Source organism: Varanus komodoensis, unplaced genomic scaffold (genome assembly GCF_004798865.1).
Source record: "Varanus komodoensis strain SLA01 unplaced genomic scaffold, ASM479886v1 scaffold103, whole genome shotgun sequence".
Lineage (NCBI taxonomy): Eukaryota > Metazoa > Chordata > Lepidosauria > Squamata > Varanidae > Varanus > Varanus komodoensis.
The window spans coordinates 5691-67552 of NW_025335283.1; the positions used below are offsets into that span (position 1 = coordinate 5691).

Genomic DNA, 61862 nt, shown 5'->3' on the forward strand with positions numbered 1-61862 from the left:
GTGTGAAAAACCCTCCCTCTATAGCTTCTAGGAAGCGACGTGACCTGGCTGTCACCGCCGAGTGAGTCTCCCAACGAATATCCGGGAGACTGAAGTCTCCCATAATTACTGTGTCTCTCCCCCAAGATATCCTTAGAATCTGGTCTGTCAGGACATCATCCAGGGTCTCAAGTTGACCTGGAGGGCGATAACATACCCCCACTGTCAGGTCGCTTTCCCTGTCAAAACCCCTAAGTTTCACCCAGACTGCCTCTACCAGATCCCTATCTGTGCTGCATTCTATCTCACTGCATCCTATCCCTTCCCTTCCCTGAAGTATAAAGTTACGCCCCCACCCCTCTTTCCCTTCCTGTCCTTTCTAAAAAGGTGATACCCCTCTATGTTCCCATGCCAGACTTGCCTTTCATCCCACCAAGTTTCTGTGATTCCCACCAGGTCATACCCTCCTATTCCCAGCAGAGCTTCAAGCTCTTCCTGCTTGTTACCCATGCTCCTAGCATTGGTGTACATGCACCTCAGCTCCTTCCCACCACTTCCTTTCCTTGGAGTTCCCAGTCTCCTCCTTTCTCCCATCCTCCCTGATACCTGGCCCCTCTCTGAAGGAGTCCTGTCAGTCCCTGCAGGACTTCTAAAACCCTGCTCCCAGAGCCCTGATCCTCCCCCCACACTTGTCCAGTGCAGACACGTTTCTGGGGGGCCTGAAACCCCCCCCCCGGTCTCAGTTTAAAGTCTTCTGGATGAAGCTCACTAGAGCATCTCCAAAGGACCTTTTCCCCAACCTCATGAGGTGTAACCCGTCCCTTGCCAGAAGTCCATTGGCAAGAAACCGAGTGCTGTGGTCGAGGAACCCGAAGCGTTCCTTCTGGCACCACACCCTAAGCCAGTTGTTCACCTCGGAGGCCCTCCTGTCCCTTCCTGGCCCAAATCCCCAGACCAGTAAGATCGACGAGAAGGCCACTTGGGCCTTTAGCTCCCTGAGTTTCTTCCCCAAGGCCTCCAAGTCCCTGGTGGTCCCAACCACACCCTGCCTGGCCACGTCATTTGTGCCCACATGGATCACCAGGAGCGGCTGGTGACCCCCGGAGCGAACGAGACGCTCCACTCTGTCCTTCACATGCTGGATGCGTGTGCCCAGCAGGCAGCAGACCCCCTTGCCTCAAGGCTGGGGCGGCACACTGCCGCCTCAGTGCCCCTCAGCAGGGAGTCCCCAACGACAATCACCCGCCGCCATGTATTCCTGGTGGTGGTCCTGGCCCTCGCCTCTCCTGCAGCAGCCCCCTTGCCGCTTGTGGTCCCAGGCTGGGGGTCCTGCTGGTCCCCCGAGGCCTCATCAGCCCCTGCCTCCCCAAGCGGAGAGAACCTGTTTCCCAGATCCAGATTGGTGACATGCCTCCATGTCTCCCCGGCTGCTCCTCCCATGGCCCCCCTCAACCCTTTGCCCGGAGGGGGGCTGCTCCCGGGGGGCCTGGAGAGCTCTCTCGGCCCTCAGGCACCTCAGCTCCTCCTCTAGCAGGACCACCCGCTTGCACAAGGGCAAGTGTAGCCCTGCCTCTCCCGGGGGAGAAGGGCGAACATGTTGCAGCTGTTGCAGCAGACAGTAACATAAAATAAAATTTAAATTGGAAAAAAAACAAAGGAAAGCAAAGCACAGAACAGCACAGAACAAAAACAAAGAAAAACAAAGCAATTAAAACAAACAAACAAAAAACAAACAATAAAACCAAACCAAACCCCCCCCCCTCAGCCTCCGAGGGGAGTCCCTGGGCAGCCCGGGCCACAGCTAAGGGACACAGACAAGACAAGGGATGCAGACAAGGGACGACATCAAGAGGCCAGAGCCAAGAGGGCTTGCAGTGGCCAAACACGGCCTTATCAGCCCCTCAGGCCGGTGGCCCCGCCCCCTGCTCCCTCCTGGCCTCTCTGGCCCCGCCCCTTCCTCTCCGCTGCTCCCCTGCCCAGCCCCTACCTTGCCTTCGCCAGGCCCCTGGCCACTCAGCACTCTACCCCAGCCTGTGCCTCTGCTGCTCTGCCAAGAGGCAAGAGCCAAAAGGGTTTGCAGTGGCTGAGCGTGGCCTTATCAGTCCCTCAGGCCAGTCATGAGTGGAGCCGGCTGGAGCTGGGGGTCAGACTAGATGGCCCAGGAGGACCCTTCTGACTTGCTGTTTCTATGTTAAGTCATTGTGAAGGTTCTGCTTATACACCCACCAGTCTGAACTGCTGTATTGGCATCCACAAGGGACAGGGTTTCTCAGTGATGGCCTTTTGATTGTGAAAAACTCCCTTCATGCTGCTTTGCATTTTACATCTTCAGCGCCAGCATTTAAGAAAGTTTTAAAAATTGATCCAACTAAACTTTTCTGAATAGGTAGTTCATACAGAAGTTCTAACTATCTTGAAATGTATTGAATAAAATATTTTGCACCACTGTGCTGCATTCTGTAGTCCCCCATAGCCAGAGAGCTTAATCTTCAACAGGTGGGTAAGAATTTGGCAGAACTGAGAATGGAAAAGAGAATGACAAGAGGAATCTGGTGGTAGTCAAGAAGCAAGCAAGGAAAGCCAAAGATGGTTCTGGAGTGGCTCTGAAGAAGTTGTATATCTTAGGATTCCTCCACATTTCAACTTTCCCCACACAATTAGGAAATAGCACAGCATTCCCCAAAATTTGAACAGCTGAGACAGACTTTCCTCCCATCCCTGTTATTTTCAGGAATGACTGGAAGAAGCCCGAACATCAACAATGGCAGCCAGCACAGGCAGGAGGCAAAACATCCCTCCTGTTCCAGGACAGCAAAGGCAAAGCAGTAACACACACAGAGGCTTGGAGGGCAGTCTCCATTAAGAATACCTTCATGAGAGCTCTCTGATTTAATTTGTTTTCTTCTTGCACCAGCCTAGCCATTCCCTCATGGCCGTGCTCTAGCCCACAGTTTTGGAATCGCTGTAAGGCTAAGATACCAACGGGCACTGCACTTAAACCTGCAGAGAAGCCAGTTTTGCAAGCAAGCAGTAGTTATTTTAAAAACTTGAGAGTCAATTTCAGACCTACAAATCTGTCCTACCTGTACAGTACAAAGGGCAAGCAGCTTGCCATGGAACAAAGCCAATGCCAGCATAGTTGGTCCAAAGCAAAGGTGGGAAAGAGTGGGGGTTGGGGAATTTTCCTACTGACAAGCATTTTGTGGTTTTTGAAGGCCTGATTTTGACAGCAACCGCTTACAGGTGTTCAACATCTGTGGCTGATGCACCCACCTTGCCCTCCAAGGAAAGGGGGCAAGCAAAAACACTTCATGAAGACATGGTTCCTTACAAAAACTTTCCATTTCTGTCAAGGGTCTGGGCAAGAGGATTCCTCTTTCCCCAGCTACCATGGTTTTATCCAACACCAGTTCCAAGGCTTCTATACACATCATGCATTTCCTACCAAGACTACCAGTTCCATGTTGGAAAACGCAAGAAAGACACAAGGACACATAAAATGTACATCTGCCATTTTGGAACTACCATTTTTACTCAAACCGTGAGATCCATCAGTCACAGCCTGGTGCAAAAGATGTATACTTAAAACTGAAAGAATGCTGAGCCAGGAATGTATTTTAACTACCAGAACAAAATGGAGTTCAGAGAGCTCCTGTGACATACAAAAACTTCACAGAGCTCAGGCTTTTTTCAATTCAACAGTAACATCTAGCAGGGTTAGACTCACTTTGCTGCTGTTACCATCAACTGCCTGATGCCACAAAGCACCCAGAGATCTACTTGTAGGTTGACATCTTCCTTCTGCCCCAAGCAGAGCCACTGGTTCATCCAGGCCAGAAGTACTTCCCAAAGCAGCTATTTAAAGCTCATTTATGGCCCACACCAGAGCTAGAGTCTGGGACCTTCTGCACACAGACAGATGGATCTGAGTACCCGACAGCTTGGACTACTTGGGAGCACTGCATTTGCATGAGGGACAGGCCAGAGACCCCTCAAGACTCTGCAGGGAAAGTAAAAAACTGTGGGAAGGATCGAAGAAGGGGAAAGAACACCCCATACCTGCAGGCATGTCCTTCGGTGGAGGTGGGGGCGGGGGGAACAGAGAAGAGTAAACCCAGAAGGACAACACGGCCACTGTCCACATGATCTTAGGGGACAATCAGATGCACATTTAGACAGAAATGAGACCCACAAGCCCCAGTATGCCCAGTCAGCTTGAGAGACATTGGACTTTTTGCTGTCCTATCATGCATCAGATTTTAATTATGTCTATTCATTACATTTAGACCCCACCTTTCTTCCCTTTCAAGAAACTCGAAACATCTTGCATAATTATCCCCTGCCTCTCAATCTTACCCTCAAAACAACCACCCTGTGAGGCGGGTTGGACTGAGAGTCCGCGACTGGCCCAGAGGCACCCCGTGAGCGCCGTGGCAGAGCGGGGACGAGGGCCCGCATCTCCCGGATCCCCATCCCAGCGCCCCCGCCACCTCCCCGCCCGGCCCTCCGGACCGTGCCCTAAACAAACTCGGCACCCCCCCGCCGATTTCTTGGGGGACGGAGGAGCAACTCGAGTTCACTCAGGCGCGCACTCCGGGCTCCTGCGCACCCTGCGAATCCCGGACTCCTGGGTTCCTTCGCAAAGCGTGAGAGGCGGGAAGAGGAAGGCTCGGCCCATGTTCAGGCAAGGACGCCCGGGTCCCTCCGAGCGGGGAGAGAAGGGAAAGGGCGCCCCTTCTCGGACTCCCGGGTCCCTCACCTGGGTCCCCTTGCCCGCCCCGGGCGGCCCCAGCAGCACGGCCCGGACGCCCTTCCGGACCCCGCGGCCGAGAGTTCCTTCCTCGCGTTCCACCTTGGGAGCCATCGCCGCGAACAGCCAAGCGCGTGCCCGCCCGCAGCACACGCGGAAGCTTCCGGCGCTGACGAGCGTGCCTGCTGACCAATGGCCGCGCGCGGGATCGGCTCTGACGTGTCCTTCGGGGCGGAAGGAGGCCGCCGCGCATGCGTGAGGCGGCGCTCGGCAGGGTAGGGCGGCTGCTACCCTTCCGGGGCGAGGTCCGAGTTGGCGTCCCTGATCGTCTGCCCGGTCCATCTGCGCGCGCTGAGGGGAAGGTTGCAGAGTTTCGCGTCTTCAGGACTCTGTGCTGGTCACACGTTTATCCTGCCTTGTCAAAGCCGCTGACATAACCCTCCTTCTCCGCCAGTACATTTTCCCTCACAACAACCCCGTGGGGCAGGTCAGGCTGGGGGTCCGTGACACAGTGAGCTCTGTAGCCCAGCGAGGACTCGAACCCAGGTCTAGACTTCAGGCCAGCACGCCAACCACTGCCTTGCTCTGGCTGCATGCCTTATTGTATGCACAAAGCAGCCTTCCCTGCTCCTTGTTGCTTGGGCACACCTGCAGTGGGGCAAGCCCTTCCTCCCCAAGGCACGCCAACATCCGGAGGGTGCTGAGTTGTCCCCCTGGGGTTAGATGATCAGAAATTCCCTTTTTGCCGCTTCCGGCATGACCTTAGTGCCTGCCCTTTTCCACACAGGCATCCTCAGGTGGCAGCTCCTGGATAAAGACAAGTCTGTTCCCCCCAAGAGTAACTGTTTTTGGAGATCTATCATTCTGGAGAGCGCAGTTGCAATGTATGGCTGTGAAAGCTGGATCATAAGGAAGGCTGAGCACAAAAGGATTGAGGCCTTTGAATTGTGGTGCTGGAAGAGACTCCTGTGAGGCGATCAAACCAGTCAGTCCTAGAGGAGATCAACCCTGACTGCTCTCTAGAAGGCCAGATAGTGAAGATGAAACTCAAATACTTTGGCCATCTAATGAGAAGGAAGGACTCCCTGGAGAAGAGCCTAATGCTGGAAACAATTGATGGCAAAAGAAGAAGGGGACGGCAGGGAATGAGGTGACTAGATGGAGTCACTGAAGCAGTTGGCGTGCGCTTAGGTGGACTCCAGGGGATGGTGGAGGATAGGAGAGCCTGGAGGAATGTTGTCCATGGGAGCGTGATGGGTCGGGCACATCTTTGCGACTCACATAACCTGACATTCTGGAGACATTTCTCTAGTGAGCACAAGGGGCTGCTGAAGTCGGTGATGCTCGAGTGCCTGGGTGGGCATGTTTTGCTGGCCCCAAATTGCAGGTTTGTCAGCAGCAGCAGGGCCTTCTTCAGTCCAGTGTGGAAATGATTGACATCAAATCCTCGTTGCTGAAGCTTGGGGTGGGGAGAAAAGAACCTATTGCCATTTTTGCAAGCACATACAGCTCATGAGAGCCCCAAAAGAAGCAGGCTTGACACAAGGCCAGTTGCCCACAGCGGCTGCTGCATCGAACCTTTTGATCTTTGGATCATTCCTGTCATGTAGGTGAGCAGCAGTGGATGGATTATGCAACACAGTCATTTGTGCAAATGTTGTTCAATTCTGTTTGTTGGGAAAACAATATTCCCATGCACAAGCATCCTGCAGCTGCCCTGTCCCTTCCCTTCCCAGACTGTGGAATTTGACTCCCAGTCTTGGTTGGAAACCTGGAGCTGCACCTGTGGACAGAAGATGCAAGCAGGGAGGGGAGGGAGCAGGGAGGATGGAATGTTTGAGCTTTGTTTGATCTTCCTCAGCCAATCAGATGGCTATGTTTGGTTGCCAAGGTGACTCTTGTGAGCAGAGATGGGAGAGGGAGGGAGGGGGGAGGGAGCTGCCTATATATAAGTGAGCGGCATTCCTTCTGTGTCTAAGATTAGCTGCTTTGCATGGTGTAGGCTTTGGAGTGGGGGGAGGAGGAGGAGGAGCCACTGCCGAAGCCTATATTTACTCTTGGGAGACCCATGGGCAAAATCCGTTTAAATGCTTTTTAAGGTGGGTAGAGGGGAAAACTGGGTAGTGACATGGGAGGGGGGTGCGTGGTGAAGCGGAGATGTGCGGTGGGGGAAAGGATGGGTAGGAGAGGACTTCCACGCCTGTCTGCCTGAGCATCACGGTAACCAAGTCGATCTCTCCCTCCCCAAAATATCCTCCCCTTGCAGAGATCTCGGATCCCCAGCAGCAACTGCGCCTCGGGGTGTTGCAAAAGCTCAGAGTTCACTGGAGAACCCCCCTGGCATTACAGCTAGCCATCCAGGAAGGAGGAAGGCTTCGGGACCTGGTGAGGCCTGATTTGGTGGAAATTGAATGGATGGAGGAGGGGAGCATGCTTCCTCAGTATGAAGGGCATGGTGTGTTTAAACCCCCTTTCCCTCTCTTTTATATGAGAGAGAGAGATGTTGGTATGTATGCAAAAATGTGACTTACACCTGATTGAAACCTTTTGAAATACTAATTTCATACAGTCTATTTTATCCATGCACCTTTAAAGGGCAATGAAAACTCCAGGACTCCTTAACCACCTTGACTGTAAGTACCACCTGATGGCTTCAGAGATTGTGCAAGGCATGTTTGCTTTCAAATCCATCAGGAGACAAGGCGGGAAAGCTCCCTGCAGCTGGACAGCCAAGATGGTTGGGGACCTTGTGGTTTTCTAGGGAGGAGAGAGATCAGAGGTTTGTGTTTCAAAAAGCATACATGCACAAGCACCTTCTGAGATGCCTTTGACCTGATTAGTGCTCTCCTTCTCAGACAGATTTTTTTTCAGTGCTTGGGGGTAACCAGGGAATAGGGCATTCCTGCATGTGATTGTGAAGCCAGCCTGGGAGTGGATGAATCAGTTCTGGCTATGAGGATTAGATTTTGGCTCTGTGGCATCTGGCAACGGCCTGGGCCAGGGAGGCTTCCTTCCTTGCCATTCTCTTGCCCGTTCTCTCAGCAAGAGGATGGACTTACACCTTCTTCTGGCATATTCCGCTGCCTCCTGTGCAGCAGCGCCTTTTTTCAGCTTCTTGACTTTGCATGTGGACTGATGTGCAAACTTTTGTGGAGACTGGAACCTGTGAGCATCAGCACGGATTTCCCTTTCTAAGGCAAAGGCTTCCCTAGCTCGCCTCCTGAGAAGAGCAGCCTCTCCTTGCAGTTAGTGGCCTACCTGGAGGGCCAGCCAGCAGCCAGCCAGCCAGCCAGCTCTCTCTGACCACAAGTGTTCTGTGGCCACTACAAGAAAAGCAAGTGTTAGAACTGCCCATGCAGTTAGTTTTTTATTTTTTCTGGATAGTTGCTTGGTCAAAATACGTTGGGAATCTAACTTTCTTGTTTACAGATCTTTTCTGGAAAAAGTACACTGGGGTGGCCACTTGCGATGTGCATTTTTACTGTAGTCACTCCAGTGGATGCAAACATGTCCCACCCAATATTTCAAAAGGCAAGTAGACATCTTGGGCCAAGGTCCCTGCCAAAACACCTGGCTCCACCACCAACATATATTATGATGCTAGAAACTCTTCTCTGCCTGCCATCTATTGCATTCCTTTCGCATTTGGTCCCACAAGGATGCCAAAAACACAGCCCAAGCCTTTTCTTTTGATATAAGAAACTGCAATAGATTGTTTAATCTTACAGGCAATGCACAAATACATTTAACATCTTTGTAGGCATCAAGGAGAAGCGATGCACTGGCGTTTTGTTTTCAAGTAGTCAAAAAGAATCAGCTTCATAACAGCAGCCTGATTCTGGTGATATGATTTTAGCACCAGAATTTTTAGATTTAGATATGATTTTGTTTTTAGATTTTAGAGTGCTAAAGTCCAAAACAATTGCATTATCCTAGAACATACCATCAGCTGTTCAAAATGAGCCTCATGAGGAAGGGCAGACAGAACACCTTCGTGTTCATGCTTGTGTACAAAAGACAAGACACAATCTTCCCCATTGCCCTTCTAGAGCGAGGGTGGGCAGCGTGTGGCCTGGCTTGCAGGCCGCATTTGGCCCCCAGGGGCTTATCTGCAGCCCCCAAGATTGCCCTGATCCTCTACACATCAGTTCAGAATTCCTTTCCTCAGTGTCTGAACACACACAGCTCTTTCCTCACTGGTAACAGCAGCCACCAACTGCTCTCAGGGTCATCAGAGGAGGGAATTGAGGGTACTAGCAGCAAGGAAAGAGTGATCTTCAGGATCACTGGGATGGACAGACATATGTAGCCCCCCCTCCTCACCCCTGAGCCAGCATTGTGTGTAGCCCTTGGGGCTGAAAAGTTTGCACACCCCTGTTCTAGTTGGCACTTCACAGCTAGTGCTAAAGAACTGCAAGAGCATCTCCTGAATGCAACCGTTGGGGCAGAGGTGGGGTAAGTCCCTGGGAAAGAGGAATAGTCGGGGTGCATGTGGAGGAGACCCAGAAAGGGCCATTTCTTGCAGGTTAGAAGGGGCTGATTAATGGGGGAGAATGTTAAAGAGTCCAGAAGAGGAGGCTGGTCAGGCAGTCTTGCAAAGCAGAATGAGGGTGAGGGTGAGGGTGTTCAAGGATAGGCTGGACATGCAAATGGCAGGCGTGTCATGTGTGGAGCTGGGGGTCAGCTAGATGGCCTGGGAGGCCCCTTCTGACTCGCTATGTTTCTATGTAATGGTCAGGCAGGAGGACTCTGAGATGAGCAGGATGTGTGGGAATTGGACTGAGGACCTTCTTTAAGGCATATGTGCCACTCCTGGGCTGTGACCCTCCTTGATGGCCTTGATCCTTTCCTGAAAGCTCCTACATGGGTGTGGGTATCTCCATATTCTGGTTACTGGCTGTTTTTCCAACCTCCAAGGAGCTGAAGTCAGTGTACATGGTTCTTACTGGACCTGCAATATTGACCGCATGGTCCGGTACCTTTACCAAAAAGTCTGGCTGGGTCTAGCGGGCCTTGCTCCCAGGTATGTGGGTGCAGCCTTCCGGCCCAGCCCAGTGCAGAGAGACGGGGGAGAGGTGGGCGTGGGTTGGCACCGGGAGGCATCCTTGTCTGGAGCAGATCCATAACTTTGCCTGTGCCGCGGAGGACACTGGGCCCGCTGGCTGGCGTGAGGCGGAACAGCGGCTGACCAGTCAGTGGAGATGCACTCGGGAGCACAACTCCGTCTTTTGCTGCTCCCATTTCTAGGAAGCCTTTGCTGTAACCCCTTGTCCTGCCCACTAGCTGGCGTGCCCAGACATGCTTCCAGCAAGGCTTTGGTGGCACCACTGCCCTGCCTCATGTATGGCATCTGACTGAGGCCCAGACAATCTGGTCCTCCGCTCCTCATCCCACTATTTCCCCACTTTTTCTTCCACCTTATTGTGGACTTCCGTTAAGAAAGAAAAGGCAGGATAGCTGCAGGGGTCCTTGCAGATAGCACATGGAGCCCTCTTCACCTCGACAATTCTCCCATTACACACTCCCACCTCTTAGATTCTGTAAAAAGCCACATGCGTTGATGTACCTGAAGCAAAGTGAAGCGAAATACTGACAAGAAGAAATAATGACAAGAATAAGCACGCAGGCTTTTTGAAATCATCAGGCAAATCTTGGAACAGGTGGCGCCTGGGCCTGCGGTAAGCAAAGGCGGCATCGCTGTGGGTGAACACGGAGGGCTGTTTTATGTTGAGACAGCCAGCCCAAGCCGCTCTTTGGCTTACACCAGAGGGCCAAAGCGATGTAAGCCTGCAGAGTTGTGAGCCCACATGAAATGCAAATATTTGCCCTTGTTTTCATCAGTGGAGAGCTGATGAAATGCTGAGGGGCGGCCCTCCTCATGACAGCCCCACAGCCTCACCCTCAGGGAGCATTCAGGTAAGGCAGGTAGTGGCACTGATCCCTCCATCACACCATCTCTCCCACTCCCTCTCCATATTAAACACGCGCACATTGGGCAGCTCACTTTACAACGATGCATTTTTGTTGGGGGGCTCCTCCTCCCCAGCTGCTGTGATGATTGCTGCTAGACTGAGAGGGAGTGGGGAAACTTGGGGGTGGGAGCATATGACATCATGGCCCCACTCCTCAAAAGGTCCTGGTGCTTTCCTCCTGCTCCACTGGACCACCAGAATGACTCCCACAGCGGGAGAAGTATCTGGAGGCCTAGAGAGAATGGCAAATGATCACGTTTAACCAACGTAATTGTAGGGCTCCAAAAGGCTGGTGTTCAGGAAGAGGAAAGGCACTAGGAAGGAGATGCGGGCAACCTGGGACACATGGGAAAGGGAACCACAGAAGCAGAGCGAGTCAGAAGGGGCCTCCCGGGCCATCTAGTCTGAGCCCCGCACCAGCCGGCTCCGCTCAGGACAGGCCCGCCGTGTGCAGGTCCAGCCTGTCCCTGGTGTGGCCGCACCGGTGGGGCCTCAGCCGCCTCCCGGGGAAGGGGGTGCAGTGCTGCCACGCATCTCCCCCTGGACTGAGGGCTGTGCTGCTTTCCCTCCACAGCGCGTTGCATACTTAAAAACGACACCCCCTGCTGACAGAGGCTTTCCGAAGTGCTGTCCTCCTTCAGTGCTAACAATGGCCAGGTGCTTGGACGAATCGGACATCATGATGGTGGAGGAGGGCTTCACCACCAGGGACCTCCTGGAAAACCTCCTCCTCGATGCTGCCCAGCCGGTAAGAGGCAGAGAGTGGCTGCGTGGCTCCCTGTGCTCTGGGGAGAGTGTTCTGTGGAGGCCTGCGCCCCCTCCCCATGGGGTTGCCCTCACACTAGTGGGCCGGATGGCGCAGCCCTGCAGGTAGGGGAGGGGCACTTCGACAGGGCTTTGCCATTTTAATGCTTTTGTTCTTCTCGGTATTTAAAATGAAGGTTTACACGCGTGTAAAGCAGGAGATGCTCTTAAAGTTTAAGTGCTAGCTTAAATACATTTTATATTCCCCCTCCGATAAACCCACTGATAAAAAGGCTCTGACTGTCAAAAGTAGAATGGAAGCTTGTTCTATTACATTTTTTCAAATGTGTGGTTTAAAGGCCTTTATTATTAGTTATTTAAAGGTCTTAATCCTTTATTGTTAAGTACTAATGTGAATGTATCATAGACAAAGAGGCCCAAACTGAACAATTTTTAAAAATTACGTAGCTAAAATTCTCATCATGAGAAGGCAAAACTCCTTGGGAAGTTGAAGGCAGAAGAAGACAAGGAGGAGTGGCTAAATTCCAGAGCAGAAGCCTCAGCCTTGGATTTGGAAGCGCTGAGCAGGGCTAGCATGGATGGGACATTTTGGAGGGCTTTTGCGCGTAGGGTCACCATAAGTCGGAGATGACTTGACGGCACATCACAACAAGCACTGGTTAGACTGATAATAGCGGGGGGGGTGTTTCTGCAGCCTGAAAAAAGGGTAGCAGTAGTACGGAGAAAATATAGGAGGGCAATGATTTGATGACAACTGGTGCTTACCAGTGGAGATCTTGTTTCTGCAATGGATATTTGCTGGTAAGGAAAAAGATGGAAGAAGCATAAGAAACCACAAGGGAGTCACAGATGGATGCTGATGCTGGACCGCTGGTAAAATGTTGTGAATGAGGCAGGGCAATGGCACGATGAAGGCCTCATCTAGAAGCAATCCGCAGCTGTCCTGCAGAAGGTGAGGGACCTGTTGTGCTTCTAGCCCAAGTTTTGGTGGTGGCATTGCCCAGCCTCAAGCACAGACCCTGTCCTGAGGGCCCAGGGAGCTGGGTCTTCTTCCACTAGCAAGCCGCCTGTGCTTTCCTGCTGTGTCTTCCGTTTTTCCACTTGCAGCAAAATATCCTTTAAGAAGGTAGAGTTGGAATACCTGCACAATGCTTTTGGATTGCACTGAGAGACATCTGAATAGCGGATTTAAGGTTACATTAATAAAGAGTTTGGATGTGTTGCCCCCGAGACAGAATTTCTACCTGTTCTTCCTCATCTCCAGGGTAGCCGCAAGCCCTTTTTTGTGGCAGATCTAGAGGCCGTGGTGAAGAAACACCTGCGCCTTCTCAAGGCCTTGCCCCGGATCAAGCCCTTCTACGCCCTGAAGTGTAACCATGGCAAGGGAGTGGTTCAGATGCTGGCAGCTCTGGGAGCCGGGTTTGGCTGCACTAACAAGGTAGGGACATGGCAGAGTGCAGGTGCGGCATATAAGCAGCTCCAGCGGGGGCTGAGAGGTGCCGCTTTCCGTGTACCAGGTGAAAGGGTGCTCTTGGCAGGGAGGAATCCATCCACAGAGGGAAAGAAAAGCAGGAGTGCCCACCTCCAGTTGTGGCCTCCTGTTTCTCAGCAAATGCAATTCCATTGTAGGGGGTCACTCAAATTGCTCAGTCTTTTTCAGGCTGTTGGGGAAAACGCTTATCTCGGATCATGTGCTGATTGGAGATTCTAGCTTTCTCCTCTGTGGCAGAGGAGGTGGGAGCAGGGAAAGAAGCTGCCTGCCGGACTGGCGAGAGCCCTGGCCTTGGGAGGCCTGCTCTGAGAGATACAAACGCCCGCAGGCCGACAGTGGCAAGAACCTTGGGATAAGTTGCACAGGCATGGATTCTGTGCACATAGCTTCACGGAGAAAATGCCTTCTCTCTCTCTCTCTCTCTCTCTCTCTCTCTCTCTCTCTCTCTCTCTCTTTGATGTTTATACACTGCTCTGCTTCTGTCGGGCTCTCAGTGGTTTACAAGAGATTAAAATCAACAATAGCATATTTGTTGAAGCTAGCATACTTAATAAAACTAATCTGGGAAGGCCTGTCAGAGAGATGCGTATTGAATTCTCACTGTTCAAAGAACCTATGGCTGACTGAATGGTATACAAAAGCAGGCAGGCAGGCAGGCAGGCAGGCAGGCAGGCAGGCAGGCAGGCAGGCAGGCGGCAATCGGATATCTGATGCCTCTCTCCCAGCAGACCATTTCACAGTTTAGGGGCAACCTCTGAGAAGGTCCTCTGGGTAGTTGACATTAATCTTACAGAAGCAGACTTCAGAAGATTATCCCCAGAGGATCTTAGCTGGAGAGGCGGAATGTGTGGGCAAAGGTGCTCCTGAAGGTATTTTGGACCCAAGCCATGAAGGCCTTTAAAGGTAATTAGCAAAACCTTGTACTTTGTCCAGAAACATATTGGCAGCCAGTGCAGAGTCTTTAATATTGGGAATCTGTGGTCTCTCCATGATGTTCCTGAGACCAGCTAATTGCCATATTTTTTTTAAAGATTTTTATTAAAATTTTTAAAACTAATACTAGAAACATCAATCATCAAATACATTGGATGTACTGGGTCAGCCCCCTACTACATATCTTTTAACATTCTATAGTCAAATTCAAATCCATTTATAACAACTTAAAAACATCTTTAACTCTAAGCCAAGTCCCGTTTCTCCAGCCAATAATAAAAAAAATCCCAAGTTTGATAGAAGTCGATATCTTCTTTCTCCTTCAGTGATAAAGTCAATCTATCCATTTCTGCATCACTGGTAGATTCAGTCTAACCATTTCAATCATTTTGTTGAAGGATAATTCTTCATTTTTCCAGTATTGAACAGATAGACTCCTCACCACAAAGATTACAAGTAAAATCAAATACATTTCTTATTTACTAATGTTCCAATATAATACCTACGAAAAAAGAAATTTCCGGTTTAAGAAACTAGGAATATTTGTACCCCTTCCTCTACTCTGTATAATAAAAATACCCAATTTATGTTTAAACACACAACATCCATTTAACATCTTTAGAAACATATTAGCTAATCTATTTGGCAACAACTACTACGTATAATAGATTTTATACACATTTTCTTAATACTAAGTTACTAGTGTTTCATCTAACTTAAACATCACTTAATCAAATGCTATTAACTCCTTATAGACGCCCCACTCTTACAATCTTTAACATATCTCGATTGTACCTACCTCTTGTGTCACCAACAAAGAAAAAGATCAACTCCCTGTTCTTATATTTCTTAGCTCAATTTAGATCATATCTTACAATCCCTTCAGAATTCAATGCATTTAAATACAGAGAAGCTTCCATGGGTGAAAAAAAGAAAGAAAAAGAAAACCTTCTTAGTACAGCTTTTCTTACACCAACATTAATAATTTTCTAGTATAGTAACTTAAGAACAAAAGAATCATATACCTTAGCCTTTCCATACCACATAGAAACATGCCAACCCATTTAAATCATTCCTTTTTAAAATGAGAAATTCTCTTATTTCTTCTTTACACCCCTGCCCCGTCTCTCTTCCTTTGTTTTCAGTAGCTGTAGTGCTTGTTGTAGATCAGTATTCTTCAATATCTGTATTTCTTGTTGCAAATCAATATTCACTATTTCTTGCTTTGTTTTCAGTAGGTGTAGCATTTGTTGTAAATCAATATTCATTTCCAATGACTGTATTTCTTGCTGCAAATCAATCTTCACTGTTTCTTCTTCCTCAAAATAATACATAGTTAATTCAGGATCCATCCCTCCTCCTTTTTCCCCAGTAAGAAATGTTCCTTCTTTAGGTAGCCAGAATGGATTCTCTCTCTCTAATATAACAGTGAATCCCGATAGCTTATTTATTGGCTTTGCTAATTTTGTTTCTTTATCCACGTTTTCAGCTTTTTCATATGCTTGTTGTATTTTTTGTATATTCTGTTCAATTTTAGGTTGTACATCTACCAAAGCCGCCTTAAAAGAAATATCAAGTTTGTCAAAACATTCTTTTTGTTCAATTGAAAAGATTTTCTGTTGTATTAACATTGCCTCTTGGGATATTTGCAAAACTGTTAAGGATTCCTGTATTGCCAGGAGTGTCATCTTTAGCTCTTCCATAGTGGTAATAATTTTCACCAAAGATTACAAGACAGCAGAGGAAAAAATATAGGAGAGAGTAAAAGTACTTGCTATAATCCAAATAGCCACCAGGTGGCAGCAAGAGCATTCTTTCTTAATTACTTTGGCAAATGTCCAGTTGCTTTTGGCAAGAGTTCCAGAAAAAGAGAAAGATGGCTGAAAATGGCCACTCTGCCCACAAACAACAGATACAACTTTTCCACAGGTGGTATTGCGAAGAGGAGATAAAAATGCTCACCCAATAAATCCAATGAATTCTTATCTAATCTTCTAAGCTATTCTCCGGCTGCTAAGGACTTGCAGGGAGCTATAAATCTCCCCTGTATTGTCTGGTTGAGAAATGTCCGAAATTCTCCCAGTAGATGAGGAGTTGCTGCTCCACACCAACTAGAAGAAGGCACAGACAATCTTATCTTCGCCCCGGCAGGGCTTAGATGAGCCTCCCACTGCTCACTACCGAACAAGTACCGGCGTGATAACAGGAGCACCGTTCATCACAGCCGCCTCGTCCCGACACCATACCGGAAGTTCCTGCTTGCCATATTTTGTACCAGTTGCAGTTTTCAGAGCTGGCACAAGGGTAGCCCCATGCAGAGCGCAATGCAGAAACTGAGCCTAGACATTGTGAGATTTAAAACCCTTGAGACAGGATTCGAGTGGGTACAAGCAGTTTATTCCATACAAAAAGCATTTGCAAAGGCTGGCTCAATGCCTCAGTAGTCTGAGAAACAAAGAGCAATCTTTTACTGTTTACAAGAGATTTTATACATTCCTTTCCCCATGCTCAACACTATCCCTGCTTCGCCATTGGCTGGTTACTAAGAAGTCACAATCTTCCCCATCTGCCTACATCATACTACTCCTTAATATGTTCCCCCTCCCGCTCATACATCCCATGTTCACGCTAATGAGCCCATTATCTATGAGAGGTGTGTCAGTTACTATTCATGAACCTATTAAGCATGCGCAGTACCTTCTAAGAGGTCAACCGGCCGAAGTGGCCTTGAAAATTCTTACTTGATGCCAAAATGTTTCTTAAATCTTGTGGGGAGGATGAGACAATGAGAACAGGCCTTTATTCATTCTAAAAGATACAGATTCTACACTTCTTAAGAAAGAACAATCCTTCACTCATATTTTAAAAGATACAGACTTTACACTTCCCACAACATTATTAGCCCTTCTTCTGGTTATGACCACAATGCTGTGTGATAAAGAACGTACTGTGACATCTGAACCCAGCTATTGCCTCTACCCTAAGTGCTGGAGCAAGAGAGTCTCTGGCCAGAGAGGCTGCAGTCCAACCAGCAAGCCAGAGATCGAGATGCCATTTCCAAGGTTGGGTACAACAGGCCTGGACAGGATGGGGGTTCTGTCCAGTCGCAGGGAAACCACCTGCACAAAAAGGGTCCATAAGCACAGGAGAGACAGGAAGGGGGACCAAACCTGCCCAGTGACCCTTGGAGGGTATCAGGCCTTGCAGCCGCGGGTAGCAGCAAGGGTTCAGTGGGGTTGCAGCAAGTCCTGCCGCTTGGCCCCCGGGATCATCTGACGGATTCCCAGAACCGTCTTGGGTGCTCTTATCCTGGCTCGGGAGGCCTGCAGTCATCCTCCCACCTCCATCTTCCCAGTGGTGGTGGTGCAGGAAGCAGGAAATGCGTGACTTTGTAGGGTTCCGGGCTGGAGCCCCTCCCTGGCTCAGAGAGCCGAGTTGTTCCAATGATGTTTGTGCTGATCCTTCAGGCAGAGGTGGAACTGGTGAAGAGCACTGGGGTCCCGTCGGACAGGATCATCTGCACCAGCCCCTGCAAGCAGATCTCCTTGATCAGATATGCGGCTCGCCAAGGGCTGCAGCTGATGACTTTTGACAACGAAGTGGAGCTTGGGAAGATAGCTCGGAGCCACCCATCTGCCAGGTAGGCTGGCAGCACCTGCAGGTGAATCTGTGAGGCGGGGCTGGTGCAATGAGGAGAAGAGGCTTTGGCGAATGGGGCGGCATAGAAGCTTCCTCAATCAATCAATCAATCAATCAATCAATAAAAGAGCCTCGGCAAGCAAAAGGATAGTGGGACCTTAGATGAGATGTCCACGGAGCACCCAGCCCTTGACTGGAATCCCGAGAGAGTCAGCTTTGTAGTTGACAGAAGAGTTCCTGGCCCTTGGTTGGCTGCGAAGAACAACCAGGTTGATCCAGGGAAAGCCAGGCTAGAGCTCTTCAGCTTGATGTGGTGGGGCAACCTTCCCTCACCGGGGATCTTCCAGGCATCTTGGATTACTGTTCCTAGCATGCTTAGCACAATGGCTTGGGCTGAGGGCACAGGCTAGAGAAGGCTGTGCTAGGGGGGTAATTAGATGTGCCGTGATATGAGCAGTGGGGCCAAACCGCCTGCTGAAACAAACCTGTGTCCCTCCAGGGAAGCCCAGCGGGGAAATGGTCGCTCGAGCTTCCAGCAGGACCCAACTGTCCCTTGTGCCTGTGAAAGAACCCACTCAGTTTTCCCACCTTTACCCCCAGAGCAGGCTCCAACTCTTTCCAACTGCTTTTTAAAGAAGTAGCCATGAAATAAACATGTTTGTCCTTTTTTAAAAAGAGGCCAGTCTACCCAATGCTCATCCAGGCAGGAAACCATGGGAATATTCTGGCAGGTGCAGGTCAGGCGGTTGAGAGCTGGATCCTCAGAGAGCTCCCTGTGGAGAAAGATTTGGGATTCAGCTGGATCTGGGAATGAGAAATGCTGGCAGTGCTCTCAGACTGGCTTACAGAACTTGGCAGAATGAGGTCCAAATAAAAACCGCCTCCCTGGAAGGAACCTGCTTGGAGGTTGTGCATTCCAGCAGGGCAGAGGCATCTCCTGCAGCTCCTGGGCTTCAGATGGAGGCATGGCTACTGCCAGTTCCTGGATGAGTCATCTTCTTCCAGCGAAGGGTGTAGGGCTGCAACTTCTGAAAGGAGGGACAGAGGCACCTCTCGCGGCTCGGACTCTGCCCCTACAGACACCTCTTTTGGGGTCGTTGGTTTGAGATTGTCTCCCGGGAGGTTGGAGGACCCAGTGATCTCCATGCTTGGAGCTCTTCTCACGTCGAGTAGAGCCAGGGTCTGGGCCTTGATGCCCCCAGACACCTGAAGGGTGTCAGTTAGCATTACAAAGGTGCAAGGAAATGCAGCTACTTCTACTGGGACGCCAGAGTTAAATTATGGAATGCAGACACCCCAACAGTCCCTAAGAGGTTTTTTTTTCCAAACACAGGCCTGAGCACTCAGCCATGCAATTCCCCTTTCCTTGCAGTCTGCAGTGGCGCTGTTCACAAGACCGCCTGCTTAGGTAGCCCGCATCATGGAAATGCATTGGCAGTCTAGATCTTGAAAATGTGGGAGGAAAAAAAAAATAAAGCGAACAGAAGAGATGAAAATGTTATCAGTTTGTGTAACTCATGCCAGAGTGCAGGACACTGAATAACAGGTTTAAGCTGCAGGAAGCCGAGCTAAACATCAGGAAAAACTTCCTGTTTAGGCAGTCTGGCACTTGGGTGGCTGGCTCTCCCACACTGGCAGCATTCAAGAGGCAGCTTGGCAGCCATTTAGCAGGGATGCTTTAGCTTGTGGTCCTGCATTGGGTAGGGGGCTGGACCAACGGCCCTATAGATCCCTTCTAACTCAACTGTTCTATAATCCTAACCCTAATCCTGTTCTAACTCACCCTGGATGCAGGACCGGAAGAGGGCCCCCATCCCTCCATTGCTTTTAAAGTTTTGTCACAGAATATGGCATGTCTGTGTGCCCACCTTGTGCACAGTGCCTGCTGCCCTGCTGGCGTGAAAGGAATGGCAAACCACCTGGCAGCAGACTGAGTTTGCTCTCCTGCCTCCGTTTTCCACAGAATGATTCTCTGCCTGGCTGCCGACGACTCCAGGTCTTCCTCCCGCCTGAGCATGAAGTTTGGTGCCACCCTTAAAACCTGCCGACACCTGCTCGAGACAGCGAAGGAGATGAACGTTGAGGTGGTTGGCATCAGGTGGGCCATGGCATTCCTCGCATTCCTCAGTGGCAGGAGAGGAAGGGGCATGGTGCGTGCCGCCTTCGAGGCGCCAAGCCCCTCCAGTGGGCCCCCGCCCCTCTGGGCCTATGCCAACATTTGCGCAGGACGTCGGGCACACAGGGAGTGTGCAAAACTGCCTGTGGGTACTGGGCCATCGGATGCCTGGGGGCACCCCTGGCACAGGCTGTGTCCCCACCCTGAGCTGAGGCAGTTCGCATTAGAGCTGTTGCTGCAGTGGGGGCGCTGGGGCTGGGGCTGGGGCACTTGGGTGCTGCGCCCCTTCACGGCAGAACCCAGGGAACTGGCCCCCGCCCACTTGCTCTGCCTGGTTCCAAGCAGCCAGCACCGACTGGCAGCCGCAGCTCCCTCCCAGCCCTACGCAGAGATGCCAGGGACCGTTGCAGGGCGAGGGTGGTTGGGTGGGGGCACGTGTGCAGCAGCACGTGGCCCCCGGGCACCTCTAGGAGCAGCAGGTGCGCAAGGGACCAGTGGCAGCCCGGGAAGCAGGTTGGTGGAGGAGCAGAGGACGTGAGCATGCGGCTGCCCTTCCTTTCCAGCCTCCACACTGGCGGCAGCTGTACCGACCTGCAGATCATCACTCCGTCCATAGCAGATGCTCGCCTGGTCTTTGAAATGGGTGCAGAGCTGGGTTACAAGATGCACCTCCTGGACATTGGAGGTGTTTTTCCTGGTGCCGAGGAGTCCAGAGGGCGCTTGGAAGAGGTACGAGTCCTCCCGTTTGGTCTGAGCAGGGAGGGGGCCAGCTCAGATGTCCCACTGAGCGTGGCCCCCAGTTGCATATTTTTGCAGGCTGTGTGTGACGTTCTGTGGAGAACTGCAGTGGTGCACGTTTGTAATGGCTTGGCTTGGATTCTTCTCCCCCTCCACTCGGAACCGTCCAGACTGCAGCTGTGGTCAACTCTGCCTTGGACCTGTATTTCCCAGAAGGCTGTGGGGTGGAGATCATCGCTGAACTCGGGCGCTACTATGTGGACTCGGCCTTCACCTTAGCAGTCAACATTGTTGCCAAGAGGGAGGTTCCCCTGCCAGGCTCCGAGGGTAGGTCTGGTCAGCTAATGTGGCAGGGCCTCTACATGGACTGAAAGGTGCCTTCTGAGAAGCTGTTTTCAGGGGCAGGAAGTTGGGAAGCTCAGAGCAGTGCCTCTGAGCATGTGGGCAGTGCATCTCCCTTCTCACTGAGCTGCCATAGCCCTCCTTGTTCCTTTCCAGACATTCTCACTCATGGCTTCATTATCCCCCCTGAACTTCCTTTTTAACTAGTTTGCTGGTTGCTTTGATAGATTAACAGTAAAAGTTAAAATAACAGTGCTAACAGAAAAGGGGTTGTGGTTTCCAAGTCAGGCAGGTCTGATTGAGGGTCCAGGCCAGGGCCAGCTCGGAGGGCTCCCAGGGTAACCTGGCCTAAGGCACCTTTAGTCACAGAATCAAAGAAGAGTTGGAAGGGGCCAAGAAGGCCATCGGGTCCAGCCTGTGCTGTTGCAGGACACCAGAGTACACCACCCCACTCGGAGGGCTGCCCAGTTTCTGTTTGAATGTCTCTAGGCAACCAGTTCCACCATCGTATCGTTCAGACAGTGAGGAAGTTTTTCTTGATATCTAGCTTGGATCTGGGTTGTTGCACCTTACCTGATTACCATATTTTTCCGACTATAAGATGCCCCCATGTGTAGGACGCCCCCCACTTTTCTTACCGATCTCCGAGCGAGCAAGCTGCTGCTGCTGCGCGTGTGCACCTGCCGCCTCCCCGCACGTGTGTGCCCGCGCCAGTCTCCCTCCCCCGATCGCGCCTGTGCCCTCCTCCCCTCCCAAGTGTGCCCGTGGTTCTCCTCTCGGCCCCCCATGTATAAGACTCCCCTCCATTTTTAGGTAAATATTTTCAAGAAAAGATGGTATTTCGTATCCTGTACTCTGATATCAGCGAGAAGAGATCTTGACCTTCCTCTTTGGGACAGCCTTTGAGATACCTATATAGGGATCTCATGTTCCCCCTCTGTCGTCTCTCCTGAAGGCTGAACATGCCCATTTCTCTCAGTCTCTCCTCACAGGGCAGTGTTTCCAAATACTGGATTCTTTTTGTTGCCCTCCTCTGCACCTTTTCTAATTTTTGTGCATCTCCCTTAAATCTTGGTGCCCAGAACTGGGCACAGCAGTCAAGAAGAGGCCTGACCGTTTCTGAGTAAAGAGGAACTAGTACTTACAAGATTGGGAAGTGATGCTCTAGTGATGCAGTCCAAAATAGCATTTGCCTTTTTTTGCAGTCAGATCACATAATTAGCCTGCTGTCCACAATTACCGCAAGGTCTTTTCCCTTTTCAGTTCTGTTGAGCCTCATATTCCCCATCTTTTATCGATGCCTTGGTTTCTTTTTCCTAGGTGGAGGACTTGGCACTTGTCCCTATTGAATCTCATTCTGCTGCTTTCAACCCAGCGCTCAAGTGTATCAAGATCACCCTCTATCATCATTTTGTCATCTAGGCTGTTTGCTATTCCACCCAGCTTTGTATTGTCTGCAAATTTGATTCTCTTTCCTTGTAGTTCCTCATCTAAATCATTAATAAAATGTTGAAGAGCACTGAGCCCAGGACTGAACCCTGCGGCACCCCACTAGTTATCGCCATCCAATTTGTTTATACTTGGCTCACGAACGCCTCAGTTCACGACCAAATTGGGTCGTGAACAGAAATTTCAGAAAAAAATTGCCTCAGGTTGCGAACTCCACATCGGCTGACGATCACAATAGTGCCCGCCTTCCCTGCATGACTGCGGTCATGCTGAGGGAGGGGAGATGGCCGTGATCGTGCTTGGTGGGATGGGGGGGATGGCCGTGGTCATGCTCGTGCGGAAAAGACGGGCGCAGTCACGGTTGTGCTTTGTGGAGGGTGGGGTGATGGCCATGATCATGGTCGCACTTGTTCAGGGAAGATGGGCACAGGCATGCTCGGGGGGCGGGGGGAGATGGCCGCAATCTTTGTTGTTCTTTGTTATTTTGCTGTTCTTTGTAACTTTGTTTCAAATTTTTGTGATTATGAAATGGTTACAGAACAGATTAACCTTATTTACATAGAACCTTATGGGGAAATTTGACTTGGGTCACGACCAATTTGGGTCACGACCAGAGTCGTGGAACAGATTACGTTCGTGAGCCAAGGTACCACTGTACTCTTCCTTTGTGGCCTGGCTTGCTTCCACCTCCTGTACATGCTCTTTTTTTCTTCATGCTATCACTTAACTTTTTGTGGAGCCATGAGGAATTCCTCTGCTGTCTTCTACACTTTTTTCTTGATGGAAGTGTTCATGGCTGTGCTTGGAGAATCTTCTTTTTCAAGATTTCCCATCCTTCTTGAACTCCTGTTCCCTTAAGGGTGTGTTGCCATTGCATTTCGCTTATCATTGTTCTGAGTTCATCAAAGTTGGCTTTTTAGGCCCACTTTGTTGGCTTTTTAGGCCCAAAGTCCAGGATACACGTTTGGCTGCAGTTATGCTGCAAAGATCTATACTCCATAGGAACCTGGAATGTAAGATCCATGAATCAAGGCAAGCTGGATGTGGTCAAACAAGAGATGACAAGACTGAACATCGACACCTTAGGAATCAGTGAACTAAAATGGACAGGAATGGGTGAATTTAATTCAGATGACCATCAGGTATACTACTGTGGGGAAGGATTCCTCAGAAGAAATGGAGCAGCCTTCATAGTCAATAAAAGAGTAGGAAAAGCAGTACTGGGATACAATCTCCAAAATGACAGAACGATCTCAGTTCGAATCCAAGGCAAACCATTCATCATCACAGTAGTCCAAGTCTATGCCCCAACCACTGGTGCTGAAGAGGCTGAAGTTGACCGGTTCTATGAAGGCCTACAGCACCTTCTAGAATTAACACCCAAAAAATGATGTCCTTATCATCATGGGGGATTGGAATGCTAAAGCAGGAAGCCAAAAGATAACCGGAATAACAGGCAAGTTTGGCCTTGGAGTACAAAATCAAGCAGGGCACAGGCTGGCAGAATTTTGTCAAGAGAACATGCTGGTCATAGCAAACACTCTTTTCCAACAACCCAAGAGATGACTCTACACATGGAGATCACCAGACGGTCAACACAGAAATCAGACTGACTATGTGCTCTGCAGCCAAAGAAGGAGAAGCTCTATACAGTCAGTAAAAACTAGACCAGGAGCTGACTGTGGCTCAGATCATGAGCTGTTTGTTGCAGAATTTAGGCTTAAATTGAAGAAAGTAGGGAGAAGCACTAGGCCACTCAGGTATAACCTAAATCATATCCCTGATGAATATACAGCAGAGGTGACACATAGATTTAAGGAATTAGATCTGATAGACAGAGTGTATGAAGAACTATGGACAGGGGTTCGCAACATTGTGCAAGATGTAGCAACTAAAACCATCCCAAAGAAAAAGAAATGCAAGAAAACAAAATGGCTGTCTGAGGAAGCTTTACAAATAGCTGAGGAAAGAAGGGAAGCGAAAGGCAAGGGAGAAAAGGAAAGATACACCCAATTGAATGCAGAATTCCAGAGAATAGCTAGAAGAGATAAGAATGCCTTCTTAAATGAACAGTGCAAAGAAATAGAAGAAAACAATAGCAGAGTGAGGACCAGAGAACTCTTCAAGAAAATTGGAGATATGAAGGGAACGTTTCATGCTAAGATGGGCATGATAAAGGACCAAAATGGCAGGGACCTAACAGAGGCAGAAGAGATTAAGAAGAGGTGGCATGAATACACAGAAGAACTATATAAGAAAGAGCTTAACGTCCCTGATAACCACGATGGGCTGGTCACTGACCTCGAGCCAGACATCCTGGCATGTGAAGTCAAATGGGCCTTAGGAAGTCTGAGCAACAACAAAGCTAGGGGAGGTGACAGTATTCCAGCTGAGCTATTCAAAATATTAAAAGACAATGCAGTAAAAGTGCTACACTCAATATGCCAGCAAATTCAAAAAACTCAACAGTGGCCACAGGATTGGAAAAGGTCAGTTTACATTCCGATCCCAAAGAAGGGCAATGCCAAAGAATGCTCAAACTACCACACCATTGCACTCATTTCACATGCTAGCAAAGTTATGCTCAAAATCCTACAAGCTAGGCTCCAGCAGTACGTGGACCGAGAACTACCAGAAGTACAGGCAGGATTTTGAAGAGGCAGAGGAACTAGAGATCAAATTGCCAACATACACTGGATCATGGAGAAAGCTAGGGAGTTCCAGAAAAACATCTGCTTCTGCTTCATTGACTATGGTGGATCACAACAAATTGTGGCAAGTTCTTAAAGAGATGGGAGTACCAGACCATCTTATTTGTCTCTTGAGAAACCTATATGCGGGTCAAGAAGCAACAGTGAGAACTGGACACAGAATCACTGATTGGTTCAAAACTGAGAAAGGAGTTCGGCAAGGCTGTATACTGTCACCCTGCCTATTTAACATATATGCAGAGCACATCATGAGAAAGGCGGGCCTAGATGAATCACCAGTTGGAATTAAGATTGCTGGGAGAAACATCAACAACCTCAGATATGCAGATGATACCACTCTCATGGCAGAAAGTGAAGAGGAACTAAAGAGCCTCTTGATGCAGGTGAAGGAGGAGAGTGCAAAAGTTGGCTTGAAACTCAACATTAAGAAAACTAAGATCATGGCATCCAGTCCACTCACTTCCTGGCAAATAGATGGGGAAGAAATGGAGGTAGTGACAGATTTTGTTTTCCTGGGCTCCAAGATCACTGCAGATGGGGACTGCAGCCAAGAAATTAAAAGATGCTTGCTCTTGAGGAGGAAAGCTATGGCAAATCTAGACAGCATACTAAAAAGCAGAGGCATCACCCTGCCGACAAAAGTGCGTATAGTCAAGGCTATGGTTTTCCCAATTGCAGTGTATGGCTGTGAAAGCTGGGCCATAAGGAAGGCTGAGCACCGAAGAACTGATGCCTTTGAATTGTGCTGGAGGAGACTCCTGCGAGTCCCTTGGACTGCAAGGAGATCAAACCAGTCAGTCCTAGAGGAGATCAACCCTGACTGCTCTTTAGAACGCCAGATACTGAAGATGAAATTCAAATACTTTGGCCACCAAATGAGAAGGAAGGACTCCCTGGAGAAGAGCATAATGCTGGGAACAATAGATGGCAAAAGAAGACGGGGACGGCAGAGAATGAAGTGGCTAGATGAAGTCACTGAAGCAGTTGGTGTGAGATTGAGTGGACTCCGGGGGATGGTGGAGGACAGGAAGACCTGGAGGAATGTTGTCCATGGGGTTACGATGGGTCGGACACGACTTCACGACTAACAACAACAGCAAAGCCTTTGTCTCCTCTATAATTGAGTATTCGAGTATTGCATGGCCACTTTCCTCCAGAGTTCCCATGGCTCTATTTTGTCCAGCTGGCCATCCCTGTTAGTATTAAATCCAGGATAGCTGATACTCTCATTCCTTTCTCTACCTTCTGTTGGAAAAAGTTGTCAGCAATGCATATCAGGAATCTCTTGGAGGGGCCATGTTTGGCAGAAATGATCTCCCAGCATATATCATGGAAGCCAAAGACCGTTGTGTTGACTATATCATTCTTCTTGGAAATGCCGGAATGTTGCTTTTCAAAGGTTGCACCCTTGTCCTCTTTTTGACTGGGTGGTCGGCAATAGACGTCAGTAAGTAAGTTTTTCTTATTTTTTGCTCCCTTTAAATTAAGCCAGAAGCTTTCACTGGGACTACCAAGTACCAAGGTCCCCCTCTTGTATTTCTGTGCAGATATATGTCTCTCTTACATATAGTGCGACTACCTCCCTTTTGGTCCTTTCTATTTTTCTTGAACAGGTTGTATTCCAGTTGTGTGAGTCATCCCACCAAGTTTCAGCTATTCCTATAAGATCATAATTGCCCTCATGTACTATGAGCTCAAGTTCATGTCGTTTGCACCCCATACTCTGGGCATTTGTGTGGAGACATCAAAGTCCATTCTCGCTGTGCTCTGGTTTTCTTCCTACGTTTTTGAGGGGATTGATGTCAGGCCCTGCTTAAGGTTTTTTCTCTGTTGAAATACATAAGTCTTTGTCAGGTTGCTGTATAACTCCCTCCCCTATATATTTTAGTTTAAAGCCCTCCTGATGAACTTTTTCATATTGGCCAAACACCTGCTTCCCGTTCTTTGTGAGGTGCAGCCCTTCATCTGCCAGTAGTCTGTCTTCCAGGAAGCTGAGCTCGTGGTCCCAGAATCCGAATCTCTCTTTATGGCACCACCATCGTAGCCAGTCGTTCACTTGAAGGATTTTTCTTTCCCTATCAGTTCCTCTTCTATGTACTGTTAAGATAGGGGAGAAGACTATCTGAGCCCCAGTGTTTTTTATTTTCCTCCCTAGAGCTTCAAAGTTATTTTGTCAAAGCTTCTGCTGGCAGTATCGTTAGTTTCCACATGGATGCAAAGGAAGAGTTATTCGTCAGTGGGTTGTATGAGAGGCATGAACTTACTGGTTATATCTTTAACCTTGGCACCAGGGAAACAATATACTTGACCAGTCTCTGGGTCGTTGCAACATATGCATTTTTCCATCCCACACAAGAGGGAATCTCCCACTAACGCAAGATGTAGTGGCTGCCACCCAATTGGTTGGTGATTCAAAGCCAAATTCACAGAGAAGGCCAGCAATGGCTGCTATAATTAGTAGGCATTACCTCCAGATCCAGAAGCAGTGTACCAATTGCTGGGGAACATGGGTGAGAGGGTCTGTTACAACATGGGCCTTTGCCTCTGTAACCTTCTTTGGGGCTTCCCATTGGGATGTCTGGTTGGCCCTTGTGGGGAATGGAATGCTGGGAATAGGAAGGCCTTTGGCCTGATCCAGCAGGGCTCTTTCCACACTTTGAAGAGGAGACGTAGACTCTTTGAAGTAGAAGAAGTGATGTATCTACAGCAGCATCGCTTGCGGTCCTGGAGATTGGACCAGTGGTCAAGGTAGGGGTGCAGCTAGCCCGCTGTTAGGCTTGACCCAGAGATCTGGCAGCTGCCCAACCTGGTCAGCTGTTGGCACTGGCTGTAAGCTCTGAAGATGCATGTAATCAGCAGAATAGCCGCACACACGCAAGGGGCAGGGAGATCCCTGGATCAAGAGAGCACGGGGCAGCTGGTGTGCTGGCCGGTGTTCAGACGTGCGCCATTTCCTTTAACCCCGCCCTGCCGCATTTCCTCTGATTCTTCCAGATGAAGAGCCTGGTGGCAAAAAGAGCTTCATCTACCATATAAATGAGGGCGTTTACAGCTCCTTCGGCTCAGTCATCTTCAGCAGCGCTTGCCCTACCCCCGTCCTGCTTAAGGTAGGAGTTTTGCCACCCAGCTCCCAAGACGAGATGCACTGGGACAACTCGCCAGAAGTCTGGAACGGGTCAGGGCAGGAGTGGCCTGGTGCTTGGCTGGGCCTGCCAGCTAGGATGGATTGGGCATGGTCCAGGAATTGCCATGAGGCTGCGGGAGGGCTCTGTCATGGCTAATGCCAGTCCGCCTGCTTTCAGTGCAGCAGCAAGTTGCAAACGCCTTTGGTCAGATGGTGCCCACACTGGGTCACTTGCCAGCTATGGTGCTTTTGAGGCATTGTGTCAACGTTGGGCACTCTCAGACAAAATTAGCATGGCCACAGCAGGCAGGCAGCAGTATCCTAGGAACATAGAAACAGAGTGAATCAAGAGGGGCCTCCTGGGCCATCTAGTCTGACCCCTGGCTCCAACCGGCTCTGCCCATGACATGCTTACCATGTGCATTGTCCAGTCTATCCTTAAACACCCTCACTGCTGGGGCTTCAACCATCTCCTGTGGAAGCCCATTCCATATCCTAGGGGTCCTAACCGTCAGGAAGTACTTCCTGACATCCACCCTAAATCTTGGTTTCCTGAGCTTTGCTCCATTGGAATGCATCCTGCCCTCTACTGCAGGGGAAAAAAGATCATGACCCACCTCTTTGTGGCACCCCCTCACGTACCCGTATGTTGCTAACAAGTCCCCTCTGAGTCTCCTCCTCTCAAGACTGAAAAGACCCAGCTCCCTCCCTCTCTCCTCATGTGGCTTACCCTGCAAACCAGCCACCAGCCTTGTGGCCCTTTGCTGCACTGATTCCAACCTTGCTATATCCCTCTTGTAATGAGGGGCCCAGAACTAAATACAATACTCCAGCTGCGAGCGTACCAAAATTGCATAGAGAGGCAGTAATACCTTTCTCAATCTAGAAGCCACACTTCTAGCCATGCATCCGGGGGTGGCCTTCACCTTCTTGGCTGCCGCATCACACTGCTGGCTCATGTTTAGCCTGTAGTTGACCAGCACTCCAGGATCCTTTTCACAAGTGCTGCTCTCCAGCCACTTGTCCCCTAACCTGTATTTATGATGCCCATGCCTATGCCCCAAGTGCAAGACCTTGCATTTGTCTACATTGAATGCCATCCTGTTGTCCCCGGCCCACTTCCATAGTCTGTCCAGATCCTTTTGTATACAGAGTACCTGGTCCTCAGTTGTAGCCACTGTCCCCATTTTAGTATCTGTGAATTTGATCAGCAGAGTTGTTATCCCCTCCTCCAGGTAATTGATAAAAAGATTAAACAGGATCAGTTCCAGGACTGATAGTAACCCTCTGCTTTTGATCCATCAGCCATGTGGACCATCACTAATCCAGTGATGGTGAACCTTTTAGAGACCAAGTGTCCAAACTGCACCCACAGCCCACTTATTTATCGCAAAGTGCCAACACTGTAATAAAACCTGAATACTGAGGTTTTAGTTTAGAAAAAACAACTCACAGCCAGTCCAAGCAAATATATATATATATCCTTGGCAGCGCACTGACCGACCATGCAAAAGCTCAAATGAGTTGCGGCTAATGAGTCATGGCTCATGACATCATCGCCTGGCGCCACTACTCCTTCCTTTCTTTCTTTTTTATAATAAGTTTTATTCAAAATAATCCTAAACAAAGAAAAACTAAAAACATCATCAGTCATCAGAAACATCAGACCTGTTGGGTCAGCCCCCACATTTTTTTCCATTTATGATAACTTAAAACATATTTAAATCTATATGAAGTCCCGTTTCTCTAGCCAATAATAAAAAGAGTCCCAAGTTTGATAGAAATCAGTATCTTCTTTCTCCTTCAATGACAATGTCCATCTATCCATTTCTGCACAATCCAAGAACTTTTTTTAGGATCAGTTCATCGGTGGGTGGTTCTTCACTTTTCCAGTGTTGAGCAAATGCAATCCTCACCACAGTAATTACATGTAAAATCAAATACATTTCTTGTTTACTAGTGTCCTCTGGTATAATGCCTAATAAGAAAACTTCAGGTTTAAAAGCTAAGGATTTTTGTAACATTTCCTCAAGCCATTTATGTATTTTAATATAATACTTTTTCGCATTATCGCAAGTCCACCACATATGATAGAAAGTACCCAATTTATGTTTATATTTCCAACATCCATTTGACATATTTGGAAACATCTTAGCTAATCTATTTGGCGACAGATACCAGCTATAAAACATTTTATACAGGTTTTCTTTATAAGAAGTTGCTAATGTTACCTTAATATTTCTCCCCCACAGCTTTTGCCATTTTTCTAATTCAATATTATATCCAAAGTTTTGTGCCCACGTTATCATAGTTTCCTTAACCTGTTCATCTTCCATTCTCCTATCGACTAAGAAATTATATAGTTTTTTAATCATTTTCTCATCTGATTTAAGCATCACCTGCACAAATGCTGTTAAATCTTTATAAAAGCCCCACATTCTATAGTCTTTAGCATATCTCGATTGTATCTACACCTTATGCCACCAAGAAATATTAGATCCTTGTTCTTGTATTTCTTGATTCAATTTCAATCCTCCATCATTATCCAAAATGTCATCGTATCTTATGATCCCTTCAAAATTCAATGCATTTGAATATACAAGTTTCCATAGGTGAAAACCGTCTTGGTAATTTATTATACAATTTTGTCTTTAACTTTTCCCACACCAACATTAATGATTTCCTAATATAGTGACTTAAAAAAGAGCCATGTACCTTAGCCTTTTCATGTCACATATAAGCATGCCAACCCATTTGCAAATCATGCCCTTCGAGATACAAGATTCTCTTATTTCTTAAGGTTATCCATTCTTTTAGCCGCGTTAAAACAGAAGCTTGATAATACAGCATCCAATCGGGGAGACCAAAGCCCCCATTCTCTTTAGCCTCCTGAAGTATTTTTTAGTTCAATCCTTGGTTTCTTCTTTCTCCATATAAAGCTCGAGATTTGAAAATTTAAGTCATCAAAAAATTTTCTGTCAATTTTTATGGGAATCATTTGGAATAGAAACAAAAGCTTTGGTAAGATATTCATTTTAGCTAGTGCTACTCTTCCCAGCAAGGATAATTGCAAATTAGCCCATTTTTCCAAATCACTCTTAATTTCCTTAAATAGTTTATCATAATTGTCTTCTTTCAGAGTGGTACACTTAACTGTAAGATAAATTCCCAAATATTTAACCTTTTTAACAAATCTGAAAGTCTACTTGTTCCACCAGAGTTTTTCTCTGCTCCTGTGTGAAATTTTTTACTCACAGTTTTGTCTTTTCTCTATTTGTTTTCATCCCAGTAACCTCGCCATACTCTTTAATCCTTTTTAGTTTAGGCATTGTTACTAAGGGTTCCTCCGTTATGAAAACTAGATCATCTGCAAATACTTGCAGTTTATAGCTTTCATCTCTAATTCTAGTTCTTTTAATGTCCATATTGTCCCTGATTTTTCTGTTTCACACTTCTAAGATCAATATAAACAACAGATGTGATAGCGGGCAACCTTGTCTTGTACCCTTTTGTATATCTATATTTGTAAATTCTCCATTGTTTATAATCCTAGCAGACATGCTTTTGATAGATGCTTGATATCGCATTAATAAACTTTTCACCAAACTCCATTTGAATTAGCTGTTGCTTCATAAATTGCCAGTTAACATTGTCAAAAGCCTTCTGTGTGTCCATGAATAATAGTGCCATTGGTTTTTCCATATGTATCTCATAATACTCTAAGATGTCCAGGATACTTCTCAAGTTATTCCTCATTTGTCTTTTAGGTAAGAAACCATTTTGATCTGGGCGAATAAAGTTTGTTAGATACTTCTTCAATCTTTCTGCCATTATGGAGGCAAAAATTTTGTAATCCACATTTAATAGTGATATAGGTCTATAATTTTGAATCTGCGTCAAGTCCATGTCTATGCCACTACTCCTTTCTGAGCATGCACATGGCCCCTATGTGCGCTGTTGGCTGCTGGGGCCATGCTGGGGTAACTTGGCTCATGTGCCAGCAGGTTCACCACTGCTGCCCTAATCCATCAGACAGTGCATCGGTCTATCCCAAAACCCCTCAGTTGCTCCACCAGGATATCATGCTGCACTTTGTCAAAGGCCTTGCTGAAATCCAGGTAAACCACATCCACCGTGTTCCCTCTGTCTAGCCACCTTGAAACCTTGTCATAGAATTCCACAAGGTTTGTCTGGCAGGACCTGTTTTTGCAGAAGCCATGTTGCAGGGCTGCCAACATCCCTTCTCTTTCTAGAGTTATTAGATCTCTCGCTATTATGAGCCTTTCCATTGTCTTTCCCACAGTGGATGTAAGGCTAACCAGCCTGTAATTGCCCATGTCCCCTCTGCTACCCTTTTTGAAGATTGGGACCACTGATGCCACCCTCCAGTCCTCTGCAACCTCACCCATTCTCCATGAGGCCTCAAAAATGGAGGCCTGCGGATGTGAGAGTACCCCCACCAACTCCCTAAGTCCCCTCAGGTGTAACCCATCAGGGCCTGATGCCTTCATAACATCCTCAACTTCTGGGGGGGGGGGGGGGGTGACTCTAATCTGTGCCCCTAAATCCCTGGCTTCATCTGATCTCCCATCTTACTTTGGGGAGAACATAGAGGCAAAATAGTCATTTAGCTTCTGTGCCTGTTCCCTCACATCATTCACTGGATCCTCTTCCTCCTTATTTAGCGGTCCCACTACCTGTCTCCCTCTTGCTATTTACATGTTGGTAGAAGCTGCTTTTGTTGCTCCTGATATCAGCTCATAATCAGCTGTAGCCTTGCAAAGAATCCTTCTGCAACGGCCCTCCTCCTCCTGGTATACCCTTTTGCCTACTTGCCCCAGTGCCCATTTCCTACAGAGGTTCCTCTTATGCCTAATGCCTCTTACCACTTCTCTTCTAATCCATGGGGGCACTCTCCTTTGCCTCCCTGCCTTGCTAACTAGAGGTATCATCAAGGCTTGTGCCCCCAAGTCCACCCTTTTTAGTGCCAACCACCCCCTTCAACTCCCTTGCCTTCCAGTATCCTCTCCAGAAGACTTTCCTCAGTTTGGTCTTCAATTGACCAAAGTCAGCCCTTGTAAAGTCCCAGCTTCTAACACTTGACCTGCCACTCATCCCCATTCCCCTGATCGCAAAGGATGGAGTGATCACTCGCATCCAGAGTTCTCCTCATCTGCACCCCATCTATCAGCTCCTCCCTGTTGGTCAAGACCAAGTAAAGAATATCCCCCCCCCCTGTCACCTCCCAGACCCTTGGTGGGAAAAACCCTCCCTCTATAGCATCTAGGAAGTGACATGACCTTCCCCTCGCTGCCAAGTGAGGCTCCCAACTAATATCCGGGAGATTGAAATCTCCCATAATTACTGTGTCTCTCCCCCGAGATATCCTTAGGATCTGATCTGTCAGGACATCGTCCAGGGTCTCAAGTTGACCTGGAGGGCGATAACATACCCCTACTGTCAGGTCCCTTTCCCTGTCAAAACCCCTAAGTTTCACCCAAACCGTCTCTATCAGATCCCCAACTGCACCACATTCTATCTCACTGCACCCTATCCCTTCCCTGACATATAACGCTATGCCTCCTCCTGTTTCCCTTCCTCTCCTTTCTAAACAGGTCATAGAAACATAGAAACAGAGTGAGTCAGAAGGGGTCTCCTGGGCCATCTAGTCTGACCCTTGGCTGCAGCCAGCTCTGCTCACAACATGCCTACCATGTGCATGCCTAACCTGTCCTTCAACACCCTCACCGATGGAGCCTCAACCACCTCCCATGGAAGCCCATTCCATACCCCAGGGGTCCTAACTGTCAGGAAGTGCTTCCTGGCATTCAAATTGAACCTTAGTTCCTTGAGCTTGTCTTCATTGGAGTGCATTCTGACCTCTTCTGCCCACCTCCATGTGACACCCCTCACATACCTGTAGGTCGCCAACAGGTCCCCTCAGAGTCTTCTCTTCTCCAGGCTGAAAAGACCCAGTTCCCTCAGTCTCAGTCATACCCCTCTGTGTTTACATTCCAGTCTTGCCTTTCATCCCACCAAGTTTCTGTGATCCCCACCAGGTCATACCCTTCTATTCCCAGGAGAGCTGCAAGCTATTCCTGCTTATTACCCATGCTCCTAGCATTGGTGTACATGCACCTCAACTCCTTCCCACCGCTTCCTTTCCTTGGAGTTCCCAGCCTCCTCCTTCCTCCCATCTTCCCTGATACCCATGTCCTTCACTCCTGCAGTACATCTAACACCCTGGACCTGAAAACCTGGGCCTCTCCCCTCACTTGTCCCATCAGGACAAGTTTCTGGGGGGACTGTACCCACCCACCCCAGTTGAGTTTAAAGCCTTTTGGATGAAGCTCGCTAGAGAATTTCTGAAGGACTGCATCACTCGCCAGAAGCCCATTGGCAAGAAACCGGGTGCCATGGTTGAGGAACCTGAAGTGTTCCTTCTGACACCATGCCCTGAGCCACTCATTCACCTCTGCAGCCCTCCTTTCCCTGGCTGGCCAAAATCCCCGGTGTGGCAAGATGGAGGAAAAGGCCACCTGGGCCTTTAGGTCCCTGAGTTTTTTGCTCAGAGCTGCAAAGTCCCTCTTGATCCTGCCAGTCCCTGCTTGGCCGTGTCATTCATTCCCACATGGATCACCAGAAGTGGCTGATGACCGCCTGAGGAAAGAAGATGCTCTACTCTGTCCATCACTTGTCAGATACAGGCAGGCAACAGATCTCCTTTGCCTCAAAGTCAGGGCAGAATACTGCCACCTCAGTGCCCCTGACAGAATCTCGGTTTTCAATTTGTGAGGAGGAAATAAAAACTCAGGTTCTGGGAAAGATCAAATGTTTGAACCTCTGCTGCTCTATTGTCCAGAGCCCCAGGTACCTGCAGTCAGTATCAATACTGCAATACCAGGCAGAGGGAAACTCAACTACAAGTTCTCAGCCCATATACAGACACTTTTATAACCTGCTAGTTGTGTACACCAATACAGAGTGTCAAGTTTCCAGATAATCTTAATACAAAAGGATCCTGATATCTTTAGGCATGACATAATGTTCTAATCCAATCAGAAATACTGGTAACAATAGTGTGGAAAACATTACTGATTGCTGTATTGATAGGGTTGGTCTAGCAAATTCTTGACAGTTCAGATCAGCCAGGTCTGTCTGTTTACACATGCAAATGTGTCTGATGGAGGAAGCATTTAGGAAGTCTGGTTTGGCAACTTAAACTCAGCAGGAGCTTGCCTCCGTTTAGGTGGGCCCATTCAGAAACAAATGAACAGCATTATTTCAGTTTTTCTACAGCTGATAAGAACAGGTGAAGCTTCTCAGTCTAGCTAAGAATGCCATCTTCTTAAGGCAACAGCAATATTAAACAGTGACTTGGCTTAGAAAGCCGGTGCTTTTGAGAGTGTGGGTTTGATTTTTTAACACAAAAGCACATATAAGCAACGTTTTTCTGCCAGGATTTATCTAAATTTCCCCAACACCCCTTAGCAGGGAGTCCCCGACGACGATCACCTGCTGCCATCTCTTCCCGGTGGCAGAAGACAGCCGTGCCTTGACCCTTGCCAACATCAGCTGGCTTTCTCGAAAGGGCGGTCTGGAGCCGTTGTGGCAGAGCCAGAGACTCTCAGCAGGCCCCCTTTCTCCCCTTTTCTCCATGCAGAAACCCTCTCCAGATCTGCCTTTGCACAGCAGCAGCTTCTGGGGACCTACCGGGGACGGGCTGGACCGCGTTGCAGAAGGCCTGGAACTCCCCGAACTGCATGTTGGGGACTGGCTGCTCTTCGAGAACATGGGGGCCCACACTGTGCCAGCTGCCACCTCTCTCAGGGGAGGCCAGCAGGCGCAGATTCACTACGCTCTGTCCAGAATGGCTTGGTGAGAGGGACCGCCTGGAGGGGAGGGAGGGAAGGAGGGATTCAGCCCACTGTATCCAAAGCAGCAGCCCTGCAGCTCTTGAAGTGAGTGTAGCCAGGTGGCCATGGAAGAGCCAGAAGTGTCCTGGTTCAGGTCTTGCCTCTGCCATGAATTCATGAGGCGGAGCTCTCCTGACCTCCCATCCGAAATAGGAGATTATGACCCAAGCTACTGTACAGGGCTGCTAGAGAGAGTATTGAATGTGATTCGTCAGGCACGTTGGGCATTCCTCAAGAGCCCTAATCAGGAGCTGTGCTTTCAACATGGGGCAGCCGGGGGTTTCTGTGGGGGGTGGGCGTGTGGGGAGCAGGAGTCCCACAGCGTTTCGACGCAGGGAATGAGGGGGAGCTGCCTGGCCTTCTGGCCCTTGCAGGAACTGTGCCTGAGCGTGCCTTTCCCCTTTTCCTTGGCCTTGCAGGGAAGCGGTTCAGCTCTTGAAGGGGAAACCGCTGCATGCGGAGGAGGAAGATGGCCGGGAGAGCGCGTGTGCCCCTCTGTCCTGTGGCTGGGAAATCACCGACACGCTTTGCGTTGCCCCCGTCTTTGCTCCAGCAAGCATCATGTAAGCCATGCCAGCCATCCGGCATGGGGCAGACCCTCCTCCCAGCGGAGCTGCTGCACCTTCCTTCTCCCCCTGCATCTTTAGGAGCGGGTTCCTTCCCCTCACAGTGCTGCTGGTTTTTAAGTATGCAACATAAACCCTGTTCCTCCCAGCCCTGGGCCTCTTGCATTCTTGTGAGTGAGGGATCTGCAAAAGAGCTGTGAAATCTTCTCCTCACCTTAAATAGCCAAGTCAGAGGCTCTCCTTTGTTTATTGCAATAGAAGGGGCCCTGCTCTACCAGAATCTCTCCAAAACACACACACACAAAGCAGCGCTTTTACTCCTCAGTCCCTCCGCCACAGCTCTCCCCTTTTCCCTCACTGGATAAGGTACTAGGAGGTTACAGTCTTTCTGTCCACCTACTACGTATCTCCCATCTCATGACATTACATATGTCTACATGCATCACATGTGCATTATAATTAGCCCACTGTTTATTCAAAGTGTGTGAGGTAATAATTATTAACCTATTATGCCTGCTTACCTATAACTACAGGTTCACTAGTTCACTCCTCTCTAACTTCACCCTAGGACCCCATCTCATAAAACTACTGGGGGGGGGGTGAGATCGGAAGTAGCACACTTTCTTTTGAGCCAATTATCTTTTTCTCCCCTCCACATTCCTTAAGACAGGCTTTATGACTTGGTTATTGGCTTCTCTGTTTCTCAATCACTGAGTTACTTCCTTCAAGAGGAAGGCACTGCAGGAAGGAAAAGTCAGCCAAGAAGGCCTCTTTGCATCAAAAGGCCAAAGGACTGAGCCAGGGATGCCGAACTGCGGCCATGCCAGGAAGGGCCAGGTCCGATTTCTGAGGGACACCGGGGAACCCCGCTCACGCAGGGCCAATGCCAGTGGCCCAAGGCTGGCGTCACAAGGGTGTGCGGCCAAGTGCAACCCCTCAGATGTACTTTAATGTAAAGCCCTCTACTGTCGGTAACTAAGCCTTAGGGAAGGGGGCCTTATGCAGGCCCCTGGTGGGCTAGAGTTGGACGCTGGCCTGAGGGTTGGGTGCTTTAACAGTTACACGGCAGACACGAACGTCAAGGGCAACAGGCACCACCGGAGGGCTGCCTGTGAGGAGCTGCTGCAACTGGGACCGTCCAAGTAGAGCAGGGGCCTCAAACTTTTTCAACGGGGCCAGCTGAAAGGTGCTGGTGGGGGGCGTGGGCCAGCCGGTGAGGGGACGGGGCGGGCGCCAAGGCAGCGGCTTGCTTGCTTGCTTGGAGATTGCTTTCTCTGAGCGAGTCCAAAACGATCTCCATGTGAGCAAGCATGTGCGGCGGGATGACGGCAGGCGAGCACGCAGCGAGTCCAAAACCTCTGAGGCCGACCAGATAAATGGGCATGGTGGGCCATAGTTTGGGGACCCATGAAGTAGAGAAAGGGTGGGAAGGGGAGAGATGAGAGAGGTGTTCAGATAATGCACGGTGTGGAGAAAGTGGAGCAGGAGGGATTTTCCTACCTCTCGCATCACACTTGAACCCAGGGCCATCTCATGAAGCCAGCTGGTGGGAGGTTTAGAGCAGGTGAACGAAAGCACCACACAGCATGAAGGGTGTAGTTTGCTGCCACAGGAAGTGGTGGTGGCCAAAGGGACTGGACAGTTCCTGAGGGAGGAGGTTCTCTGCGGCCACTGGCCTTGCCGGCCACGTGTTCCCTGCTTTGCCAGAGGCGGCCTGCCTGCGCATACCACTTGCTGAGGAGCTTGGGTAGGAGCAGGGCTTTCACCCGCCCTACTCTGGGGATCCTGTTTGCCCTGTGTGCAGGGAATGCTGGACTGGCTGGGCCGTGGGCCTGATCCAGCAGGGCTTTTCTCATGTTTTTCTCATGCCCTGCTGGAGGGGCTTCCCAGAGGCACGGGCCCCTCAAGTGGGATGTGGGGGGAGAGCTAAGCTGGCCCTCCTGCCCCGGAACTCTTCCTCCATTCCCATGCCAGCCCTGACACTCAGGGAGGCCTAAACAAGCCAGCGTTTAACACCCCGGACAGCCCCCCGTGCCAAGCGGCCCCACCCGCCCCGTCTGCTTCTGCTTCTGCTCCTGCTCCTGCCGCCCACGACATGCTGCACCTGCAAGGGGGATGCTTTCGCGGGAGCTCCCTGCCTGCTCACCAGCGAGGGCGAGCTAGGCCTGCCCCCGCACTTGCACTGCTGTTGCGTCCCAGCGCTTCTGCAGCACAGAGCGCCTCGGACCAACAGTGGCTGGGTGTGCAGCCTCGCCCTCTCCGGGGCAGCGGCGCTAGACCACTGTGGCCGTGCACCGGCGGCGCTCGAGCCTGCGATCCTGCCACGGTCTCTGCTGGGGTTGCCCTTGAGGCTGGTGCAGACGCCTTGGTGAGCTGCCGAAGGGAGCGCCGCGCCTGGCCTGGCCTGGCCTGGCCTGGCCTGGCCTGGCCTGGGCAAGGAACGCGCCAGGCATTCAGACTCTCCCGCCAAGTGAAGCGCCCATGCTCCGTGTTCATTCTTTCCACCGAAACCAGGGTGCCGGTGCTGGAAGAGCTGCACGGACCTCAAGCGACTTATGACAAGTTGCCTAAAAGCTTGCCCCTGCCAGACCACGGAAAGAGTGGCGGGTCCGCCTCGGCCTCTGCGGCCGCCCTCGCTTCACCTCCCGGAGGAGGTCCAAAGGGATGATCCAAGCGAAGCCCGGAAGTTGTCCGTCGACGGCGACGAGGCGATTCTAAAAGAATGCGCAGTTCTGTGCCGCATGAGCACTTTACGGGCGCCGCGACAGGCGCAGGGGCGGGACGTCGTAAAAGTGCCGGCGCTTGACGGCAGCGGTGTCGCACGTTCGGGAAAGGGCGGACGGGCGGCGGCGGTCGAGGAGGTGGGTGGACCGGCGGGGCATGGGTGCGGGAGTCGGGGGGCAGCACTGCTAGGTCCCCGCCGGCGGCTTCGCGACGCAGCGGGGTCCCGAAGGACGGTCCCGGCTTGCTCCCCGCCCAAGCGCGGCAGGCGCGGCGCTGCCCCTCCTCCACTGGGTCGAGCATCTGAACGCCTGACTCGTGTTTTGGCAAGCGCGCCGAGCTCTAGCATCCAGGAATCTGGATGACATTAATGTTGCAGTTGCACTTCTTTTCAAGGCGTCCAAGGTGGCTTCTTGGACCCCGTCTCTTTTATGCTCAGTGCAACTCCGCAAGGCAGGCCAGGCGGAGAGGCCGTTCATGGGGACTAGAATCTGCGTGTCTCTTCCCCTAGTCCAACACCAGCACCATGTTCTTTGTGCCATTCACAAGGGCTGTGGCCTTAGATTTGGTAATTCCAGTTGAAGATGAGCATCAGGGTACCAAGAGCAAGAGGTCATCTAAATAGTTTCTTTCTGGTTGTAGAAATAAGAGAGCAGGGGTGGAGGAAATGTTTGACCATAGCAACCATCAATACCATAGTTTAAAAAAAAAAGTTTAAGTGTCTTAAAATTTTGTCTAGATTTATATATAGTCTCCTTTCATTTGGCTAGCATTAACTAGTCAGGGAAGAAAAAGTGCACAAACTTGCAATTAATATGTGCAAGGGATGTATGTTGGGTTTGGGCAAACTGAATTGGATGAATGCGGAATATTCTTGTGATTTTGCCTCTTCTGTTGCATGCCTTGTTGTGCAGGTTCTGATTCCTTTTCTTGACACCTCTCTCCTCAGCCATGCCTCTTCTTGATCTTCAGGACAAGCTGGGAATCAACTTTGATAGATGGCTGCTCATCCAGAGTGCCTCCCAGCCCAACAAGCACGCTGCTGCGTGCCATGCCTTTGAAAAGGAGTGGCTGGAGTGTGCCGATGGCATTGGGCTGGCACGTGCAAACCGGGAGTGCGTACAGGAGAAGGAGGACCTTTATGAATGTGTGAACAAGCAAAAAATGGTGAGAGGAAGAAGAGACGCTAGACTGCCGTTTTACTCATGCCTTCCGAGCTTTTGTGTCAGAGAAAACAAGTTCTTATGCACATTCAGTTGCAATGATCGGCTCTGACTTGGGGATCCCATCACAGCTTAATGCCACTTCCAGTGGGATGCTTAAAGCAATCGTGCAGATATTGTGGGGGGACTAGAAGAGTAGCTGGTTCTTCTTATCTGGCCATAGTTTGGTAGAGAGCTCATTTCAAATGCAGAAGGCGCTTTCTTTTCTTCTGTAGAGCCACTGCTCATCTTCTGCTCTCAGCCTGTGGAGGTAGTGAACTGATTTGTCACCAGGCTCCAATACAAGTGGGTGGCGCAGGGTAGGGAGCCCGCCTTTATTCTGGATCAGGGCTGGGGAGCCTGTAATGCTCCAGCAGCTGCTGGACTGCCGCTGCCTTCAGCTCCAGCTGGCTGCACAGTGGTGAGGGAAGAGGGAAGTGGCAGTTCACAGGTTCTCCAGCCTGTTCTGTGTGAAGTTCATTGTTCAAGACACTGACCTGCTTGCATGGCACAACACATCATGGGTAACAAGCCAGCATGCATTGCCATGTCATTAAACTCGAAACAGTTTCTGCAGGATGGCTTCTTTTTCACTATTGCTATTACTGCTGTACACGTATATGCAACCACACTTCTTACAAGAAACCCAAGGCAGCTCCTTTCCGTGATATCCTCCCTGCAACCACCCTGTGAAGTTGGTTAGGCTGAGTGTCCAAGATCACCCAGTGAGTTTCATGACTGCATGGGAACTGGAATCCAGATCTCCCAAGTCCCCACTCTTAACTACCGTGCCTCACTGGTGCTTGAACAAGCAACATAGAAGGTTCGACTTGTTTTAGGGCTGTTCTTGTCCACAATGGTTTGTTGTGTTGTCTGGACCCAACAGGGCCACTTTGTTGTTTGTGATTGGGAGCCGCTGCAGAGCCGCCTTGTGAGAGTGGCAAAACCCCTGCCATCCACTTTTTGTGACTTGCTCTTTTACTGATACCAAAATGGCACTTCTCGTTCAAACATTTCAGGATGTTCCCCCTCTTCCAAAACTTCAATGATTCTTTTGAAGGCTCGAATCCTTTCCACTTTTTGAAAAACATAGTCAATAAATATACCCCAAATCTCATTAAACTTATTTTTCTTCATATGCTCTTTTCTCACTTTAATCTCACATTTTAATTTGTCATTAATAGCTATATTCCAAACTTCTCTATACCAATCAGACAATTGGTAACATATTTTACTTTCCAATTCTTAGCTATAATTAATCTTGCTGCAGTTATTAAATTTGTTATTCCTTATTATTCCAGCCCCATTTTTATCAAATACTGAGTGTAATGCAATTCCGGGGCATAGATCTCTTTAAATTTAATATTTTACTACACTCTTTAAAACCCCTTGCCAAAATTTTATTATATATTCACATTCCTACCACATATATAAATATGTATCCACTTCATGATCACACCAACATAAATTCAAGTATTATCTATACAATTCAACTTCACCAGAATTAGATGCCACTATTATGCAATCTTGTAAAAACTTTCCTTTAATCTTACTGACATACACTTTAGTATCATCTTTGTCCAAAGATTTCCCTAGTCTTCATTATTGATGTTCTTTCTCAAATCTGTTTCCCATGTTGCTTTAAGTGAATCATACTGATCTTGTTCCTCTAATAGTATCTTATCAATTTTACTTACTATCCCTTTCATCTGCATATTCTCTTGCTTTTCCTTTTCTATAATCTTATCTTCAAATTTTGTGTACTCCGTACATCTACCCCTTTCCTTATGTATTCTCTAGTGCAACTTTCTAGTTGAAGCACATTATACCAAGTTATTTTCTTCTTATGCAATATTGCTTTTATCTCTCCATTTTATTCATTTTCTTTAATCTTTTAATTGACCTATTTGTTTAATTTTACCCTTAAATTTAATGGAAACCCCTCTAGTTCATTCATTGGGTGTAATGGTGAGATTGATGGCATATTTTTTTCCTTATAGTAGCTGCAGCAGTAAGAGCTTCAAAAAGGAGCCAAGAGCAGAGGGAGTCACTGTTTCCCCTTTCTGGAATAGCTGAAAACTTGGGGAAGTGGCAGAAAAGTGGAGGGCACTAAAATGTGTCCTCAGCACTTTTTGTTTTCCTTGTGTGCCAGGTGCTGCTGCAGCGAAGTGGTTGTTTCCCCTGCCCCCTGTCTCCTGCAATCAAAACAGGCCTTCCATGGCTCAGTTTCTGCGGTTTCTGTAGTGGAGAGAGAACGGATCTTGGTCAGTTGAGCAGGCTCCTCGGGAGCCTGGCAAACTTACATGGTTTGTGGCAAGGAGAAATTGGCAGTCCTGAAGCAAAGGCTGCTCTGTGCAGGACCCTCTCCTTATCTGTACAGCCAACAGATGCAGGCCCTTTGACTTGCATTATGTAACGGTCCTAGGAGCAGCTTTTCTCCCCAGACTGCAACATGAAGGCATCTTTTTGATAACTTGCCCCACTTTTCTCTGTCCCTTCCCATGGTGGTCTGATGCAAAGGAGGGATAATATCCCAGAGGACAAAAAGAAGATTCAGGGTTGGAGTGCTGGGCTGCAAACAGCAGAATGAAATGAAGTAGGGACAAATGCCAAGTTCCCCACCTAGGAAAAAGACACCAAGGGCATTGTTACAGGATAGGGAACAATATGGCAAGTCGAAAGGCTCTTGGAATTGTTGTCAATCACAAGCTGACTATGAGTCAACAGTGCAATCTGGCTGCAAAAAAGGCAAATGCTGTTTTGGGCGGCATTAACAGAAGCGTCACTTCCAAATCATGTGACATACTAGGCATACAGTATATCACAGAAGTGAGTACACCCCTCACATTTTGTAAATATTATATCTTTTCATGTGACAACCCTGAAGAAATGACACTTTGCTACAATGTAAAGTAGTGAGTATACAGCTTGTATAACTAAATTTGCTGTCCCCTCAAAGTAACTCAACACATAGCCATTAATGTCTAAACCGCTGGCAACAAAAGTGAGTACACCCCTAAGTGTAACTGTCCAAACTGGGCATTATTAGCCATTTTCCCTCCCCAGTGTCATGTGACTCATTAGTGTTACAAGGTCTCAGGTGTGAATGGGGAGCAGGTGTGTTAAATTTAGTGTTATCGCTCTCACTCTCTCATACTGGTCACTGGAAGTTTAACATGGCACCTCACGGTGAACTCTCTGAGGATCTGAAAAAAAGAATTGTTGCTCTACAGAAAGATGGCCTAGGCTATAAGAAGATTGCCAAGACCCTGAAACTGAGCGGCAGCATGGTGGCCAAGACCATACAGCAGTTTAGCAGGACAGGCTCCACTCAGAACAGGCCTCGCCATGGTCGACCAAAGAAGTTGAGTGCACGTGCTCAGCGTCATATCCAGAGGTTGGCTTTGGGAAATAGACGTATGAGTGCTGCCAGCATTGCTGCAGTGGTTGAAGGGGTGGTGGGTCAGCCTGTCAGAGCTCAGACCATACACCGCACACGGCATCAAATTGGTCTGCAGGGCTGTCGTCCCAGAAGGAAGCCCCGTCTAAAGATGATGCACAAGAAAGCCCGCAAACAGTTTGCTGAAGACAAGCAGACTAAGGACATGGATTAGTGGAACCATGTCCTGTGGCCTGATGAGACCAAGATAAACTTATTTGGTTCAGATGGTGTCAAGCATGTGTGGCAACAACCAGGTGAGGAGTACAAAGACAAGTGTGTCTTGCCTACAGTCAAGCATGGTGGTGGGACTATCATGGTCTGGGGCTGCATGAGTGCTGCCGGCCCTGGGGAGCTACAGTTCATTGAGGGAACCATGAATGCCAACATGTCCTGTGACATACTGAAGCAGAGCACGATCCCCTCCCTTCGGAGACTGGGCTGCAGGGCAGTATTCCAACATAACAACCCCAAACACCTCCAAGACGACCACTGCCTTGCTAAAGAAGCTGAGGGTAAAGGTGATGAACTGGCCAAGCATGTCTCCAGACCTAAACCCTTTCGAGCATCCGTGGGGCATCCTGAAATGGAAGTTGGAGGAGCGCAGTCTAACATCCACCAGCTCCGTGATGTCGTCATGGAGGAGTGGAAGAGGACTCCAGTGGCAGCCTGTGAAGCTCTGGTGAACTCCATGCCCAAGAGGGTTAAGGCAGTGCTGGAAAATAACGGTGGCCACACAAAATATTGACACTTTGGGCCCAATTTGGACAGTTTCACTTAGGGGTGTACTTACTTTTGTTGCCAGCAGTTTAGACATTAATGGCTATGTGTTGAGTTATTTTGAGGGGACAGCAAATTTACATTGTTATACAAGCTGTATACTCACTACTTTGTATTGTAGCAAAGTGTCATTTCTTCAGGGTTGTCACATGAAAAGATTTGTTTATTTATTTATTTATTTGGCATATTTATATGCTGTCCTGTCGCGAAGGCCTCAGGACGACTTCCATAAATAAGAATAATATAAAACATAATACAAATGAATTTCAGATCCACCCTGGCTGCAGATTAAAAACATATATAACCCAATATTAAAAGTTATTAAAATACTGTTGGAATAAAAAGGTCTTAACCTGGCGCCGAAAAACAAATGACGGCGCCAGGCGGACCTCTCTGGGGAGTGCATTCCACAGATGGGGCGCCACCGCAGAGAAAGTCCTCCTCCGGGTACTTTGCCCACTAATATCTTTCATGGAGGGTTCCCGGAGGAGGGCCTCTGCTGCCGATCTCGGGGGCAGGAGGGCAAGTAAGGAAGCAGGTGTTCCTTCAGGTATCCCGGTCCCAAGCCGTTAAGGGCTTTGTAGGTGATAACCAGCATTTGCAAAATGTGAGGGGTATACTCACTTCTGTGATACACTGTACATCAGGGAACCTCTTTATTCAGAACTGGTCAGGCCTCTTCTGCAGCACTGTGTTCAGTTCTGGGCACCAAGATTTAAGAAAGGTGCAGAAAAATTGGAAAGGGTCCAGCGGAGGGCAACAGAAATGATCCAAGGTTTGGAAACACTGCCCTGTAAGGAGAGACTGAGAGAACTGGACATGTTCAGCCTCGAGAAGAGAAGACTGAGGGGGACATGATATCATTCTATAAGACCCTCAAAGACTGTCACGAGGAAGGTCAAGCTCTCTCCTTGCCGATACCAGAATGTATCAGAATAATCAGTTCAAGCTGCAACAACCCAGATTCAGGCTAGTTATCAGGAAAACCTTCCTCACTGTCAGAGCAATGCAACAGTGGAACCAGCTGCCTGGAGAGGTCGTCAGCTCTCCCAGACTAGAGAGATTCCAAAAGATACTGGACAGCCATCTGCGTGAGATGGTGTAGGCTGGTGTCGTGCAACAGCAGGGGGTTGGACCTGATGGCCTTCATGGCCCCTTCTGACTCTGCTAGTCTTTGATTCTATGAGGCTTCAGAGGAGGGCAGGAAGGATGATCTGGAGACTGGAAACAAAGCCCTATGAGGAGAGATTGAAAGGATGGGGCATGTTTAGCCGCGAGAAGAGAATGAGGGGAAATAGAATCGTAGTGTACAATACTAGTTACAAAAAGGAAGGCCAGGATCTCTTCTCTATCATCCCAGAGTGCAGGACATGGAATAAGGAGCTCAAGTTGTAGGAAGCCAGATTCCAACTTGATATCAGGAGAATCTTGCTAACTATTAGAGTGGTACGAAAACAGAAACAATCGCCTAGGGAGTTTGTGGGTGTTTGCACACTAGAAGTATTGAAGATGCAGCTGGGCAGCCATCTGAGAGGGATGCTTTAACTTGGAGTCCCGCAGTGGATTGGGCCCCCTGGATCCTATTTTAGTATGATTCTATGATAGTGGAGCTTCTATGTTTCTGATTGTGTGGCAGGGGGAGTATTGGTTGATGCATCTTTTCATGTGGGGGTGAGAAAAGTTTCCTTTGCTAAGCACTGGGAATAAGAACTCCGTCTTGACTTGGTCTCTCCCCCCACGCCCCACTGCCAGTTTTCCTTCTCTGAATGGGATGTCCCACCAGTGTGACCCACAGTCTGTGTGTGGGTTCCAGGTTACCAGTGGAAGAATGGAGTCAGCGCCTTCCATGACGGGAACGTGGCTCATTTCTGTTCTCTGAATAGCAGAATGGGGCAGGTTTTAATGCAGAAGACAGCTTCACAATTCTTCTCTTCCTTTCCCTTTGGCAGATACAGCGTATGAAGACTATCCTTGCACAGAAGAAGAAGCTGATGAAGGAAGGGAAATACACCCCGCCAGACTACCACAGTGGCAAGCCGGAGACCAACCCCTGAACTGCTGCTGCCCACAGCTGTGGGGGAGCCCACTGGCTCCGACTGTCTTGCGCTCGCTTCCTGGCACGGGTTGCTTGTGGGATAAGTGAAGCTGCAGTCTGTCCCGGGCTTGAATAAAATCCCTCCTCGGCTCTTGCATGTTGATCACTGAGGTTTTCTGCTGTCGTGATTAGGAAGGAGCAAATAGCCCTTTTCTGGGAGAGAGTGACATGCACAAAGGAGGAAATTCATGAGGAGGAGCATCTTTTTCAGAGTAAGGGTGAAAATCCAATTCCAAACCAGCCGTTTCCATCTGTGTGCACGGCCCGGTGCAGCGCGGGTGGGACCAGAACGTTCATCTGTCCACTTCGCTCGAACTTGGAGGCAAGCAGAAATGGATTGGTCAGCAGCCCCTTCCCTTGGCTCCACCTGCTTTGCTGCAGGGAAACGCGCTCATCCCTGGCAGGCTGCTGCTGAGAAGCGAGTACTTTTCCCCGCCAGGTGGGCCTGGGCACAGAGCGGCAGGCCAGATGGGGAGCCCAGCTGGGCCAGCCAGCAGAAAGTCCCCCACTGTAATCCAGGCAGGAACTGCCCAGAGAGCTTTGGCTATTGGACTGTCCAGACCTTTCATACATAGTGATAAAGGTTGGATGCTGGAAACGGCAAGCTCTTTTCAGCCAGCTCTTGTTCCTGTGGTTTTGGACAAGTCCACCTGTCTGTCTGTCCCACTTGCCTTGTGCCTGATGTTAGCCTTCCAAATACCCTGTGTGGTAGGCAAGGCTAGGGGCGAGCCTGATGGAAGGTCAGCCAGGGGGCTTCGGGGTCGCTGACTGGAGCCCGGGTCTCCCCAGCATCAGATGCTGCTTCGCTCCCACTGTGGCACGGCACTCTGCCCTCCTGGGCCCTGGAGCAGCACCTCTGTCGCGCCGACCAGGCCGTCTCTCCCACACTCCTCCTCCCATAGCTGCCCGCGAGGACAGCCAAGGAGGGGGGGCAGGTGGGCACCGGCATGGCTTTGCGGTTCGCGCAGGGGGGTCCCGGGCTCCGGCTCCACAGGCAGTTGGGGAGGCCTTTGGTGCGACCTGTGGGAGGTGCAGCTCGTGCCACCTGGGGCGCAGGACATGTCACGGGGACGGGCGACCTGGCGTGGGGCGCTGTTGCCCACGCGCGCGGCCTGGTGTCCGCCTGACAGGGCCCGGCCAGTGCCTTTTCCTGCACTGGTGCGGCCGACGCTGCCGTGGCTGGATCAGCCCGTGAGCCTGCTTGCCATCTGAGAGACCGGGCTTCCCACCCTCACGCCTCCCCGTGTGCCGGGCTGTGGCACTGGTGTCTGCAGGCCCTGGGGTAGCTGCGATGGCTGCTCCGGTCCGACACGTCTGGCCACCTTCAGCAGCACAGCCAGCCGCCTCTGCAGAGGGCGAGGGCAGGCGCCCGGCTGTGAATGGCTCAGCCTGAGCAGTTTTCAAGGAAAGGCGGAGGAGCTGCTTGTGTGAATGCAGGAGCACTTGCGTGCCCTCAGCCTCCGACTGACCAGTGGGGCCCCTTCCAAGGCCTTTGTGCCTGACTCGCTCTTCAGAGAATTGGAAGGGGACATTCTGGGCAGGGGTCTTTAATGCCATGACCACAGAGGCCACTGGGACCTCCCAAAGTGCCTGCAAAGCATTGTTGGAGGCCCCCACCCCCTTCATTTTTAATAATATGAAGCATGAAAAAGATTCGGGTTCCAAGTCCTCCTTGCTGTCCTTGAGCTTGCCACCAGTCGCTGCTCAGCGAGCAGGAAGGGAAGAGCATCTTCCTGGCCCTGCTGTCTCCCGGACAGGCTCTTGCTCCCCAGCGCAGCCCTTGCCGTGCCACCGGCCCCCTCCTTCATGGGTTCTCCCCTCTGCTCATCCTAGCCTCACTCTTTCTCCTCCCTTGTCTCCTCATTGTGCCCTTTCTCTCCACTCCCCACCTCCAGCGTCGTGTCTCCCCACACAACTCCTAACCCTGCTTGTTCCCGTCTGCCTTCTGCCTGGCTGTGCCCCCTCCCGCCCAGTCTCTAGGGTCACTGCTTGGCCCCCACCCACATCCTTTGACTAGCCGCTCCCGTTGCAGCGATGCTGCGGCTGGTCACTTCCTCCACGGGAGCCATTTCGTGGCAGCGTCCGCAGCAGCCCCTCAAATTCCTTAGTGCTTTCTAACCTCCCACAAGGGAGCAGGTGGGAGGAGAAATTGGCCAGGCAGCGTTCAAGCAGGAGGTCGAGAAAATGATTGGGATCGCATGTGCTGGATCTCTCGTTGTGAAAGCTTCACCCTGGTGTGGCTTGTTTTCTTCCAAGAACATATTTTTAAAAAAGGGTGTGGGCAATGCATCCTGTAATCTGCATGGATACAGCTGGAGAGAAGCCATTTCCAAACTGCATGTCTGTCTGTCTGTCTGTCTGTCTGTCTTAGATGACATATAATTTTAGCTAGGCAGAGTAGCTGAAGCTTGTCGGCAAACTGACCATCCTTTGTTTGAAATGTCTTTGGAACACACGATTCTCGTGGTGGCCAGGAGGGCGAGGCGAGGCAGTGGATCTGTTCTGCTGGCACTGTAGATCCCTCCAGTGATGCACTTCGGACAGAAACCCGGCATGATGCGCCTTCCCCCACAACGAGCAGCCAGTACGGCAGCCTCATCTGGCTGCGTGTGCTCATTGCCGTGCTGCCTGCAAGGAAAGCAAACTGCTAATTATGCCAGGCTGCCTTTCCCCAGAGGCACGCCTGCTGTGGGATTGAGCGGAAGAGGCCCTTGGGAAGCAGAGCAGAGCAGCCGACCGTTCAGAGGGCGAGCCCTTTCCCAGCACTGCCGGCTGACCCTTTGCCTTTGTGCTGCACCTCTGCTTGGGGCCGGCCCAGATGCGATCCAGCGTGGGCAGCCTACTCGTGAGCAGACCCATCTGAATACAAAGGCTCCGGTGCCTTTTCAGCCACAGCTCTACCTGGACAAAAGGTGGTATCACTTTCTTGGAAGAAGATGCCAGGGCTTGCCTCCACCCCATCAAAATGCGCCACTGGGTCACTTTTTTATTTTCTGTTTTGCTCCAGAACAGCAGGCAACCCTGCTCCTAACTATTTCGTTTCTCGCTTTTCACGAGCACAGGGCCTGCTGCCCAGTGCTCAGGAGGGGGCTGGACCTGACGGCCTCCATAGCCCCTTCCAACTTGACTCTTCTGTGAGTCTAGGAAGGGGCAGCTCAGACTTCCTATGCAGTTCCTGTGTTTTTTTCAGGGAGGCAGGCAGGGCTGCCTGTGAGCATGTGGAAGGTTTGAGATTGGCACCTGGTCTCTACAGCCTGCATAAATTCTCCATGACAAACTCGCTCGCACAGTTTCGTAGGTACATCAGGCGGATGGCCCCCTGCTCTAGCAAAGGACCGACCAGCTGCTCCTGGAAGGCCTCAGCACCCCGGCAATTTTTTTTAATAAGATGTTGTGTGATGGCACTTCTCAGACTTGACTCCTCCAGGCTAAATAGACCCAGTTCTTCGCAGAGCACCAGTTTCCTCTGGACTGATTCAGTTCCTCCGTGCCCTTCTGAAAGTGTGGCCCCCAGAACTGGGTGTGGCGTTCACCACTTCGCAGGTCTTATCCTGGTTTTGCAGCCACTGAGCTATGCGAGGCACGGAAACTACCCCACGCACACTTGCCAGCCCATGGAAATCTTACTTGGCCATCAGCTCTGCAGTGTGACATTGCAGCCATATGGACTATAAACTTAATCCTGTCAAAAAGGTTAACTTTCTCACAAAATTCCCAGTATGCAGCTTTTCTACGTTCCTGGGAGTTGCAGCCTGGGAGCAGGTCATGCTGGCACTTGCTTGGCCACCTACCATCCCCTCCCATTACCTTTGAGCCTCGGCCGCATCAAGTCCCCCTATTCTCTTCATTCCTGCGAGCAAGGCAGCTGCTGACAGGAGGATTAGAAAAATGCAGAAGCAGAATGTGGAGTGGGGGGCACCAAAGGCAGCTGCAGAGAAGCGGGTATCAAGGAGCCCTGCCGAGCCGCTGGTTGTTGGTGCAGTAGGTGCACGATATAGATAACCACTGACCCAGATTGGCATAGTGCCTCTTGTGAAATCTCCAGCCTTGGTCTGGCTCCGTGTACACAACTGGAATCCCAGTTCAGAGCCTCTGAGGAAAGCAGGCGTCCTAGGGAATAAATGGGGTGATTTGATACCCAGAGAAGTGAAGAGCATGGGAGAAGATGCCTTGGCGCATGTGCAGAATTCCTTGCCACTGAGTGACACAGTGTAATCTGGGGTTAAGGTCTTTGTGGCATCCAGCCAGGTTTTCGATCACGATGATAGGACATTTCATGCTTCTGCTAAGTCATTTGCCACAAGGACGCTGAAATCAATTATGAGCCGGTGCTTAGAAATACGATGGGACACAAGGCTGCTGCAGCAGCAGCACTTTCAAAGGCTTTGCCCTCTCACGGGAATGGTTTGTCTGCATGAGAAATCAATCTGTAGCAAAGGGATGCTTTTAAAAGCAAGGCAGAGAACAAGTCAGAGCAGTAGCCGCACCCCCATGCAATCATCGTTTCTCTTTGGGTCTGTCTGAGTCATCCGATCAATCCTAGTTCAATTGTCACAGGAAATATTTAAATGTCTTAAAATTCTTGTTTCTCCCAAGAGACTCTTTATATCAATCCAAAATGGAAAGAACCATTAAACTTGACAGATAAGCAGGTTGTGGCGATCCATAACAGGAAGTATCAGTACAAGGTGTTGATGCTGATTTTTTAGTCCAATTCACGGGATAAACAAGAGCAATGAAGAAAAAAGCTAAGTGTAGACAGAACCTAACAGTCCTGGAATGGTGGAAAAGTTCCCCCAGGGATTCTGGAGGAAAGTGGGACACAGAGCAGGCCCCTGCCTTGTGTTACTTGAACTAGTGTTAATGTTTGGATTGTACTGGCTTTCTGTTTAGCTAATCCACATTTATTCTTGCATTCTTGGAGCGTTACAGGATTTGCCTAATGCCAAAAGCCCTGGAGTGAACCCAGAAGAAAGCAAGGAATGGGGAGCGGGGCTTTATAATTTATGACCTCACAAAGCCTCTATGCCTATTTTTTAAAGGATGTTCCATTGATCACCCTTTGGAATTGATGAAGGAATGTTCTTTTGCTCACATGCCCTGGACTTCCAGTGTGCTCTGATGGCATAAACTGCAGAGGGAAGAGGCAAGGGGCAGTTGGGTTGGGGCACTGTGCATTGGACTACCCCCCACCTCGCCCCCAGCCCCTGCTCCCTGCTTATCCTTTCCCAGCCAAGGCTGATGAAAGCAGGTTCTGCTAGATTGGCACGGCACCCTGGAGCTCAGGAAGGATACAGAAACCCGGGGGGGGGGGGGGCTCATGGTCCAGAAACAGTGACTTGCCCAAATTCAACCAGAAGGCATTTCATGGAGGAGCTGCCCAGGTCTCCCTGTCTAAACCCTGCGTTTCCCCGTCTAGCCTCTTTACCATACCGATTTGCTGATAGGGGACAACAAAAAAGAATATTCTCTTGCTCCCAAAAAAGTTGTTGCTTTAACAGAGTGCAGTACTTCAGTTTCGTACTTCAATTATCCCATGATTGCCCATTCTTCTCTGCCAGAAATCTGACTCCTCCAGAATTAACTAAGAGGGTTTCTGTAATTGGCTCCAGCGCTGGAGCATGTGCACTTCGTGCTGTTTTCGCTTCCTCCTCCCTCTGTGAGGCTGCGTGTGATGCATTTCTGCATGTTGGCAGAACGCTGCAAAAAGCATGTTTTATGTGGTTGCATGAGGCTGCTGCATTGACATTCTCTTTGTGTGGCACTTCACTGCTGCATGCATACCCCACAACAGAACAGTCAGGGAAAACCCCTGCACTGTTATTGGCTGGTTCACACATACTTCAGGGCTTTCTCGTTGTTCGATGATCCAGCACTTGGTGACTGCTGGCAATGAATGCATGAATGGAATCCACTGACTGGGCGCGAGGTGGCACTGGGTGCATGGAAGTTCTGCCATGCTTGCTCACGCAAAAAAATTGTCAACTGGCCCTGCAGCAATCTACTAATGAGCAAAGATCCTGATTCATTTTGGGACAAGAAGCCAACAAACCTCTGCCTTATGCAAACCCTTTTCCTCCAACACATGTGAGAGGAGATGGAAAGTTTCCATCTTGAGTTTGTGGAAAATGGCAGTAGACAAGTTATAGTTTGTGCAAAGCCTAGATTTTTTTTCTCAAACAAGGATCTGAAACTACAGAATGAAGCAGTTTGTTGTACTGAGGCACAACGGCAAATGGTGGCTTGTTGCAAAACCATAACAAGCACTTCTTAAATCAGGATCTTGCAGCAGGGAACGGGCCCAGCTTAAGATTCAAAATGGTTTGTTTTTATAATAAGAAACCCTCATTTGTTATTTCAACAGAGCTAAGTTGATATTCTGGAATCCAGTAAGATTCTTTGCTTACCTAGTCCTGGGATAAGGCTTAGAAATTTATAGAGTCATAGGGCAGCAGACCCTTCATGGATCACTGCCTTGTCGTGGCGAGGGGGCTTGTGTAGAGCAATGAAGCTATGAGCCATGCCAGGCAGGGCCACCCAAGACGGACAGGTCATAGCAGAGAGCTCTGACAAAAGTGATCCACTGGAGAAGGAAATGGCAACCCACTCCAGTACCCTTGCCATGAAAATCCATGGACTGTTCTAAAGGGCAAAATGATATGACACCAGAAGATGAGCCCCTCAGCTCGGAAGGTGTCCAATATGCTACTGGAGAAGAGCAGAGGGTTAGTACTGGTAGCGCCAGAAAGAATGAAGCGACTGGGTCAAAGCCGAAAGGACACTCAGTTGCTGATGTATCTGGTGGTGAAAGGAGAGTCCGATGCTGCAAAGATCTATACTCCATAGGAACTTGGAATGTAAGATCCATGAATCAAGGCAAGCTGGACGTGGTCAAACAAGAGATGACAAGACTGAACATCGACCTCTTAGGAATCAGTGAACTAAAATGGACAGGAATGGGTGAATGTAATTCAGATGACCATCAGGTATACTACTGTGGGGAAGGATTCCTCAGAAGAAATGGAGTAGCCTTCATAGTCAATAAAAGAGTAGGAAAAGCGGTACTTCTGGATAGGCTTGCGGGATTGGGGGTTGGAGGCACTGCCTTGCAGTGATTCCGCTCCTATCTCAATGGCCGGTGCCAGAAGGTGGTGCTGGGGGACTATGGCTCTGCGCCATGGCAGTTATGCCATGGAGTACCGCAGGGGTCCATTTTGTCCCCGTTGCTGTTCAACATCTACATGAAACCACTGGGAGAGGTCATCAGGAGGTGTGGGCTGCGGAACCATCAGTACGCTGATGATACCCAGCTCTACCTCTCGTTTTCCACCAATCCAGGTGAGGCAGTGGCTGTACTGAACCGGTGCCTGGCCGAGGTAATGGGCTGGATGAGGGCCAATAAACTGAAGCTCAATCCAAACAAGACGGAGGTCCTGTTGGTTGGCGGATCGGGCTTCGGAGACGGTGAATTGAACCTAGTCCTGAATGGGGTTGCACTCCCTCTTAGGGACAAGGTCCGCAGCCTGGGAGTGCTCCTTGACCCAGAGCTTTCATTGGAAGCTCAGGTGACAGCAGTGGCGAGGAGTGCTTTCCTTCAGCTTCGACTGATTCATCAGCTGCGCCCCTACCTGGAGTACGACTGCCTGGTGACAGTGACACTCGCACTGGTGACTTCCCGTCTTGACTTCTGTAACACGCTCTACGTGGGGATACCCTTGAAGACGGTCCGGATACTTTAATTGGTTCAAAATAGATCTGCCAGGCTGCTGACGGGGACTAGGCGTTGTGTTCACATGACTCCAGTTCTCCGTCAGCTTCACTGGCTTCCCATTGAAGTCCGGGCCCAATTCAAGGTGTTGGTGATGACCTATAAAGCCCTAAACGGCTTGGGTCCTGGTTACCTGAAAGAGCGCTTGCATCCATACATGCCCAGCTGCCCCTTGAGATCGGCGGGGGATGCCCTTCTCCGGGAACCCACCGTGAAAGAAATTAGGAGGGTGGGTACTCGGAGGAGAGCTTTCTCTGCGATGGCACCTAAGTTATGGAACGCGCTCCCCAGAGAGGTCCGCCTGGCGCCGTCGTTATTTGTTTTTCGGCACCAGGCGAAGACCTTTTTATTCAAGCGGCATTTTAACTGTTAATATTATTGGATTTTATCTGGCCAGGGCGGCTTATTTTATACTGTATTTTTGTATTTTTAATTTAATGTTTATATTTTTGATTTATGTTATAATTATTTTAACTTAGTGTTGTAAGCCGCCCCGAGGCTTCGGCGAATGGGGCGGCATAAAAATGTTTTAATAAATAAATAAATAAATAAATAAATACTGGGATACAGTCTCCAAAATGACAGAATGATCTCAGTTTGAATCCAAGGCAAACCATTCAACATCACAATAGTCCAAGTCTATGCCCCAACCACTGATGCTGAAGAGGCTGAAGTTGACCGGTTCTATGAAGGCCTACAGCACCTTCTAGAATTAACACCCAAAAATGATGTCCTTATCATCATGGGGGATTGGGATGCTAAAGTAGGAAGCCAAAAGATAACCGGAATAACAGGCAAGTTTGGCCTTGGAGTACAAAATGAAGCAGGGCACAGGCTGGCAGAACTTTGTCAAGAGAATACGATGCTCATAGCAAACACTCTTTTCCAACAACCCAAGAGACAACTCCACACATGGACATCACCAGACGGTCGACACAGAAATCAGATTGACTATGTGCTCTGCAGCCAAAGAAGGAGAAGTTCTATACAGTCAGTAAAAACTAGACCAGGAGCCGACTGTGGCTCAGACCATGAGCTTCTTGTTGCAAAATTTAGGCTTATATTGAAGAAAGTAGGGAGAAGCACTAGGTCACTCAGGTATGACCTAAATCATATCCCTGATGAATATACAGCAGAGGAGACAAAATAGATTTAAGGAATTAGATCTGATAGACAGAGTGCCTAAAGACCTATGGACGGAGGTTCGCAACATTGTACAAGAGGTAGCAACTAAAACCATCCCAAAGAAAAAGAAATGCAAGAAAGCAAAATGGCTGTCTGAGGAAGCTTTACAAATAGCTGAGGAAAGAAGGGAAGGAAAAGGCAAGGCAGAAAGAGAAAGATACACCCAATTGAATGCAGAATTCCAGAGAATAGCTAGAAGAGATAAGAATGCCTTCTTAAATGAACAGTGCAAAGAAATAGAAGAAAACAATAGAATAGGGAGGACCAGAGATCTCTTCAAGAAAATTGGAGATATGAAGGGAACGTTTCATGCAAAGATGGGCATGATAAAGGACCACAATGGCAGGGACCTAACAGAGGCAGAAGAGATTAAGAAGAGGTGGCAAGATTACACAGAGGGACTATACAAGAAAGAGCTTAACGTCCCTGATAACCACGTCCCTGATAACCACGATGGGGTGGTCACTGACTTCGAGCCAGACATCCTGGAATGTGAAGTCAAATGGGCCTTAGGAAGTCTGAGCAACAACAAAGCTAGTGGAGGCGACAGTATTCCAGCTGAGCTATTCAAAATCTTAAAAGACGATGCAGTAAAAGTGCTACACTCAATATGCCAGCAAATTTGGAAAACTCAACAGTGGCCACAGGAGTGGAAAAGGTCAGTTTACATTCTGATCCCAAAGAAGCGCAATGCCAAAGAATGCTCAAACTACCGCACCATTGCACTCATTTCACATGCTAGCAAAGTTATGCTCAAAACCCTACAAGCTAGGCTCCAGCAGTATGTGGACCGAGAACTACCAGAAGTACAGGCAGGATTTTGAAGAGGCAGAGGAACTAGAGATCAAATTGCCAACATATGCTGGATCTTGGAGAAAGCTAGGAAGTTCCAGAAAAACATCTACTTCTGCTTCATTGACTATGCTAAAGCCTTTGATTGTGTGGATCACAACAAATTGTGGCAAGTTCTTAAAGAGATGGGAGTGCTAGACCATCTTTTTTGTCTCTTGAGAAACGTATATTCGGGTCAAGAAGCAACAGTGAGAACTGGACATGGAACCACTGATTGGTTCAAAATTGAGAAAGGAGTTCGGCAAGACTGTATACTGTCGCCCTGCCTATTTAACTTATATGCAGAGCACATCATGAGAAAGGCGGGGCTAGATGAATCACCAGTTGGAATCAAGATTGCTGGGAGAAATATCAACAACCTCAGATATGCAGATGATACCACCCTAATGGCGGGAAGTGAAGAGGAACTAAAGAGCCTCTTGATGCAGGTGATGGAGGAGAGTGCAAAAGTTGGCTTGAAACTCAACATTAAGAAAAGTAAGATCATGGCATCTGGTCCTTTCACTTCCGGGCAAATAGATGGGGAAGAAATGGAGGTAGTGACAGATTTTATTTTCCTAGGCTCCAAGATCACTGCAGACGGGGACTGCAGCCAAGAAATTAAAAGACGCTTGCTCCTGGGAAGGAAAGCTATAGCAAATCTAGACAGCATACTAAAAAGCAGAGACATCACGCTGCCGACAAAAGTGCATATAGTCAAGGCTATGGTTTTTCCAGTTGCAATGTACAGCCTTGAAAGTTGTTCCATAAGGAAGGCTACGTGCCGAAAAATTGAGGCCTTTGAATTGTGGTGCTGGAAAAGACTCCTGCGAGTTCCTTGGACCGCAAAGCGATCAAACCGGTCAGTCCTAGAGGAGATCAACCCTGACTGCTCTTTAGAAGGCCAGATCCTGGAGATGAAACTCAAATACTTTGGCCACCAAATGCGAAGGAAGGACTCCCTGGAGAAGAGCCTAATGCTGGGAACAATAGACGGCAAAAGGGGACGGCAGAGGATGAGGTGGCTGGATGGAGTCACTGAAGCAGTCGGCATGAGCTTAAGTGGACTCTGGAGGATGGTGGAGGACAGGAGGGCCTGGAGGAATGTTGTCCATGGGGTCGTGGTGGGTCGGACGCAACTTTGCGACTAACAACAACAACAGAGTAGCAGAGCTGGGTGGGGCCTGCAAGGCCATCAAGTCCAACCTGCTGCTCAATGCAGGATCCCACGTTAAAGCATCCCAGCACCTTCTCAAGCTGGAGAGAGGTACCAAGTGAGGCGCCACATGGCTCAGTCCTGGGCCCAGTGCTCTTCAACATCTGTATTAAAGACCTAGATGAGGAAGTGCAGGGGATGATAACTAAATTTGCCGATGACACAAAACTGGGCAAAATAGCTAACATCCTGGAAGTCAAAAAGAAGATCCAGGGTGACCTAGACAAGCTAGAACACCAGGTGGAAGCAACAGAATGAAATTCATTGGGGACAAATGCCTAGTTTTCCACCTGGGGTGGAAAAAACCAAATGCATTGATGCAAGATGGGGAATACTTGGCTCAGCAGCACTGAAAAAGAAAAAGACCTCAGAGTTGTTCTAGACAAGCTAAATATGAGCCAGCAATGTGATGCAGCTGCAAAAAGGGCAAAATGGTATTTTGGGATGCATAAATAGAAGCATCACTTCCAGAACAAGGGAGGTACTAGTTTCCCTTTACTCTGCACTAGTCAGGCCTCACCTGGAGTCCTGTGTCCAGTTCAGGGCATGCAGGCTTTTAGAAGATGCAGAAAACCTAGGAAGGGTTCAGAGGAGGCAACAAAGATGATCCAGGGTCTGGGAACTAAGCCCTGTGATGGAAGGCTGAGAGAGCCCGGCCTGTTTAGAGAAGAGAAGACCATGCGGGGATATGCTAGCACTCCACAAGTACATCAGAGGTTGTCACAAAGAGGAAGGGAAAGACTCTCCTCGCTCTACACAAGTGTAGGGCATGGAAAGTGAACTTAAACTGCAGCACACCAGATTCAGGCTGGACATCAGGAAAAGCTTCCTCACTGTCAGAGCAATACGGGAGTGGAACCATCTGCCTGGAGAGGTGCTGGGCTCTCCCACACTGGAGACATTCAAGGAGAAACTGGGCAGCCATTTGAGTGGGATGGTGTAACATGGTGTCCTGCCACAGCAGGGGGCTGGACCCGAGGGCCTCCTCGGCCCCTTCTGACCCTGCTGTTCGATGAGTCTATGGCAGATGGTTGTCTAGCAGCCTCTTGAATACATCCAGTGTGGGAGAGCCCACTACCTCCCCCAGGTCATGGGTTGCTTTGCTGTATGATTTAACAGTCAGGATATTTGACATTTTCCAATCCTTATTCGTTAAAAATCCTCTTCTGATTTAGAAACGAATTTAGAGCGAATCCGAAGGGGCCTCCCAGGCCATTTAGTCTGACCGCCAGCTCCAGCTGGCTCCACTCATGACTACCTACCATGTGCATTTGTAAAACTTGAATGTGTTTGAGGAATTGGTGTTCCTTGGAAGTGTTGACATAACACTTGATCAGACAGCCAGGGTGGCACAGGGGTTAAGAGTGCAGGACTCAGGCGATCTGGGGTCGAGTCCCCACTCAGCCCTGGAACCACAGAAGTGACTCTGGGCCAGGCACAGACTGTCGGCCCAACCTGCCTCACAGGGTTGCTGCTGTGGGATATAATTGAGAGCACAGGAGGAGAATGGTGTAAGCTACTTTGAGTTCTTTAAAAAAGTGGGATAGAAATTTAATTTATTAATTAATATCTCCCGGCCTGCCTGAGAGCTCTGCAAAGGTGAATAACGGAGTGGGTGTCTATGGCGCAGGTGAGCAACAGGAGGTCTTCCTCACTGCTGGGAGGAGGAGTTCGCTGCGGATGTAGCAGAAAAGCAGAAACTTGGCAAGAAAACGACACGTGCGAAGCATGTGGTTCCCACACGTGCCGTTTCAGAAAAGGCAATTGTGTTGCTGCCACCGCCGCGATTTAAACAGTAGCATAAACTTTGGAAGTTACTTGTATTGACCCAGACATTGTCCATCTGTCCCAGTACTGTCAACAGTGACAAGCAGCAGCTTTCCAGGGCTACAGGTGGAGTTTTCCGAGCCCTAGGCAGAGATGCCGAGGATGGCGCCGGGGTGCCTACGGCCTCCCCTCCTCTAGCCTTCTTCCCTGGGGAGTGTGCTGCCCGGTGGAGCGCGGTGCCCACCCAGCTTCCATCGGTTGCCCACCAGGGAGGTGGCTGCAGTGAGCAGAGGAGGATAGGAGGCCTGGCCCCACAGTGGCGGGAAGGGGGCCGTCCCCGATTAATCCAAGGGAGCCGGCTTGTTTCAGGGAAGCGGTGCTGGGTCAGCACTTCGTGGCTGCGCAGAACAGGCTGTTTGTTCGCAGTGCTGGGCTTTCAGAGGCTTACTGGCTCAGAGCACAGAAAGGCCACTGGGCGCTTTCACTGTGGCTGCTGAGGAGGCAATTCATGGGAAGAGCTCTGCAAATTCAGGAGAGCTGCGAGCACTTTCTCCTGCTGTCCCCATCAGCTCACAAAGAACAGGGGGGGGGGGGGGGGGACTTGTGCAGCCCCTGCTTGTTTCTCTGGGCTTTGCCCAGCAGAAGGCCAGCTCCAGGTCCGCGGTATGTGGGGACATGCCCTCAATCCAGGGCCCGGGGGCGGGGGCTCCACCAGCAGCATCTGGTCCTTTATGACTGCCGATTCCAGGGGGTGCTGTCACCTAATTGAGCAGTGGGGAGCTGGTCGTGGGTTTCCCTCCGTGGGCCCGAGCTGTGCGGGGCCTGTGTGAGCATGTGCACACGTGGGGAGGCACCTGGACTCACCCTGTGTTCCAGCAGGGGAAAGAGGCACCGGCTGCGCTGCGCAACCAGGGGCTCGCCCACCTCTGCGCTTGCCTGCATTTGCGGAACAGAGTGGCTCGCACACCCGGCCCCTGGGCTGACCTGGCTTAGGGAAAAAGCCCGCCAGTGGGAAGCACTGTGGACACCCAGCAGAGGCTGCTGCAGTCCAGGCGAGGCCTGGCCAGCGTCCCACCCAAGCCATGTTCAGCAGCCCCTTCTGCTGTGTGTTCCCAAATGGCACCTTTGGCGGCATCCCGCTTCTAGAAAGAACCGTTTTCTGCCACTGACACAGAAGGGAATGAGCCACGAGCTGCTCTCAGCCCGGAAACGAGGTCGCCGCCACGCCGTTTAATGCGAGGAGTTGCCCGCCAGCAGCTCAGCCCCTTGTCCCTTTTGCAGAGACAGGGCAGCTGTCTTGCCCTTCGTGTGTCAGGGCGACTTCTTGGCGGGTGGGCAGGGAAGCTCTTGCTCTGCCCAAGGTGACTACAATCGAGGCAAATCTTGCCAGGCCTTGGTGTGATGACACAACGTGAGGGCCGCTGAGGTGCATGTGCAGAGTGCTCTTCCTCTGCAGCACAGAAGCAGGGCGAGCAGGCCTTCGCCTGGGAGGGGCAGCCTCCCTCTGCAGGGTTTCAGGTTCCAGCTGGGTGGCTGCGCTGCATGTTCAACAGGCTGATCCAGCGGGGTGCCTCTTGGGGACAGGGCCGTGGCAGGGCCCTGATTCTGGCCGTACTTCACACGGCTTGGGCCGCTTCCAGTGCAAGCTCGGGCCCCCGGCACAGGGCACAGGGCAAGCAGGAGCCAAGGTATGCAGAAATGGCGTTCTGGCCCGGCGCTGGGCTGCATCGACTGCAGGCCCTCCCTGCACTGCTCGGGCCTTCTGCTCTTCCAGCCACCAGCCACGGGGGCTCGGTTCAGCCTAGTGCCTCAGGACGGGGCCCACCTGGCATGGCCAGGGGCACTCTTCCAGGCAGGATCCATGCCAAGGGCCGGGGGGTCTCGGTGGGGGCAGCTCAAATGCCCGCAAGCCTGCGACTCAGGCACCCGCTTGCGCGAGACCTGGGCGGCTGGGCACCCGAAGCCGCTCAGAGCGGCAGCCCTCCTGGGGGGCAGCTGGGTGCGCCTGCTCCCCTCCAAGCTAAGGTGTGTGGGGGCGGCCTGGGGAGACCAGCCCTGGCCCCACCTGGGGGCCCCGCATCCGCTCCGGGGGCCTGCGAGCGAGCCCGTGGGAGCGTCACGCGGCGCGCGCGGGGCGGGCCCGATCCGGCCTGGGCGAGGGGCGGCGTCTGTGCGCCGGCAGCGGCGGCGGCGAGGAGGAAGGACGGCGCACCCGCGCCGCGCCCGCGCCCTCCCTCCCCGGCTGGCCATTGTGTGCGCGGAGGTCCCGTCCAGGGCCCGCCGCGGCCGCAGCGGCGCCCGGAGCCCGGTAAGCGGAGGGCGGGAGCGGAGGCAGGGCCGCGGCCCCGGGAAGGGCGGGCGCCGGG

At 50.0% G+C, this 61862-nt stretch overlaps 2 protein-coding genes across 4 annotated transcripts; both read left to right on the top strand.

Moving 5' to 3' along the window:
* The first annotated feature begins 5948 nt into the window (after window positions 1-5948).
* AZIN2 (antizyme inhibitor 2) lies at window positions 5949-36640 on the top strand. 2 transcript variants are annotated; one of them, XM_044419414.1, is made up of 11 exons: window positions 5949-6339; window positions 6996-7114; window positions 11276-11449; window positions 12731-12904; window positions 17359-17531; window positions 19494-19628; window positions 20210-20375; window positions 20555-20711; window positions 27881-27993; window positions 35674-35888; window positions 36346-36640. In XM_044419414.1, exons 3-11 carry the CDS (start codon window positions 11351-11353, stop codon window positions 36491-36493), a joined length of 1380 nt encoding a protein of 459 aa, XP_044275349.1. In that variant the 5' UTR covers window positions 5949-6339; window positions 6996-7114; window positions 11276-11350; the 3' UTR covers window positions 36494-36640. The 2 variants fall into 2 exon arrangements, with proteins under 2 accessions (XP_044275349.1, XP_044275351.1); XM_044419416.1 differs by lacking the exon at window positions 27881-27993.
* A 2618-nt stretch (window positions 36641-39258) lies between these two features.
* NDUFS5 (NADH:ubiquinone oxidoreductase subunit S5) lies at window positions 39259-46832 on the top strand. 2 transcript variants are annotated; one of them, XM_044419417.1, is made up of 3 exons: window positions 39259-39353; window positions 40163-40380; window positions 46584-46832. In XM_044419417.1, exons 2-3 carry the CDS (start codon window positions 40165-40167, stop codon window positions 46686-46688), a joined length of 321 nt encoding a protein of 106 aa, XP_044275352.1. In that variant the 5' UTR covers window positions 39259-39353; window positions 40163-40164; the 3' UTR covers window positions 46689-46832. The 2 variants fall into 2 exon arrangements, with proteins under 2 accessions (XP_044275352.1, XP_044275353.1); XM_044419418.1 differs by lacking the exon at window positions 39259-39353 and adding an exon at window positions 39560-39577 and having other exon boundaries at window positions 40161-40380.
* Window positions 46833-61862: the final 15030 nt, after the last annotated feature.

Excerpts from the sequence above, each read along its gene's own strand:
- AZIN2 (XM_044419414.1), top strand. The coding sequence starts at position 11,351 with ATGGCCAGGTGCTTGGACGAATCGGACATCATGATGGTGGAGGAGGGC. Across the intron at positions 17,532-19,493 it reads CGGAGCCACCCATCTGCCAG|AATGATTCTCTGCCTGGCTG; the intron begins GTAGGCTGGCAG and ends CGTTTTCCACAG. Across the intron at positions 19,629-20,209 it reads GTTGAGGTGGTTGGCATCAG|CCTCCACACTGGCGGCAGCT; the intron begins GTGGGCCATGGC and ends CTTCCTTTCCAG.
- NDUFS5 (XM_044419417.1), top strand. The coding sequence starts at position 40,165 with ATGCCTCTTCTTGATCTTCAGGACAAGCTGGGAATCAACTTTGATAGA. Across the intron at positions 40,381-46,583 it reads GTGTGAACAAGCAAAAAATG|ATACAGCGTATGAAGACTAT; the intron begins GTGAGAGGAAGA and ends TCCCTTTGGCAG.